General features: G+C 31.4%; 3 protein-coding genes across 3 annotated transcripts in view; 1 reads left to right on the top strand and 2 right to left on the bottom strand.

Moving 5' to 3' along the window:
* Positions 1-23,948: 23,948 nt before the first annotated feature.
* LOC127738767 (ubiquitin-40S ribosomal protein S27a) lies at positions 23,949-35,659 on the bottom strand. The gene is made up of 5 exons (XM_052250136.1): positions 35,623-35,659; positions 33,396-33,460; positions 30,535-30,589; positions 29,642-29,859; positions 23,949-24,132 (listed from the first exon to the last, which is right to left on the bottom strand). The coding sequence occupies exons 2-5, from the start codon at positions 33,441-33,443 to the stop codon at positions 23,977-23,979; spliced, it is 477 nt and encodes a 158-aa protein (XP_052106096.1). The 5' UTR covers positions 33,444-33,460; positions 35,623-35,659; the 3' UTR covers positions 23,949-23,976.
* Positions 35,660-39,461: 3,802 nt separating this feature from the next.
* Positions 39,462-63,160, top strand: LOC127738751 (tetratricopeptide repeat protein 7B-like). The gene is made up of 20 exons (XM_052250100.1): positions 39,462-39,587; positions 40,753-40,901; positions 44,126-44,291; positions 45,786-45,993; positions 46,257-46,335; positions 47,128-47,252; positions 47,751-47,814; positions 49,789-49,926; positions 52,642-52,725; positions 54,311-54,415; positions 55,528-55,700; positions 56,734-56,806; positions 57,851-58,011; positions 58,432-58,548; positions 58,938-59,047; positions 59,709-59,852; positions 60,822-60,919; positions 61,896-62,000; positions 62,225-62,316; positions 62,772-63,160. Exons 1-20 carry the CDS (start codon positions 39,467-39,469, stop codon positions 62,902-62,904), a joined length of 2,445 nt encoding a protein of 814 aa, XP_052106060.1. The 5' UTR covers positions 39,462-39,466; the 3' UTR covers positions 62,905-63,160.
* Positions 63,161-67,127: 3,967 nt separating this feature from the next.
* LOC127738762 (protein STPG4-like) overlaps positions 67,128-72,089 on the bottom strand; it is an 8,249-nt gene continuing 3,287 nt past the window's right edge. The window contains exons 6-9 of the mRNA XM_052250123.1: positions 71,737-71,791; positions 70,924-71,031; positions 69,358-69,372; positions 67,128-67,526 (exon numbers count right to left, since the gene is read on the bottom strand). Coding sequence (XP_052106083.1) covers positions 67,413-67,526; positions 69,358-69,372; positions 70,924-71,031; positions 71,737-71,791 — 292 coding nt within the window. The 3' untranslated portion in view covers positions 67,128-67,412. The remainder of the gene's footprint in view (positions 67,527-69,357; positions 69,373-70,923; positions 71,032-71,736; positions 71,792-72,089) is intronic.

Below are 72,089 nucleotides of genomic sequence, written 5' to 3'. Positions count from 1 at the left end.
ACTATAACTAAGCTAGCCGCACTTATCTGCAGGTGAAAAGTCATTCCGATGTCATTTTAAATCACATTGGTCCGAGTAATGAACGAGACAATCTCTCATTCAGTTATCTATGGCATGACATTCTCCTATTTAAGAACATTTTTACAGATTGAAAATAAATTGATGAAAAGTAGACCTACCCTATCTATATTTTTGATATTTTGTACCAGAAAAAATCAACAGGAAGTGCCAGTAAACTTTTTTCTCGCTTAACCATTTGGTTGAGATTTGATGGTTTACCAGGCGTGCGGTAGCTAGTCATTTCGTACCTCTCTACATTTACATCTACATAATACATAATACATAATAAATCAGAACATATTTACAATAAATTTTAAAACATTTTTTTTTCTTTTTGTATTCAGATAAAAACATGTGTTTTCTCTAGCAATATATGTGTTTTGCACCAGACTTAAATGCGTCTGGGCTACTGGCTACTTGGTTTGGTAAGGAATCCCACAACCTTATTGTTCTAGGAAAAAAATGACTATAAATGGTGATTTGTGGGAGAGGTTGGCTGTACAAATTTATGTTCTTTTGATGGCACTAAGTATTGCTTGTTTGATAATAGTTGATGTTGGATTTTGTAGACCATGGTGACTGATGAAAGATTTCTTCTCTGTTGTAGTATCGGTCAGCTTAGATGTTCAAGCATGGCTGTTACACTACTTTGGTAGCTGTTTTGATTTAGTGTATACCTGGCAGCTCTTCTCTGGATCATTTCAATTTTATGCATTTGTTCTTTCTGCCAGGGGTCCCAGACAACACTACAATATTCAATTTTTGGTTTGACATATGTTTTGTAAGTAAGTTCTAAAAAAAAATTTATGCTGTTGGTTTTTACATTTCTTTTCATACATCTTAGTGATGTATTTTCTTTATTTGTTATGTTATTTATATTTGAGTTGTCTGGCATGTCATTAATGTAAATTAAGAACGATTGACTTTGAAAATTTCGTGAAAATAGCAGTAATACGGACTTTTTTCCAAACGCCATCACATATATAGCTGAATTAAGCATGTGACTGTACTATGATGAGTTACAGATTGGGTTTACGTCTGGTTCCGCTCCATTGATTTGTGCCGATATTACTGGCTTTGGACTTTGAAAATTACGTGAAAATAACAGTTATACAGACTTTCATTCTAAAATTTCGACTCCTATTTTTAGGATAGACTTTTGAATTTTGAAGAGTCGAAATAGGATGAACGGCTCATATAAACCCGACGGCAAATATAATACAAGCCCAAACGAAAAAATATAAACAAGTCTAAATTGAAAACAACGTTCAAAGCTATGATTGCGTTGGATAAAAACCGCAATTTTTAAACGTGTGCATGCAAAACAAATTTCTTGATAGAGGGGTCTAAATACAGCACAAACAACATTTTCCAAAAGACCAAAAAAGTGAAAAAGTATATTTTAACAAAACGCATTTGACCAGCAGGTCGAACAACGGATGTTCCTAAACCCTGCTGACTGCCATTGGCGATTACCAAATAAACGGATCTCCAGATGTAACAAAATGGATCTTATTTATTAATTTAATACCAAACAGAAAACAATAAACTTGCGGAAAAGATGGTATACCGCAAACAAAAGGTGCATAAATTGGTACACCATATCCGGATTTCGACAATTAATGTCTCTTCAGTGATGTTAGGAATCGAAACGGTATTTGGAAGGCCATATAATTTACCTCAATTTAGGATAGACGTTTGCATTTTGAAGAGTCGAAATAGGATGAACGGATCATATAAACCCGAAGGCAAATATAATACAAGCCCAAACGAAAAAATATAAACAAGTCTAAATTGAAAACAACGTTCAAACCTATGATTGCGTTTGATAAAAACTGCAATTTGTATACGTGTGCATGCAAAACAAATTTCTTGGTAGAGAGGTCTAAATACAGCACATATTTATATATGTAGTTTGTATAAACACAATTACGATGGTGCCAAGGGAACGTCACCATCTAAAAGCTGATAATTAGCAATAGGAAAGGAAAAATCATTTCTTATATCGTAAAATTTAGTATTAAGCTTCCCGTTAGAGATATCATGAGATATTAAGATCCAGGAATGGACAGTGTTAATTGTTAGTATTAGCTTTATTTAAATACGTTCAACAGAATCACGTGAACGGGGTATACATCTCTTTGGTGTACATACTGAAGTCGACATTATTGAGAGCCAAACTATCATCGAAATATCTAAAAGTGTTATTAAATTTTTGTCTCAGATGTTGCTTCGATAGGTCTTTGCTAATTTTAGTCACAAATTGTGATTCGTAACAATACAGCAACAGGTCAGCAATAAGTGTTGCACTGTTAGTCCCCGTTGGAATTCCGATAACTTGGCGATATACGGAATCTCCATAGCGAACAAACATGTTATCTAGTAAAAATTCATGTGCAGTTATCATATCAAAGCAGGTCTAATTAACATATTTCTACATTGTTTGCTATTACTAAAAAACGACCTAAAAGAGTTTGAACATATATATATTCACATTTTGACTTTTTAAATGCCCATTTAATTAGGTATGTCATTTTTCTGTATGAGCTTATATGGCAGAGTGGTATATAGGGTAGAAAAATCTAAACTTTGAACAGATTTGAAAGCACCAATATGAGCATGCAATTTATCAAGTACTTCCAACGAATTTTTGACACTCCAAAAGAAATATTCCACTAAGTTTGTAGATCTTATTTGAACAATTGATTACCATGTTTTTGATTGTACCAAGTGTACTATTAAGTAGAATAGACAGATTAGTAATGGCACAATGACTTGAAGACGAAATAAATCTATATTTGTAAGGTGGTTTGTGCAGCTTCGGAAGCCAGTGCATAGATGAAACTTTCATGTTATTCGGTTCTGCTTGTTAAGAGGTATAGCAAAACGTTTGTGTTTGCTAACGATGTCATTTTCCGAAAATTGAGTCAGTTGGGATGTTGTTGAATTTGTGATTTCCTATTGCAGAACCTCACTATAAAATTTACCTCAGACAATAATGATATTATTGGCAGCCTTATCATCCGTACAAAAAACAAATTCCTTGTCGAGTTCTTTTAGATTAAGTTTTGATATGTTGTTGAATTTGTGATTTCCTATTGCAGAACCTCACTATAAAATTTACGTCAGACAATAATGATATTATTGGCAGCCTTATCATCTGTACAAAAAACAAATTCCTTGTCGAGTTCTTTTAGATTAAGTTTTGATATACGAGAAATAAGGCAATTATGGTTGTTTTTAGGAGTGAAAAGTTAAATCACAAAAATACTGAACTTCGAGGAAAATTCAAAACGGAAAGTCCCTAATCAAATGGCAAAATCAAAAGCACAAACACATCAAACAAATGGACAACAACTGTCATATTCCTGACTTGGTACAGGCATTTTCTTATGTAGAAAATAGTGGATTGAACCTATTTTATAGCGCTAAACCTCTCACTTGTATGACAGTCGCATCAAAGTAAAATATTCTTTAAAATGTTTGATACGAATATCAACTATTTTCATTACTGAATTGAAAAAAGAAACTAAGGATTTTTTTGTTATCTTTTATTGTTTTATCCATTTTATACCGTAAGGTATGGAGTGAGTCGTGGATGGTGACACGACATTCTTTCCGATTAATAATTGACGGGGGACGAAATTTAGGTCCTTTTCTAAGGAATGATTTCAACTCTCAGTCCTATTTTACCATCATGATTGAACTCGTATTGAAAGTCTGCACTAAAAAGGTTTTACTACAAGTATCAACATAAACTAAACATTGACCAATAAACCTTAATAATGAGGTAAAGGTCAGATGAACATTGCCAGACAACATGTACACCATGCAATCATTCTATGCACCAAAGAAAGTAGACCTATTGCTTATAGTATCCGAGATACGGACTTTACCACGAAAACAACATTGACCAATGAACCATGAAAATGAGGTCAATGACAATGGACATATGACAGACGGAAACTTCGTAACATAAGGCTTCTGCATACGAGGTCTTCTACCTTCTGAAATATCAAGCTTTATACAAATAGTTGACGCTGTCGCCACCTCGCCGGATAGTAATCTCTATGACTCACATTCTGCGACTTTCATCGAAGGCGAAACAAAAATCTGTGATTTTTTTGTAATGGGAACAAATATTAAAACCTACTGGAATTCTAATATTAAAAATTCTATATAATATACAGTTTTTTTTAGAAACTTTACAACTTAACTAAAAAAAACAAACTCTGAATGTTATTAAACTAATTTTTCATAGAATATTTCAAATTTTACGTTTTTTTTTTCCAAATTTGCATCAAATGATATCTTTAACCAGAATTAATTGATTTGTATCTGAAGGACTATAGCTTTACTGCAAATAGAATTTTGGTTTTGGTTCAAAATAGGACTAGTATACTGACTCGATATATTATGTCCCAGGTTCAAATGTTCTTATTTATTTTTGGGTTATTAAATTCTTCAAATTTGCAAATATCTACTAAAATTTCGAGCCATTATTTAAGGATTTATAATTTGGTCATATTTTTTAGAACTCCAAAGTTCATGAATCTGTGATACTGTCAATTTTAGGAAAGATTGAAAGAGTTTCTGGGAAAATTTGTCATGTCTGTTTACGCATGCAAGTTACGAATTTTGCTCAAACGCAAAAATTAAAAAATCAGGTTTCTATTTGACATAAGACTAGAGTAGAATTGAAATTTTGTGTCATTCATGTCCTATAAATGTGTTTGGATAATAATTACATATTGTTAAAATCTGGGTCAATAAAATCACTAGGTAAGATAGGAAACAAGTTTTGGTATCTAATGTGTGACTGGGATATAGAAAATAAAATTGAGAATGGAAACGTGCGTCAAAGAGACAACCCGACCAAAGAGAGAAAAATCCCGCACCTGGAGGCTGGCTTCAGCTGGCCCCTAAACAATAATGTATACTTCGGACTTAAATCTCTCAATGTTAAAGCAGCATATCGACCACTTTTTAGAAGTCCGCAAGTGCATTTTGCAAAGCCAAAAGAAATGTAATTATGCCATTTGCAACTGTATTGAGTTCAAACAAAAAATTTGTTGGAATTTGAATATAAAAGATTCATTATCATTTACTTTTAACATATTTCACGATTTGACATATTTCGATAAAATCAAAATGTTTTTCAGCGTTACATTTTTGTAATTTTTTGCATCAAAGGACGTCTCTGACCAAACTGAAGTAATACTTATCCAAAAGACAACATTGCCTTTATCAACATTACTTTTTTTCCAGTAACAGTACAAATTCCCTCTCTACATCCCCGTCTATCCACTTTACCGTGAGTATCTATCCTTGACCATCATACAACATTTGCTTGTTTAATTCGATATCGTACTGAGCATGCATGAAATATTTACCACTGCACATAAAAAATATGCGGTTCATTATTTCATGTCACGTTCTAAATTCAAATTTGACTGTTTCGTAAATACGTATAAACAAGCGGCCTGTATCGCTCACCTAGTGTAAAAAATCGCCAGATTACTAATTAGGACTTGCTGATCTTTTTTTAACACTTTTCAACTAACTCACATGAAAATTCAAATCAACAGCAAAAAAATGCAAAAAATTACAAAAATGTATATTTCAGGGGCAATAACTCTATAACAAGTCGACATATTTTCGGGGTTATTTACTTGTGCTGATCGTTTTTTGCAATTTACTTTAAACCTAGCTCCTATATGAAAATAAGAAGGTGTGGTATGATTGCCAATGAGACAACTCTCCACCAGAGACCAAATGACATACAGGTTAGCAGCTATATATAATGAGCAAAACCCAAACCAAATGGTAAGCTTTAAACAACTCATTACCACCAATGTCATACCAGATGTAACAGCAAGTAAAGTTCACAAAATGATACATATAGTTTTTGAAACAATAGCAAGGAGATGCCAAAAAAGTTATAAATCAATCATTCGGGGGCAATAACTCATGACAGATATTTCCAAAATTTTCAGGGTAGATAGAACTTGTTGCGTTGATCATTTTAACCATGTAAATTTACCTCTAATTGCTATAGTTTTAGAGATATAAGCCATAACTATAGTTTGACCCCTATGTTCTATTTTAGACCTGGCGGCCATATTGGTAAATCAATCTGGAAGAAAATCACAAACTTAATAGTCAACATCCTATAGATGAAACAGGTAAACTTCGGTTTCTATCCATTGAATATTTTCAGAGGAGAAGATTTCGAAAGAAAAGTTTACGAATGATGACACAAAGTGATGGCAAAATCTCACATGGCCCTTTGTGCCAAGTGAGCTAAAACGCAACTTTTAACGGAAATTATTCTGTCCTGTATATTGCACCTGAAGGCAATGTTGATACAATATAGCAAAATTCCATGTTCCCCTTAAACTGACAGAATCACAAACTTAACATGTAAACTATTCACTAGTTTCAGTCCATGTCCTATTCTAGCTGAATCGGTCATGTTTGTTGATGGACAAGAATAAAAAAAAACTTTATCCCTAAGGATCATCCAGCCCAAGTTTGGTTGAAATTGGTCCAGCGATTTCAGAGGAGATGATCCTTTGAAAAGTTTACACTGAACAAGGGATGACAGAGGCAAAGGGATTTTAAGGCCAGGTGAGCTAAAGAATAGATGTGAAAATCATCTTAAAAGGGCAATAACTGCTCTACTGGCTCTATTGATGTTTATGGCCATGCTGACTTATTTGTAGACCAGATTTTGCAAAAAATTCTTGCTGTTTACTGTTTCTCTCTGTCTATGATAGTTTCTGTAAAAATGAACTAACTACATTAACTTTAAAAAAAATGGTAAGCAAAATATTCCAATTTACGCTAATATACCATACTGTGTCAGTGCTGGTCGTTGTCATAAACTTTAAAAAAAAATCTACCACAATATTATAAAGCCTTGAATAACTCACATTAACACCAATGTCATAACAGAGGTAACAGCAAGAAAAGTTCCATAAATGATACTCAAGCCCTTGGTATTCATCTGAACATTCAAAGTATTGACTTGAATTTGCAGACAAACATTTTAACCTTATGAATATTTCTTTAAAACAATGAATCAGTAAAATACAGAAAAACAATTGTTTATATACTATTTCTTGATTTTGAAGAAGATTCTGTCCAAGTTTAATAACATTCCATGAGGATTTAACAAAGTAAATGATGTCTTCAAAATTTAATTCCAGACTGAATGTTAATGTTAAGGGAATGACCATTTAAATTCAAGGGGAGGGGGGTTATGGTTTTTTCCAAAAAAAATATTCTGATCCCCAATTTGATGAAAAAAAATATTGTGGTCAAGCAGATGACAAAAAAAAAAATTATATAGTGTTAAATTTTGAAAAAAAATAATTTGATTGATAACGTTGAAAAACTAAAAAAAAAATTGTGACTCAGACAAAAAACCATAACCCCCTTTGAAGTTACTTAGTAAATGATTGCTCCCTAACTGCTAAGAATTAAGTCCATTTATCAGTGCAATACAGTAAAACAAAGGGGGAAAAATTGCTTCAAGCTTTCTTAATCATAAAAAAAGCTTCTGGCAAAGTTTCATACAATTAAAGAAGGTTTGACAAAGTTATTGATGTCTAAAAACAATCATACTGAACATATCTATAAAGGATCCTTTGAGAACAGTACCATATGTATCACAAGGGAGACAAACTGATACTTTTTTGCCGAAACAGCCATGTGTGAATCATTTTCCAGTTTTCGTTTGCAGAAAGATGTGCAAGGAGGAAATGTATATTTCAACCATAGATTAAGATATTGATCTTTGAGCAAATTTATTTTTTGTTTCTACTTTGATACATATAATTATTAAAGATAATTATGTACATATGTATGTAATATATGTGAGACTGAGAGAAAGCGAAAGTGAATGCAAGTGGTTCTCATTTCTTTTTTTTTTCTTTTTACCTCTCTACATTGGTATTTCTGATCAGATAAAATAAGACTTTGTCTTAGTTATTTTATTTATTTTTTTTTGGGGGGGGGGGGGAGTAGGAGGGGGTTAAAGTTTATTAAAATCATTTAAAAAATTATTACTGTTAAAGGAAATATTGAAAAGAGGGAAGGAAGAGAGAAGAAAAAGAAAAAAAAGAAATAAAATTACTCTTGACTAATAATTTCTGTTTGATTCCTTAAAATCTGAAGAGAAATTAAACATCAATCTTGGTGTTTTATAACTAAAACTAAATAAACATTTATGAAAATCTGTTTGTTTGTTATATTAAACATTTATGTTGAACCATCTTATTTGTTAGCATCTAACTTTGTATTTCTTACCTTTTTTTTATACCGGTATAGTATATTTAATGGATATTACTAACAACCACTAACTCCTGTATATATAAATATCATTACTCATGTTAACGAGGCCGGGATAAGGTACCGGTATTCGATGTTTTAAACTGACAAATGTACAGATTTCAATAAAATATGAAAATGTTAAAAACAAAATGTGTGAATCATTTTCCAGTTTTCGTTTGCGAGGAGGAAATATGCCACAAAAAGTTTGTCCCAATTGCATTTTAATATGATTTGGACAGAAGTGCACACACTGAACTGTTCTGATTGTGGTAACTGATTGAATTCTACTTGAACATTTTTAAGACCAAAGTTTTAATACAGGTATAAAAATAAGGTCAAGTTCAGATGTACCTCGCTAGACAAACATATTCACCTTAAAAGCATTCTGTACATCAAATATAGTCCACCTGACCACTGAAGGACATGTTTACATTGCAATGAATCTATTTACCAAATATAGTTGTCCTTATTACAATAACACATATACCCGCCCCCCTTTCAGAAAAGTATTGTTTTTGGACCCCTTTAACTAAACAATTAGAGCCATAGTCCTCAGAATCAATCCGAAACTTCCTCTTTAAGGTAATGAACCTTGTGAAACAATTTCATGGAGATCCATACACTTATACTCAAGTTATTGTCTGGAAAACAAATGTCTTCGGTTGAAGACGACGACATCATACCATTATTGTACCAAATATTTTGCGGACTAATAAAAAACTACACTTTTTTAAGTGATCATTTGACCTTAAAAATGGATGCCCGATGAAAACCTCAGACCATAAGTAATCTATATACCAGATATGGATTATCCAGCTCTTTTACTGTCTGGAAACTGAAGTTTTATACATAGACGCCTTTGTCGCCAGATTTAGTACCCCTATGTTTTGCATGTGACAGACAAGACCATAAATTAGATCATTTTAAAATTCTTGATCTATTTAAAGCATTGGCAGCTAAGCAGGTAACCAGCAAGTCCAGTGAGCAATTCTGTAAGATAATGACTAAAACATCATGTTTTCAAAGTCTCGTTAAACTTGCCAAGAAGTTTCATGAACATTTCTAAAAATTTGAAGAATAATATGATAGACACCAACGGGTGGAAATATACATCATCTGTGTCATATCCTCGACCACAGAAACCTCTTCCTCCTTTGTTTGTCATTCAGACTCAAATAAATCATACAATGTGTTTTCTAAAATAAATTTCATTTTCAAATAATTGCATTGTTATCATGACACAAAACACTCAAATGTACAAGACACAATCTGTTTCATCAGGTGTGTATAAACATCAAAGAAAAATACTTAACTAGTAATATGCTTTTGGCCACATTTGTACATTATCTTTACACTTAAAAGGAGGAAAAGGATCTGCATCATGGGTTAGCAAAATATTACAATTATACAGCATAAATGACAGAACTGAGGATTCTTTCCCATTTTCTAATTAAAAAAAAACAGTGTTCAGACTGGTTGTTATAGAAAATCATATATGTTTTGAGACATATGACTAAGATTTTGTAATCATTAGTTCCTTTCAAAGTGACTTTTTTTTTGTTAATATATTAACTTGAGGCTTTCCATTACTTAATGCCAAACTTCCATACAAAATACTAAGAATCCTCAATTTGTCTCAACTTTTAAAAAGGACATTCAAAAACATTACAATTCTTATACAAAGGAAACTACAGTAAAACACAATGTTTAAAAAGATTAAAAAATACATTAATCAAATTCATTTTTGAGGTGTACTCAACTTATTTACTGGTTAATAAAAATAAACTTATATGATCCCATGCAGAGAATTAAGAATTGCTATTTGATGCTTTTCTCCTTAGCAAGCAGCATTTAGGAGTAAGAGCAAAGACTGGTCAGCTCCAAGTCAGAATAATTTTTCTTAATAGGCTTCAGGGGCTGGACCCAGAATTTTAGAAAGGGGGGCGTATATTAGAATTTTTCGCCGAGCAGAGCGAAGCGAAAATTTTTTTGACCTTTTTTTGGCAAAAAAACATAAAATAAGTGTAAAATGCACTAATTTAACGGTTCCCGACGCGAGGCTTGTCTATTTTATAGTTAAAATGTAAGAGAGAAAGTATCATAACAAAAATTTTAAACTTTTTTCAAGTAGTCACTGAACCATAAAAATTAGGTCAAGGACAATGATCTTCTGACAGACCGTAAGTTTGGTTTGTAACATAAGGCATCTATATAAAAAGTATGAAGCATCCAGGTCTTCCAACTTGAAATACTAAGCTTTTAAGTCAAGAGCCGTCGGATCACTATCACGTAGTCTCGCTTTTTGCGACAGAAGTCGCAGGGGAGACAAAAATTGCAACGGTGACTGATGTTTGTTGTATGGTTAGTTGGCATAACCTCACATATTTCTTGTTGTAAACAAGATATACGACCACTCAATGAAATTTACAATACGACCGATACGAAGAAAGACAAAAAGGCAATTTTTATCCAAATGTATGGTTGAAATGTTTCACCCAACAAGGGAAGTGAGTGGTTCCAAATCAACCAAAGGCTACGAATGAGTCTGAAATGACAATGAAGTTGTGAATTACGGTCGAGAAATGGAGACCGAAAGGCCACACCCAGCAGGCAGGTTGCAGTCGGTCCATGAAAAAAGTTCATAGTATACCATTCGGCGAAACAGACATTCCGGTCACATCCCTCTCTTTAGTCTAAACTCCTTTTAAAAACATTAAGAAACACAAGAATAGTAATTAAAATACCAACAAGAGTTTGGGCACGGACCATTTGATTTTCTGAGAGTGGCCTGGGATTTACATGCGAACCACAAAAAAAAATACGCCCGTTTTTTATACATTTAATGCTAAATAATTTTGTTGAAATGTTTTTTTCTTATAGCAAAAAAGTGGGCAAGATTATTGTTTTCAACCCAGGTACGGCCCGAAATTTTTTTTAAGGCAAAAATCAGGGCCAGAATTTGTTTCTCTAGAATATCTCAAAAATAATCTATCTAGAGATTACTGACTGGGAGCATTATTGCAATGTTATTAATGGGCTGGGGCTTGTGGGGTTAAACATGTTTTCGTAGGTAAATATTAAAGTTGTGGAATTGTTTTTTGTCATGTGAGTGTAATAGAGTATTACCTTCTGTTGGGTGGAATTGTGAAATATGAGTCAATACGTCCTTGCTCCATCCTTTGTCGCTTTGAAGGCGTCATTCTTGCCATCCTCAGCTTTAGCAATGTGTTACTGTAATTTGAATTTCAAAATGACTGAGTGACGTTTTTTCGACGTACTGGTCAACTCCACGGTAGCGAATCACGTGACTTTTACATAATCAATAATATATTACACGTAAATACGAGCGAATAATATCTTTATAAGTAACGAATTGTCACATAAAATATACGGGATATGGCAAAGTTAACGAAATTTAGTCTGATTAATCATATTACAGTCTTAATTAAAAAAAAAAGTGCAAGTAAAAGGGGGGGGGGCGTACGCCCTCTCGTGACGTCCCCCTCTGGATCCGCCACTGGGCTTACATGTCTTCCTGCAGACTGTTACCTTGTGAACTAGCACATTTAAAAATCTAGCTCTGCGAGCTGGTCTAGTGCAAAGCAGGGTCTATATTCATATCGCATTATCATGTTCTCATTTTAAAATGCATCAAAATCAAAGAAAAACTTATTTTACAGGTTACTGATTAATCTTGGGTGGGTAAATAATTCTTGAGAGGTTGAGTACAATCCTCAAAAAAACAAACCTTAGAATATGTCCTTAAATTTAAATAATGATGAATGAACAAAATATATAACAAGAGGCTAGCTGTCAGAGTGACAGCAAACCGGATGTTCCTGCATGAAAATGATATTTGCAAATCTGGAGCCCCAAACAGGATCAAGTAAAAAAAAATGATTTTTTGTAGGGTTCAGAAATGGAAAGGCCAAAATCAATCTAAGTATCCCTTTTCCCTACATTAGGGTGTACAACTCAACAACGATAAAAGCTAAAATCGTGAAAATCAATTAAGACCTTCATTGAGTCACAGGAAACAATATATCTAAATTTGAAAAGATTTCCTTAAAGAGTTATCAAGTTATTGCACGGACAACGCTCTAAGTATCACTTTTCGCTACAGAAAGGTCTACGATAAAAGTTAAAATCATGAAAATTGAACTTGACCTTCATTTAGTCACATGAAACAACATATCTAAATTTGAAAAGATTTCGTCAAAGCGTTTTCAAGTTAATGAACGGGCATTGTTTGGCAGCCTCCAACCCGGCCGGATGCCTGCCCGCCTGCCGTACATCCCCATATCAATAACCGATTTTTCCTTTGGAAATCCGGTTAAAAATCAATCACATAAAAATGAAAAACTAAAACAAGGTGCAAAAACTGACAATTATTCTCACTTGAGTGGCCTCAAATGCATTATTAAATAAATAAAACCAATAAATAAGACCGACAGCCATTTTTTTGTATAAATGTACAGAAAGTGGAGTCAAACCTAACCAATTACCAAAACATTTTTATTTCCAGTCACCAAGTGTATATTTCATCAAGAACTCAGTACTTAAATTGTTTAGCAGTGGATTTTTTTTATATTCCCTTTAGTGTTTGGCCATCAAAGTCCTACTTTAATGGTTTCTAACATGCAAAATTCATTTCACAAAGCACTTGTAAGACTTACCTGTACATTACTTTAAACTATACGTAAACTGATGCAAGTCTTATGGGTACTTTGTGAAAACATATGGCATACCTTTGGGACCCCTCAAATAACAATAAATTCAGTTATTAATTTTTTATCAATCACAATACAATAATTGAATGCAAGTAAAAATAATGAAAAAAAAAAAAGATTTATAACTTGGATAACTCAATACAGCAATAAAAATAAAATTCATTCTTCTGCTTACAAGACTACCGTCTACGGATTCTACTAAAAAAGATAGCAACAGTTCATCCGATGGTTTGCAGGATTATTGTCGAGGATTTTATCAAACAAGGCAGCAATAGTGATACCCTCAACTGTAAAAGAAATAAAGTTAAATTTCATTTTTTTCCCCTTAATATTAAAATAATAATAAAATAAGGGACTATATAATAAAATTTGAATGGCAATTTTTGAATTAAAAAAACAAACAGAGATCATTTAATGTGAAAACTCCTTGTTTGCTACTTATATTTATTGATTACTCCCAAAAAATATGGTAATAAAAATGTGCAGGATTGTAAAAATGAGAAAACAAGAGTGTGTCCATAGTAAAGGGATGCTCCACTGGTAGTTAATCATTCCAACATTCAAGATTATTTAAAGTATCCAATCCTGCCTCTGACTCCAGTCAACATCTTACTGTATGCCTATTTGTCAATAAAAGTTCTCAATTTCTGCCTCAAATGGTCAGTTTAGAAATCTTGTCACAACAATATCATCTCTAACCATATTTCTAACATAATTTAGCTAATATACGAAATAGAAGTGTTGAAACAAAGCCATACTAGTATTTGCAAAAGTTGTATTTATGAAGTTACCAGTCTGATGTATGAATTCACTAAAAGTTTTATAGAACTGAGTTCTAACATCTGTGTTTTGCGTAACTTCCAAGCACAGTTATTAGTAAAGGTTTTAAGTAATTTGTGGTAACGAAATTGCTGACTTAATGATTTACCAGTAATTCACAGATTACGTTCATTAAAATCTAAAACGTCACAACAGACACGGGCATAGCGAACGAGTTGTAAAATATAAACACCGTAAGATGGTGCCAAAGGAACATCACCATCCAAAAAAGGAAAATTAACAATAGGGAACGAAAAATCGTCCCTTTTGTCGTAAATTTTAGTGTGGAGTTTTCCGTGTACAACTGAAATATCTAAATCTATAAGAAAGGACAGTTATTACCGTTTACATTTGATTTATTTAAAGTAAGTTCCTTAGGGTAAATTTCGACAGTATATTTAGAAAATTCTTGATTATTTAACGAAAAAATGAGTCGCAGCAAATATACTTGCATTCAGATTTACCAAACGACCATTTATTTAAATAGGAAATCTTTAGTTTGATAAGATTGTGTGGAAGTGTAGTGTAAAGAGTTGAAAAGTCAAAACTGTAAACAGAATCAAAAGGACCATCAAAAGCACGTAATTTATCTAAAACATCCAAAGAATTTTTTACACTCCAAAAATAGTTAATTCCACTATTTTCATATATTTTATTACTAAATTTATAATAAGTTCTTTGATAGTAGTTAAGGAACTAGTTAAAAGCACTGAAAGATTAGTTGTAGAACACTTACTAGAGGCCGAGGTGAAACGATATTTTACTGGTCTTTTTTTGTGTAGTTTCGGTAACCAATACATAGTAGGGACCTTCAAATGTTCAAAAGAGGCATTAAGCTGTGATGTGGTTATGGTATGTTTGTTTACTATATGACTCTCTGTGGAGCGCACGGACTTGAATGTAAATGAATTTAAAACTTCATTCTTATTTATTTGTAATTCTGGAAATAGGCGTATTATGTACTCTTTTATCTATTTCTGAATTATTTTCAAAATGTGATATTCGAACATCCACAACATTCATACATTTATTTAAATAAGAATCAAGAGATTTTTATCAGATTTTTCCCGTTTACACCAATTTTTACAAAACGAGGTCAGAGCGTCTTATGTGACCTTACCACACTATTTCCAATCTATTTTAGATGGAAGACGATATTTTGATCCTTTTTCAAAAAGTTTTTAACCTCTCTGTCTTGGACAATATTGAGGTCCCACGTTATAACATGACCATAGGGATCATATCTAAACTTCGACGATCATCACAGTTTCAAGTTAAAGAAGTGTTATTTTCTACATTGACGTCTGATGTTACTGACGTATAATTAAAAATTAAACTTCTGCTGGGTTTTTTGTATGTGTACGAAATAATAGGTGGTTCTGTGTTATCAAAATAAGGAGTTATAAAGTTTTGAATGGTAGAGTCATTAAATATACTCGATAAGTTGATAAAATCAATACCTCTGTTAATATACTAATATTTAATTTTCAGAGATCTTCAGGTTTATCGATACGCGGGAAAAGCTTTTGGTGGCAAAAAGCTGTAACTATGCGCGAATATTCATAGAGTGGGCTGAAGAAAGAGATTGTGTCGCACTCCTTGAAAATATCATGTAATTTATTAATTACGCTTTATAGATACATATATACTTTTTAAAAAACCCTTTCTTTTACTGTACTATCTAACACACCAAAGATTCAGTTTAAAATATATCATTATATATTGGAATGTGATCATTATTGGTACAAAACGTGTTTTTGTTCAATGAATCCCAACTTGTGTTGCGCCTTTTGTGTTTTTTTCGAAAGTTCTGCATATTTTCCATATCTTGTTGTACAGTATAATTGAGAAAGTTGAATCTTTTTAGCAGACATATTTTTTTCCGAATTTGTTCCGTGTTGAAAAATACAGCAGATTTTTCACCGATTTTGAAGTAGAATTACAAATAATTACATTAACGATCCGATACCAGATCTTTCACGATCCCGTCGCAATGCTTTACCACCGTTAGGTATTCTTTCCCGATCATTTTTCTCCATATACCGAATGACAGCCGTGTATTAGGTATTCAAATAATTTTTGGGATAGACCAAGAGAGCCTGTTTCGCTCACCTGCATCTTCAGCAATAGCCATTTTGGGTAAAAATCATCATGAAAGGGCAACAACTCTATAAAGAGTTAACTGACAATTTCAGTCACGATGATATATTTGAAGATCTTGTCCTGCTGATCACAAATTTGATTTACAAAAAAAATAAATATGAATCTTCTAAAGAAAAGGCTAATATATTGGCTGAAGCATTTGCCAATGTAAGCAGTACAAGTAACTATTCAGAAGCATTTATATCACATAAAGAACATATTGAGTCTAAAGAAGCTGAAAACTTGAACGAATACTTTTCTGAAAACTTCCAAAGTTATAATGAACCATTTACTCTTAATGAATTACAGGATACCATTGCTGATACATCAGATACATCTCCTGGTAAATATAAGGTTACCTATAGTATGTTTGAAAGCTTTAGTGATAAATCACTTGATGTACTTCTTTTACTATATAACATAATTTGGTTCTTACAAGATCTTCCTCTGGCTTGGAAACATTCTATAATAATTCAAAGTTTCAAAAAGGGGAAAGATTCAAGTGACCCACATGCATATAGGTCCGTGTAACACTTATCAATTCCAAATTTCTAAAAATTTTGAAATTTTGAAATTTTCACCAAATAATTAAAATTTTAAAATTCTAAATATCGATTTTAAATTTGATAGTTTAGATATTTGATCAAACTTTAAAAGTACTAAACTTAACGTGCAGTTTTGATTATTTCGCTTTTTGAAAGTTTGATTTTTTAAATTTTTGATTAACATATCAAAAATAGAAAAGGGGCGAAAAGAGGGGTAATTGTAAACACGACTCTGATTATGATCATTCTTAGTAAGAATAAAAAGCATGAAGTATATCAAATCAGTTTTAATTACAAACAAAATAATTAAAAAAAGAATTCGGATTTTTATAAATCATATTAGACATCACAGTATCCTGAAATTTTTAATGTTGTGCATCTATTAAAAAAATGATGGGCGCTTGGTAAACCACATAGTTCTGAATTATTTTTCTGAATTATTTATCTGAAACGCTATAAAGCTTATGTTAGAGATTTTCTAAACGTAAATCAACTTGTTTGATGCCGGTTTAAATAGGTTTACATTTTTTTTTTAATAGATGCAAAACCTTAAAATTTTCAGGATACTGTTATCTCATGTGATGTCCAATTTGTTTAAAAAAAAACTTCTTCTTTAGATTATTTATTTTGCACTTAAAAATGATTTGCTATATTTCGTGCTTTCTTTTCTAAGGTAAAAATCATCATAATCAGAGCCGTGCGTCTTGTTTTAAAATGAATTCGCTTCTTTTGAGAAATATTCATTTTGTTATCCAATTTTTAACCGCTTTCAACTGTCTGCCTCTGGTTTTATTTTATACATTGATTGTTAAGTAACAGTAACTTTTCACTTAATTTTGTTTCGCTTCGTTCCGCTTTTATTTCGTTTCGCAGTTTACAGGTATACTTCGTGATTTTTATTCTTAACTAATAATGATCATAATCAGAGCCGTGTTTACAGGTACCACTCTTTTCGCCCCTTTTCTATTTTTGATATCTTAATCAAAAATTGAAAAAATCAAACTTTCAAAAAGCGAAATAATCAAAACTGCACGTGAAGTTTAGTACTTTTAAAGTTTGATCAAATATCTAAACTATCAAATTTAAAAACGATATTTAGAATTTTAAAATTTTTATCATTTGGTGAAAATTTCAAAATTTCAAAACTTTTAAATAATTTGGAATTTTGACATTTTAAAAGTTTGATCAAAATTCCAAAAATCTAAAACTTGAAAACTTTTTAAAACTTTGAATTGATAAGTGTTACACGGACCCATATAGACCAATAGCTTTAACATCTAATTTTGTAAAAAATATGGAAAAGATGATTAATAACAGACTGAGATGGTACCTTGAGAAAAATTATATTTACTCACCTTATTAGAGTGGATTTCGTCAAAATGGAAGTACGATGGAACAAACAATTAGACTTGATAACGATATACAAAAATCATTTCTGAAAAAAGAATATTTAGTTGGAGTATTTATTGACTTCCATGCAGAAAGCATTTGATATGATATGGAAATTTTGACTTTTAAACAAAATGGTTGAAATTGGGATAAAAGGTAACATGCTAGGTTGGGTTAATTGTTTTCTTACTAACAGAACCATACAGGCAAAATAAATAACACCAAATATATAGATACAAACAATTTCCACCACCCCCTTTTTCGCATTTGTTTAAACCCTGTGTATGTTCACAACTCTCAATGCTCATCTCGAAAAAGGACAATCCACACTTAATTCGAAGTGAAAGTAACTTCATGACTGATACGCAATATCGCCAGTTTTTAAAAATATTATGAGCTTATGGCAATATTTCTGTCTCTTATATGGGTAAAAGAATTTAAATCAAATAATGTGATTGTATTTGTCGACTCTTTATCATCTAGCTGTCCATGCCTTAAAGAGTAATTTATTTAAGGTAAAAAAAATATTTATTGTACGATATTATATTTTTATACAACCAGTTAGTCAAACTAGGCAGTAACATAATATTTGAGTGGATCCCAAGCCACGCAGGGGCGGGTCCAGGTGAGGGCGTAATGGGCGTACGCCCCGCCCCCCTTTTAAAATTTTTTTATACATGCTCCAAGTCGGGAACCGTTACATAAGTGCATTTCACAATTATTTAATGTTTTTTAGCAAAAAAAAAGGTCCGCAAATTTTTTCGCCTCTTTCCGCTCGGCGAAAGATTTGATTCTAAGCCCCCTCTTTCAAATATCCTAGAAACGCCCGTGCCACGTCGGAATTTTAGGAAATGAAATTGCAGACCAGACAGCCAAAATGGCTCTTAATAAATGTACAATAGATTGTCATATTCCCCTATGTAAGGAAGATATCAAATGTTTAACAAAAAACATCTTAAAACAAATATGGCAAATACAGTGGTCAGACAACCCACAGGGAAGATTATTACACTCCATCCAAAATATTGTATCTTTTAAGATTACTATTCCACAAATGAATAGAGAAAATGAACGAATCATATTCAGATTAAGATCTGGCTCTATTAATGTCAATAAATATCTTTACAAAATAGGGAAAAGTCCCAGTGAAATTTGTGAAAATTGTAAAGTCACAGACGATGTTGTACACTTTCTATTAGTCTGCTCAAAATATGATGCACAAAGAAAATAGATGTTTGAAACGCTTAAAAATCATGGTCATAGATCTCTCATTGAAACACCTTCTATCCGGATACACACATACTTTTAGTCCCGTGCATAACTTTTTACGGGAAACTAATATACTTATAAGAAAATAAGGAAGACTCTCAAATAAGTGTCATTTAGCCTTTGGATCAAATAATAGATATAAGAAGATGTGGTATGAGTGCCAATGAGACAACTCTCCATCCAAGTCAAAATTTATAAAAGTAAACCATTATAGGTCACAGTACGGTCTTCAACACGGAGCCTTGGCTCACACCGAACAGTAAGCTATAAAGGGCCCCAAAAAATTACTAGTGTAAAACCATTCAAACGGGAAAACCAACGGTCTAATCTATATAAAAAACGAGAAACGAGAAACACTTATGAACCACATCAACAAACGACAACTACTGAACATCAGATTCCTGACTTAGGACAGGTGCAAACAAATGCAGCGGGTTTAAACGTTTTAATGGTACCAAACCTTCACCCTTTTTCTGAAACAATAGTGTAACATCACAACATAGAAAGACACACTATAAAATATCAACTGAAATAGCTTAACTCAATCAAAGGACATATTAACACCATTGAACATACACTGAACAAATAAATTTGACCTATGACACAATGTAAATACAAAATAAATAGAAGAATATGTATTTGTAACCTGTGTACATGATGTATTTCTCAGAAGGTTTCTCACGTTTAATTATTTCACCATTACAAAACAAGCACGATTAAAGATAAAAACTCACCCGAATCTGAAAACTTTTTCTTTTTTCTTTTTTAATATCCATAGAATATATTGTTGTACATCAGTAAATCAATCATCTTTCAAACACCAGTACGTAACTGACCACGCAATGCACGCAATTAATTTTAACAAGTCTCGAAAATTCAAGTTTTAACACTCTAATCTATTGAAGATTATTAGTAACTCCGACACTAAATAAGTTAGCAGTAAATGTTAGGGGAAAAAATACAATATCACTTTAAGAGTCTCGAAAACGGACAATTACAGTCATATCTTTTAGAAATTAAGAAAAACAAACAAGCAAAAACAACACACTTAGATCATATATTTAAGGATAGAAACATTTGCTACAACCTTTTCTATGAAGGTGTCACTAAAATTTGTCTTAATAATTTAACAGTTTATGTTAAAAACTAAAGGAAAAGTAAGAACAAAAGAAAATATAATATCACTTTCAGATTTCACAAACTGAAAATTACAGTCCTATCATAAGAAAATAAGAAAAACAAACAAACAAACACAATAAGCTCATATATTTCAGAAAAGAAGCATGTGCTAGATTCTTTTCTATGACAATAAATCGGTGTCACTAAAATTTGTACTAGAGGATATTATCAGTTAAACAAACACACACTGAATATTGTAAATATATATGCACAACCCTGCACTATTGTTTAGCTGACATTCTCTATACTTAAAACAAATTCAAACAATTGCATTGTTTTAATAATATACTGGTATTAAATTTTTTACATATTTTTTTCTATTTTTACTTCTTATATATATTACATGTATATATATCTAAATAGGCGACTAAGGGTGTAGGAAGGGGTGATTTCTCATTCAATGACAGAAGTGTTTTTTTTTCTCGTCAGAGAGTGAGGAATCACTAAATACCAGTATGTCTTTGGAGTGTTATTCGGAACAATATACGCGAACGTTATGGAAAAGGAACAACTACAAAATCTCAATCCTTATTACAGCCGATTTCATTGAGTGTGTAGGAAAAGGTAAAATCTTTGGTTAGCTTGCTTGCTAGCTGAAGCGTGAAGTCATTATTAGGTTAGGTAAACTACCCTCCTTTATGAGTAGACTAGTCCGACAGACAGATAGAATTAATTATCTGTTGGACTTTTTTTTTCCATTTATAAAGGGGCATAACTCTAGAACGGTTAAAGTGATGCCACCAAAATTCAAACTTGATCTGTGTTTTGTGGTAATAAGCATTGTGTATAAGTTTCATAACATTTGGTTGAGACAAACTTAAGTTAGAGAACTGAAACTAAAAATTTTGCAATTTTTCCATTTATAAAGGGGCATAACTCTAGAACGGTTAAAGTGACACCACCAAAATTCAAACTTGATCTGTGTTTTGTGGTAATAAGCATTGTGTATAAGTTTCATAACATTTGGATGAGGCAAACTCAGTTATGTTTGAATGTTTTGGTTTTTAGGGAATTTGGTTTGGCCTTCAAATTAATTAAAAATGAATTCTCTACTTTTTAACTCTCTGGCTCCTTACATAAAAAAAATATTGCAATAATATGCTCCGCTGGGTGCAGCTTGATACGACCGCAGAGGTCGAACCCTGAACAGTTTTTTGCCCCTTTTTGGCCTCTAATTCCTAAAATTTTGAGGCAATTACCCCCAAAATCAATCCCAGCCTTCCCTTTGTGGCATGGTACCTTGCAGTACAATTTCAGAGAGATCCATACACTTGAACACAAGTTATTGTCTGGAAACAAGAAAAATGCTTATTTTTGGCCCCTTATTCCTAAACGTTTCGGGCAATTACCCCCAAACTCAATTCCAGCTTTCCCTTTGAGATATGGAACCTTGTACAAATGTAGTACAATTTCAGAAAGATCCATACACTTACACACAAGTTATTATCATGAAACTAGAAAAATGCTTGTTTTTTGCCCCTTTTTTGGCCCCTAATTCCTAAAATTTTGAGGCAATTACCCCCAAAATCAATACCAGCCTTCCCTTTGTGATATGGAACCTTGTGGTACAATGTCAGAGAGATCCATACACTAACACACAAGTTATGTATGGAAGTTACAAAAATGCTTATTTTTGGACCCTAATTCCTTAACTGTTGGTACCAGAACCCCCAAAATCAATCCCAACCTTCCTTTTGTGGTATTGAACCTTATGGTAAAATTTCATAGAGATCAATTCACTTAAACTAAAGTTAGAGTGCGAAAACCAATGTGTCTTTGGACGACAACGCCATCAACGACGTCATACCAATATACGACCACAAACATTTTTTTTTTTGCGGTCGTAAAATAAAAACTGATCGCTAATTACGTTGAAATGTATATGACATGGAATTGTTTTTTGTTTCACAAGTTGCTGGCAATGAAGAGCTTGACACTTGTCAGTGTTGCTGGAAGACCATGTTTCTTGTTTCAGTTGCCGTCTCATTGATGTAATCCCCACATATCCAAAAAAATACAAATTATTGAAAAACTCTTCAAGTACTATGGAATAATCACGTCCAGACTTGCATTCCTTCATTCGGATTTCAATGTTTTAAAATCTGGACATGTATTGAGTTATAGCGCCTGTGTAATATTTCATAACAAGAATGTTCCCATAGTACACAGATGCCCCACTCTCACAATCATTTTCTATGTTCAGTGGACTGTGAAATTGGGGTCAAAACTCTAATTTGGCATTAAAATTAGAAAGATCACATCATAGGGAACATGTGTACTAAGTTTCAAGTTGATTGGACTTCAACTTCATCAAAAACTACCTTGACCAAAAACTTTTAACCTGAAGCGGGACAGATGGACGAACAGACAGACGAACAAACGGACACACAGACCGAAAAACATAACGCCCCTAGGTGGGGCATAAAAACACGGGACCTAATGAAGGGAACTTGTTGTCAATATGGCTGGATGTAAACTTTTCTTGTTAATGTATGCAGGTCTCTATAAAATTGCATCTATGGGTGTTTACCCTATTTTCAAAGTGCTTTCCCTGTGTACCATGTTTGGTTTAATTGAACAGCTTATAATCATTTTATTACCGTCATATTTGTTGGTAAGGAAACTGTAAAGTCTACAGAAAACTACACACATTATTGGCAAGTATATTTGTATACCATACTAGCAGAAAAGTTGAGTTTAACTATTTTACCATCCTCATCACTGTCTTATTTTCTCTATGTAAAGAACACACTGGTGGATAATCATACATCTCTGAAGTCCAACTGGTTTCAAAGTTATAAAGGGGAAACAATTTTTGTACATATGGTCCTGGTTTGGTTAGTTTTTGACCATGACTTTCTATGTATGTTTTTTTTTCCATTTTTCTTCTTGTAGTGGTAAATAATCATGCCGAGTTTCATCCCTGAACTCAAAGGGGTTAAGGGTACAAGAACAAAACGATTTTTGTACATATATGCACATGGGTGGGTAAGATGAACAAAGTTTTGTGACCATGATGAAGTGTATTTGTTTACTTCTTTGAAGTGACACCTTCTTTTAACTGTGAATAAACATGTCTGTCATATTTGTTTTTCTTAAATTGTTTTGTTATAAATTAGGCCGTTAGTTTTCTCAATTGAATAGTTTCATATTCAGGGCCTTTTAAAGCCAACTACACAGTATGGGGTTTTCACATTGTAGAAGGCCATACAGTTGCCTATAATTTCTTAAATCCAATTCATTTGAACTTTGGTGGATAGTTGTCTCATTGGTAATCATACCACATCCTATTTTTGTAAATACAAATTTCATCACTAATGTCTTAGAGGTTTCAAACTTAAAAGAGCAAACCATTTTTGGCAGACAGATGGACAAGCAGATTACTATAGATGTTCAGCAATTAATTAACAGGGCACTAATAACTATTTGAGTTATTGGAAAAGCAAGCAGTTTTTACTGGAATAAACAAACACTTCAATTTTTCTCTTCAATAATTTATTGTGTATTTATTTTTTTGTTGCCTCTGGTTTGTTGAAAACATATGTAAGACAACATTTTCCACAGTATTGTCTGTCAAAATGGTTAGCCATGAACACACCAGCACCACATTCCTCATTGGGGCATTCACGTCTCAGTCTGGTGATTTTACCGTTCTCGTCAACCTGAAAAAAATAAATAATGCAAACATGATCAATACTATCAAGATCTACAACAAACATTAATCAAAGTGCTTGTAAGCACTGAAGGGTAAAGATTGCTTTAATTTATCAGTGGGAAGTCAAATTAAACATTGCATTGTATAAAGCATCAACTACAATTAAGAACAAAGGAAGATAATTCCAATTTTAAAGATTACTTTAACCATGACATCATCGATATATTTAGAGTTATTAAGTTTCAGCCCCTTGCACAAGTTATGTAATTTTCATCCTAAGTATAACATCATTTTGTAACATTAATATCTGATCATATATTTCATTGATAAATTTCTGGAAATGTTCATGGATAGGATGTATAGAATGTTATGATCAATGCACTATATTTTTTTGTATATCAAAAGTAGTGATAAACCTTGGAAGATATAGATATCAAGTCAGTACCATAGGGTTTTCTAATTGCATTTCATGCAATCTTTACCCAAAAATGTTTCAGTCTACAATTTAATTGTTTCAGAGTAATCTGTAGTATTCATTGAAATAAAGTTTAACCATACCAATACATGATCATATGCCCTCTTCCTAATTTTAGACAAATTTATAATTAGAATTGCATGAATCATGCCAGAATTTACACATACCACTGTTTCCAATGAACTTAAGAAATAAATATATTCAACACAAAACTGGTAACATCATTTCATTAGCTCAATAAATGGACCGTAATATTTTCTAGTTTGAAATTCACAGATATTGTTGATTCATACTTAATATTTTCTTTTTACTATCTCATCTTATTTTTTATATGATTACCACCGTAAATTTGCAAGTAAATATATATGTGTGAATCCTACAATGTCTACCGTCTAAATACACTCATCCTCATCATCATATTTTGAAATCAAATGCTCAGACTTTTGGTAAGCTTTTTTAATCATTTGCTTCATCCTAATAATGGTCATCAAAGCATTTTTCTTTCAATAATCATAAATCAACATATATGTTACAGCAAAAGCCTGCAGGTAATTTGTTATTCTTATACTTGAAACTTTACCATATTTTTGAAGGACTAAGAAATAAAAAATTTCTTTTTGTTATATTTTACAACTGATTGTTTGAAAAAAAGTATTTTTTGTTCCTGTTGACCTAGTTTGGGACTAAAATACTTTGCATAAATTCTTAAGAATTCAGTTTTTCCTCACTTGTTTGTAAGCCCAGATATGTTAAAGCATTGATTGCTTGATGTGAAGCATTTTTAAAGCCTACAATAAGTCTTAAAATGAACTTGTATTCATTTACCATATTATATATTAAAATAAAATGCTCAAACTTTTGGCAAGCATTGTTTTAATCATTTGCCTCATCCCAATCATGGTCATCCAAGCATTTTCTAATAATTTCAGTAATCTTAAGCTCACATTAATTACAATGTTATTGGAGCAATTTATTTCAAATTTATTGATCAATAAACAGATTTTTTTTTCATTTTACATATAACAAGTTTACAGCAACACCCTTCAAAAAGTAGTAATAAAAACTTAATATAGATTATTAAGAAGCTTATTTCAAGAGAATTTAATAAAAGAAACTAAAAGAAAAGCTGTCAATCCTATTAACCTAAAATATAATGGTAGGGTTGGTTGGAAACTTATAAATTGCTACTCTATTTCCTAAATACTTCAATCTAATACACCAAAATTCTCACTATTTTAGGTAATTGATATGATGCTGATGCTCAGACATGGTAACGCTTAGATTATAATCATCAGCTTCGTTAGGTGTCCTAAGTTTTGTCATCATAGCATCAAACAGAGCAAATCATTCAAATTACTGTTTGATTGTTCATAATATATTCATGCTTGAGGATCACAATTATTCTCATTAGGATACCAATGCTGTTATCAATTACCTATCATATCATATTTTTTGGGGGTTAATTTAAATTAACCTGAAGCTTTTAATTTGCTATGATGTTTTATGAAATTTTTGAGGGAGAAAATTTATCAAATTTCTATTCAGTAAGGAATTGCTTTTTGTTTACTGTCTTATAGATGTTTACATGGCAGCACATGCAAAGATTATATAACTTTTGAATTCTAATACATGGGAAGTGTTGATTGGGAATTCATATTGCTACTCTATTTCTTAAAAACTCCAGTCTATATGCAACAAATTCACAAGCTTTTTAGTCATTTTATACTTTGCTGATGCTCAGACATGGTAACGCTTAGTTTTTAATCATCAGCTTCGTTAGGTGTCCTAAGTTTTGTCATCATAGCAACAAACAAGAGCAGATTAATCGACTGTCATCTGTAGATCCCTTTATCTTCTATTGAAATTAATTTTTGAAGTTTTCATTCATTGTTTGATAGAAAACAATGTACTCTCATTAGAAGGAACCCAATACTGTATTAAAATAACCCCTATCCTATTGCAATGATTTCTTTAAAGAATTTGTAAATTTGATTTCCTTTTGCTAGGAAGCTATTTGAAATTTGTATGGGAGGAAAACTGATTTAGGTTACTATAAGGTAGTTTGCTGTGTAATAAATGTTAACAGGCACAGGCTAATGATACAATGTACATAAAACAAATGGTTGGCCAGATTAATTTTTTTTTTTTTTTTAGATGAACCAGAAGTTATATGTACATATAAAATGTAATTGAAATTTAATAGATTCCATTTAAAATTCATCTTTCTGAATGTATTTCCATTGATTATTATTCGTGTTTTATCAACTATAATGTGCTTGAAGATAATAGATGGAGGGTCCAAAAAAAGACATGAGATTAAATGATTGGCAATTTAAAATTTGAGACTGACTGGTAACCATTAAATTGATTTTTTGGGGTTTAATACTCAAAATGATGTGGACATAGTCAGACATAGTTATTGTATATCTTGTGAATATATGGTTGCTTTAAGAAATGTTCTTCAACAAAAAGATAAATGCTCAGACTTTTGGTAAGCTGTTTATAATCACTGCCTTCATTTTTTTTTATAAAATGTCATCATGGCATTCTTCATAAATGACCTTGTACCTGTTTCATTCAGTTAAGTTAAAAGTTCTTGTTGTCAATTAATAGTATAAAAAGGTCAATTGAAAACAATGATGTGATCAATCCTCTCTATAAAGTAGTTGTTAGATTACAACCATAAATTACTTCATATCACAGATAAATGACAAATGTATCATATTTTAATAATTTAAATGCTTCTACTTAATTTGCATAAGAACAGTAATTTTATAGTAATCAGAGTTCATCCCAATGCTATTAGATACTGCTACACTGTCAAATTTTATTTAAAAAAATTAACTAATTTGAATTATCCTGATGGATACATCAATGCTATTCGAAAATTAGAAAGGGGGTGGGGGTGGTAGAAAGAGAGAGAGAAAACAGATTTAATCTTCCAATAGGTAGTGGTTGGAAATTCATATTGCTACTCTTATTTCCTGAATACTTGTGGCCTTAATTCACCAAAATTCACAATATTTTAAATAAATGATGCCATTCTGATGCTCAGACATGGTAACGCTTAGATTATAATCATCAGCTTCGTTAGGTGTCCTAAGTTTTGTCATCATAGCATCAAACAGAGCAGAGAATTCAAACTGTTACCTGCAGATCCATAGAAGTAAATTTTACAAGTTTTCATGCATCATGCCAAGTATAAAGTTTGATTTTTTATAATGTATTCACAGGGTTTAAAATGGATAGGAAATTTTGATGATTTTATGATTGTCTATACCAAATTTGAAACAGTAAATGAGAGTCCATTATTTTTTTTTTTACAAGATTTACATGATAATTGGATATCATGTGAACATATGTGAGGCTCTGGATGGGGTTTACATAATAGAGAATAATGGGGTGCTAAAAGATAAAGAATAAAGGGCAAAAAATATAAAGAATAGAGGAAAATGCCATAAAAAGTTAAAGAACACAGAAATGAAGAAATGAAGGACCCCCATCCCGACTCTCATATGGTTGCTTTATGAAACTTTCATCAACAATAAGATAAATGCTCAGACTTTTGGTAAGCTGTTTATAATCACTGCCTTCATCTATAATAAAATGTCATCATGGCATTCCTATTTCTACAAGTTTCATTTGGTTATACTAAGTGTTTAATGATAAGCATTCTTGCTGTAATATAGTCTTAATTACTTTACATGTATGTGTCATAAGAATCCTTACTTTTGATAAGCTGACAACAATAGCAAGGCATTTCAACATTAGAATTTATTCTTAGAATAAAGTGCAACATTTATGACTGTATGTGCCTCCCATGACAATGTCATAACAATGCAAAAGAAAACAAATGAAAAGCTTGATATAACATTTTATTTCATGGCTGTACTGCCCCTGTAGCATATAAATGTAATTATATAGAATTGAATGCTTCTTTTTTGGTAATTTCATAGGATTGTAAGTGTCGATCGTGCTAGAATGTTATTTCATAATTTCTTGCGGGAGAAAACTGAGTTTCTATAAGTAAGCTGTAAGCCTGTTTGCTACCTAGTTAATGCTGGTAAAGATAAGAAGCATATGTTAGCTACATTTTATATGTAACTTTTGAATTTAATGCTTGCCTCTGATAAAGAGACTGATGTGCAATATACATGGGAAATGTTGGTCTGTAAGATAATTTCTTTCCTGAACTTTTTTATTTGATCTGAAGCAGCTTATTCGGGTAAAATAAATGTAATAAAAATCTAGATTCCATTTGAAATTCGTCTTTCCAAATCTATTACCATTTAAGATAATTATTTGTTTCATCAACTATTAAAATTGAGAATGGAAATGGGGAATGTGTCAAAGAAACAACCCAACCAAAGAGCAGAAAACAGCCAAAGGCCACCAATGGGTCGTCAACACAGCGAGAAAATCCCACACCCGGAGGCTGCTTCACCTGGCCCCTTAACAAAAATGTGAACTATTGTACACACACACATAAAAACAAATGAACTGAATGTTGCGTAATGGGCAGTCCAAAATAAACCAGATATTATTTTATGACTGGCAATACAAATTTGAGGACAGTAACCAGAAAATGTCTTTATTTCTACCTTATCTATGAAGTTGATTATTGGTTGTGAAAAAATTATACTAGCATCACAAAAGATTTCTAAACCTTGTGGATATATGGTTGCTTTATGAAATTTTTCTTCATCAAGAAAATAAATGCTCAGACTTTTGGTAAGCTGTTTATAATCACTGCCTTCATGTTCTATAAAATGTCATCATGGCATCTTTTCATAAATGATCTAGTACCAGTTTCATTGTTTTGATGTTAATAGTTTAAAAAAGTAAACTGAAAATCATTATGTGATCAAATGTATCTAACATCATGATTACGCCCATTTCTTAGATCATAAACATAAAGGATGGAAGATATACTTCAGCAAACCCATCCATTCAAGCAATGTGGGATAACACGGAAGACCAGATCTACTCTTGTAACATTCTTTATTTTTTCTGGACAGTTCATGATGTTGAGAAAACCTACCTTGTAGTATTTAAGGACAGCCAATTTAACCTTCTTCTTCTTGTGTTTGTTCTTTTTTGGTGTGGTGTAATTCTTCTTCTTACGTTTCTTGGCCCCACCCCTCAGACGTAATACAAGATGGAGGGTAGATTCCTTCTGAATGTTGTAATCAGAGAGGGTTCTTCCATCCTCCAACTGCTTGCCAGCGAAGATCAATCTTTGCTGATCTGGGGGGATACCTGTAATTACACCAGAAATTATTTACTTTAATTACAAGGAACAATATATGTTAGTTTGGAAGAGTACCAGAGAAAGAAAGTTAAAGCACTTTAGAATTAGCACCTACTGGAGCATATTCAAGTAATGTTAAAATCTGTAAAGATACAACATGTATGCATTGCTCACAGCTACTTGGCTGGTAATGATAGGTCAGATTTCATCTGTTCTCTTACATATCAGGATTTTTGGAAGTTGCTGTAAATTGGAAATCATTACAATGCTTCTTGGTTGGTATCTTTTATAATAGTTTTTATCAAATAGGCTTTTTCGTAGTTTTCATTTTCAGATGCCAATCAGTTGTATATCGATGCTCAGACATGGTAACGCTTGATTTATAATCATCAGCTTCGTTAGGTGTCCTAAGTGTTGTCATCATTGCATATACATATACTACAGGAAAATAACTACTTTATACAGCTTACGACTTCTTACGAGGACAAACTCAGATATATTATGAATTGTCAACCAAAAAATAAAATAGCAGCTAATTTTAAAATTATTTTACTTAGTTCATGTAGTTATTTCTTTTCTTAAGTACCAACAGAAGTCAACTTACAGCAGTCATCATACAACATGTTAAAATTGAACATAAAAGTAAAGTTATAACACTAATTTTTTCACTTCAGAACATTTACCTTCTTTGTCTTGAATTTTAGCCTTGACATTCTCTATAGTATCACTGGGTTCGACCTGTAAAATTCATTACAATAATTTTTACAACACTTTTGGAAAGTTCTTATAATTTGAAAATCATTACAAAATGCTTGTTGTCTGGTAACAGCTTTATAAGAGCTATTTTTAATCAAATAGGATATTTGTAAATATCATTTTTTATAAGCATATCAGTTATATAACTGCAATGCTCAGACATGGTAACGCTTAGTTTATAATCATCAGCTTCGTTAGGTGTCCTAAGTGTTGTCATCATTGCATATCTATATATGTATAACCTGATAACTGAGTAAATAATTATACAGAGTATTTTTTTTATTTCATCCATGTGAAATTCTAGCAATAAGCTCAAGATTCAGAAGACACCTGTTTTCTGTACTAAAGTTCTTTTCTTTGGCATTACATTTCTCTGTTTTATTAAACCAAGAAATGTATGAAAAAATTGGTTCCCAACAAACAACAATACCTTCGTTTTTGTTTGTTTCTTAGGTTGCTGTTTTATTTATGAACTCCCCACATCTTAATTTGTCCAATCTTAAATTTTAATCAATGTCTTTGCAAAATTTCCCATTTACAGTGTATCAAACAATGATACACGCAGTTCAACACTTATTTCTGCAACAAAGCAACTCCAGTTCCCTAATTATCCTTTTCTCATGCCCAACAGTTGTATCAATGCTCAGACATGGTAACGCTTAGATTTATAATCATCAGCTTAGCTTCGTTAGGTGTCCTAAGTATTGTCATCATAGCATATCATATACAGCTTAAAAGTCTTCACGATGAACTTTTATCTACAGGCCCGGAGGTCAATTTCGTGAAAGTTTTAGTTATATTCTGATGGCCTGTAGAGATGATTTTACAGGCCCGAAAGCAATTTTACAAGCCTGGGCTGCTGAGCCTGCAGTTAAGCATGAAGACTGCAGCTTATAGAGGGAAAAAACAATAGATGCTCAAACTTCTGGCAATTTAAACCAGGTAGCCTACCTACAATTCCATAAATTACAAGAATAAAACTTTTTTTATAATTTGCAGAATACAGAGGTCAGTGTGACCCTTATTTGCTAATTCAGTTAATCAGTAACCTTGGATTATTGAGTTCCGTCATTTTTTAATCTACCATAGACTGAATGACCTTTCTCATGATATACAGTGAATGATACAGTGTAGATACATTTTTTGGGGGTTATACTGATAATGCACAGCATAATTCGGTCAAGAAAATATTTGTAGCCATAAAAAGATTGAAAGCCAATTAATAAGCTTAATTTATCAGTGATGAAATTTAAATAATGTTTTACAGGAGTTTGTCAATTGGGCTTGTACGAGTTTTCGTTCAGGTGCACAGCTCAAGATTTGTTCTATATAAAATCAGAACAATATCTATTATTTAGCTTAGCAAGTAAATGTATTTGTAATCTCTCCAGTTATTCCATTTTCATACATGTAGGTGCTTTTGTCCATATACAGCCAAAATTCACAAAAATTTTAATAAAATGATATTGTACTGATGCTCAGACATGGTAACGCTTAATTTGTAATCATCAGCTTCGTTAGGTGTCCTAAGTATTGTCATCATAGCATCAAATAGTCGGGACAGTTCTACTTCTACCTATAGAACCATGAATCTTTACATCTTCAAGGTTGATTTATGACATATAAGCAAGATAATGTTTGAAAACTTGTAACATGATGACGACAAGTTCTATTAAAAATCCATCTGGTGATTATCTGCTGTCTAATTACTGTTTATCCTTAACTTTTTCCATTCTTGTTTAAGTTAGTAAATCAGTAGAGAGTGAAATTTATAAACTGTTTCAAACTGGATGTAAAATTATTTCCCTTTCTTGGTAAGCGAGTGAAACAGAACATGATCTAACATCATCTTAGTATATTACAGAATTTCAGACACCCAAGTTACTATGAAGAAATGTACGAGATATTGAAATCAACTACATAAAGGACTGTTAAAAAAAATAAATGGAGAATGTGTCCATTGGACACAGATGATGCCTCTGCTTGCATATAACATTATAAAGGGACATAACTCAAAAACAGTAAAAGTATTGCCACCCAAATTCGAACTTGAACTGAGTTTCATAACATTTGGTTGAGGCAAACTAAAGTTAGAGAACGGAAACCAATTTCAGGACGTACATACATGGGCAACTCTTAATGCCCCCTCCAGTAACAGCGAGGGCATAAAAACAAAGATAAAGGGCAACTAAAGGCAATTAATTTAACTTCCATTTTATCTTCACTCTGGAATATGGTAAAAGCTTACTTCCTTGGCTATAAAAGTGTTGCTCATACTGATTTCAGGAAGTTCTTAGTTATACTTAAGCTCAGACATGGTAACGCTTAAGTTATAATCATCAGCTTCGTTAGGTGTCCTAAGTGTTGTCATCACTGCTCAAGCAAACAAGTTCAACCAACAAATGAAATGTGTTTCAGAAAGGTTTGAATTTTTTTCTTTCTTTCTGAAACACAAATTGTTTTCCAGATTGATCCCATGGGCAAAGGTTTTAAGATAGACCAACCAAAGAAACATTCATTTTCTGGAATTGCCATAAATAAGTTGCTTGTTATGATATAAACAAATGTAATTTCCAATATTTTTGCTGACATCCAAATTAAGGCTTTTTAGCACTGTAAAAATGTAACTAATTTGAGATATAATATCTCATTCAAGTGATTGGCCCAAATACATTTTGTGGCGTACACACAGCCATTTTAATTTTGAGAAAGGTTAAAGTTGATTGTACATGAATTGGTATTTTCTTAACCAAAATGTGTGAAGGCCTATTTGCTTTGTTATATTTACCTCAAGTGTGATGGTCTTGCCCGTGAGGGTCTTTACAAAAATCTGCATAATGAACCACCAGAGACCTACAATTAAATGAATAAGAAAATACAGTTAGACCATGGAATTAGTTTCAGTTTTATCAAGAGACATGCTCGAAATTGGTTATTAATTATCAACTGTACAGGTTGGGACCCCACATCCATATTGGATAAAAATAAATGTTAAGTCATTTTAAACAAAGCAGTAAAATGATTGTACAAGATATCCTTAGTACCAAATGCTGGTGCAATACTCGGATCACAATTGTTATCTTTCCATCAGGTATTAAATTATAGATACAGATGCACAATAATCAATACACCTTATTGCTATTTATTCCATTCAGGAAAAGTTCTAAAATTACACAACTCTTTCAAACCAGTTGAAGCTATCTGGGGCCCTGTTTATGTACTGTGCATTAAAATTTTCAAAGAGTTATGTTTAAGGACGAGAAAAAAAAAATCTGTGTTTCCGGTAACCCGACCGACCCTGTTTTTTTAGCCCAGACCCTAATTTTTTTATTGGATCTTCAAAAAAAAAAAAAAAAATTGGTATCAACCGACCCTGTTTTTGACACAGGCTTCTGTTAATCGACATAATTATTTATCTAACTGCACAGAAAGCCAGTAAAACATTTTATTTATGTCAAAAGGTATTCCAAATAGGTTAAAATCCAAGAAATTTGCACAGCAGGTGCTTCAAAAACATTGCAAATGGCCGCACTTCCGGTATTTGAAACTAATTACGGACACGGACTTGGAAAAACCATGATAACCGGATTTCGTTTACAATGTCAAAAAAAAAAAAAAAAAAAAAAAAATCCGACCTACTGACCCTATTTAACAAAATGATGTTACCGGAAACACAGATTTTTTTTTTAGGCATAAACAGGAACATATATATTGACGGGACTTGACACTACCTGATTGTAGTCGATTTTATCGTCGTGCCATAGTTAATAAAGATACGATACAGAAACGGACATGTGTTAAAAACGGACTCGCTATTATTCTAATAATTTCTGATATTATCAATAAAATGTCATTCAAACTAGTTTCATAGTGATGCTAGTGTATCAAACTTGTATTCTGTCACTTCAAATTTGTTAAAATCGCAAGCATTTCATCACAGAATTGTGCAGAATGCAAACCAGGTAATAAAAAAATGGCAGCCATTGCCGCGATGATTTACAAATTCCCAAACTATTATAAAACACTTCACATCAAATAAATCAAACTTATTTTGGTAATTTTATATGACAAAATATATCTACTAAATGATAAAACTTGTATTTATTTACAATTAAAGTTATGTGGTTTATTTGTTGAACAGTTCTGATATTTTTTCAGTCAGACGCTACCAAGATCCGTAATTCTCGGGAAGTCCGAGATTTTATCAATTTTATACTGAAAAGCGTTTCAGATTCATTTCCCGTTAGATATATTGTTCCCAGGTTTAAATAAACCATTGTACACACTTCAAACAAAGCATTTTTCTTACTTTAATTTGTGTTTAAAAAATTGGATCATGACATAAACTATACAAATTTCAAAATGTTCACTTTCTACATGTTTTCCACCTTCAGCTCGTTACTGATGACCTTTTTTATTACGTTACTTGAACGAAACAGGAAGTTGTCTATGTGACTGTTTTTCTCGTACTGGATTAAATTGCGATAAGGTGTATTGACACATCTTGTACTCGTAATGGTATATTGTACTTTATAATTTTTGGGGTTCTTTGATAAAGAGTAATAAAACTGACACATGGTTTTAAAGGACCATGTAAATTATTTTGTTACTAGGGTAAAAAACAATTCTAGGGAGATTGTTTGATGGGGTAATATTATTACAGACCTCGTACTCAGTCATAGTGGATGTACCTAAAGTGCAATGTAAATTATTGTTACAGAGGCCATGATTTTTCGTGGAGGTATATGGTAGGGGTAATTGTGAACAGCCCTAACAAGTGGAAAAACCCAAAGAGCAATGAAAATTATTGTATTACAAGGATAACCGTAAACCCACGTGGTTTCAACATGAGGCATGTCGGAACTGTGAAATGGTAAAATTTCTTTATTAGCAACAATCAGAGGACTTATTCTCATGTGTTAATTTAAAAAATTTATTTAATTGTTTAAAGTCATAGCAAAAATGTTTATTTAGAGAATTAAAATCCCAGAAAAAGAGATATTTAAGTCAGCTACCAGGTACACTCGATGGCGGTCGATGGGAAAAGGAAGTGCTCGGCAATCAGAAATCTCTAAACCACTTTTATTATTGTAATGATTGATATTCATATATACGTGTTTGTATATTCACTTTACATTTTAATTTTGATATGAAAATGTAAGGAAATCATTTTTAAATTATTGTATATCTATATATCTTGTTTATTAGAGGGTTATAATGTAAAGGCAAGATTTCATTTTGTGATTTTATTTTTTTAGTGTTAAAATTTGCGTTTGTGAGATAACTCCCACCTTGCTCTGTGTCTTCTGGTTGCATTGAAAAGTAATCTGTTCGAGGTTAAAAAAAACTTTATGCTAGTTTTGCTATTTATTTTCAAACCAAGAAAATATATAGTCTTCACTGTCGAGAAACATTCAGTTTTTAGTTTTGTTTAACTGTTTCAAAAATTCGCCTGGAAACCGGCCAACCAGACAATGCATTTAATTGTTACAAATAAATAGAAATACAAAACTGCATTTTAATTTTAAAAAATAAGCTAGAAGAAACTTTTTTTCTTTTGAAATTGAATTTTCAAATAGGGGCATTTTTTTTGTAAGCATTCTATAACTTAAAGTAATAGGGAGACAGACTATTTTAGTGAAGTAAAGACCAGACTTGTATTTGGTACACCGATATATCATGTGTGCCTCCCTAAATTGTGTATTGTTCAATCGTGTTAGCGATGATCATATAGATATAAAAGGGATGGTTTATTAAAACTAACAAGTAAACTAATTTCCCGACACATTTTCAAACTGTAATTTTAGGCCACTTTCATGGCATTTTGCTAGTGAATCAAATGCAAATAGAATAATAAACAAACTTCAGATGAAAGCTGTTAGGTTTAAATACAAGGGTTATCTTTTATATTATGATAATGATTACTGATTGTAACTCAAAACTTGCAACTGCCCTCCTTCAAAATTAGACGCATGAAAACGATTGCGTTAGAGATTTTTTACTTCACGTCCCGCACTATATTCGGCGTCTGCTAACATGTTTAACCACGCCACATTCTGTATGTGCCTGTTCCATGTCGGGGGCCTGTAATTTGTTACTGTATATCATCGGGGCCTTTATAGCTTGCTATGCGGTATGGGTTTTGCTCATTATTGAAGGCGGTACGGTGACCTATAGCTGCTTAAGTTTTACTTCTACTTCTACGTCATTTGGTCTCTGATGGAGAGTTTTCTGTCTTATTGGCAATCATACAACATCTTTAAGGGGGAAGGGGGGGGGTCTGATCCCGGATTTTGCTTATTGTTTTGTCAGAATCCCGTATCCCGCTTATCATTGTAATGATAGCGCTTGTAATTTTACGTGTCCCGCCCGACTTTGTTTCCTGTTTTCACGCGAAATAATTTGACTTTCACGTGTCTCGCTTACAAAAAATTGGCCAATCCCGCATCACGCTTAGACCCCAATGAGACCCACATCAAGTGTTGTTTGATCGTTATTGGATATTTGTGTCACAGATGACCACGGACATGTTTAAATTGTCGATCGTTACTACAACCCCGTCCTCTTATCTTAATTGTGACATGACCGCGAGTGAGACGCGTTATTGAATTTGTACTTACCATGATGAACAGGACTGGTTCCACATAATTGTTGAGAAGGATTTGCTTACCATTTTGGAGCACTGGAAAAAACCCTAGTTTTTGATGGGGTTCGTTTTTCCTTAGCCTTTAGTTTTGTATGTAGTGTTTCGTGAACTCGTTTGCATGTCTTTTTGTCGTCGTTTGTGTTTTTTAATTGACCGTTGTCACTTTATCTCGACTTTTGTTTTTTGAATGTCACATCTTACCGTCTGTTTTTATCTTGTAATCTTTTTTTAAAAAGTTTTTAATAATATTTCTATCATATACAGTTGAAAATCAACATCATAAAACATAAGGGTTGACTTGACCGGTGAACAAAATAAGCAGGGTTTAAAAAATCTTTAGACGGCGTGCACAAAGTTGAAGGCAACTGTAAAAGGCGCTTTTAAAAGTAGTTTTATACAACCGTGTTTAAAATATCTTTTAAATAGGAAGTTTTTTTTATGATAAAATGATGAATGCTAGCCATTAAAATCCACATTTCTAATAAGGTTATCAAAATTAAATCTATAAAGTATGAAACGAACATAGAGAAAACGGCAAAAATATGTGAAACTTGTAACATTAAATAGGCATAAAATAGAGTTTTAGGCCTAAAATTTATACAAATTCAACATATTTTCCCGCATTTTCGTATAATAGAATTTTTCAGATTCGGACTATGACGTCATTCGAAATTCACCGCATAAAAATAAAAAAACGGCCATGCTGGATGAGTTTGGAATGTAGTTCGTTATGTGTAAGAAGTAGTAATTTGGAAGGATTAATATTCGAAATGGAAGAATCGGTAAGAAAAAATATTTCATTGCTATTTTTTTATTTCAAAATAACTTGATGTTCCAAATGTGCATTACAAGAGGGTTAAAAAAATCTGCAAAATATGAATGATTCGATAGTCCAGGCTGAACACCAGAATTTTTTTAATGTCCAGCTATTATGTTACAATTTAAAGAAATGACGTTTTAACGCTATTTTCTGAATAGGGTCCACGACATAGTCGCTTATTATTTCCATTACACTGCTCTTAGCATATATTTATTTATATTTCCAGAATGTGCATATGCTGCACTTTGTTGTTAAAAAAAAAGAAATATGTTGAAGGTTTATGTTTAAAGCTTTGTGATAAACTAAGTGTCCAGTTTTTTTGTTACGCGTTTGTTTTCTGGGAAAAAAAGCCGACGTCGTAAATGATTGAAGTAATTTGAAGACGTTACGTTTGTGGACTCAGCTTTAAGATACAAGACAAAAGACACTTTATTATGCCAATCGCGGCAATTACTGAGCAGAACAATATTTATTACAAAAAACGATATACAATATTTTGAACTAAATAAAAATAACAAAAAAAATGGTTATATTGTTATAAAACAAGGTTTCATACAAATAGAATGTAGAAAATAAAAACATAAGAAAATGAAATGATCTTCAAAATTTAAAACTTTTTGTGAGGAACACACGGTAACCTAAGACCAAATCAGTCATGAATCTCTGAATTATTCTTACAAATTTTTTTAATAGATTATCTATCAGTTTTTGGTTTGATTTCAATAGTTCTGCAACCAGACGAATTTGTTTTAATCATTCAAGCTATTAAAATTTATTTTATTTCTGGATTTAAACGCTTTTCATAAAATGGACATTTGGAAAGAAAGGGTACTTCATCCTCTACGGCGTTGCGGCATAACTTACAAATTCGTTTGTCTGCCTCAGTCTACTCCATTACACATTGGATATTTTAGGTCATTCAATTTTTAAGTAGATCTTATGCTGATGGCCATTTTTTAGGAATCAACTAATAATTTCAGTCATATTGTCATTTAATTGTCGATCATGTCTTGCTGATTAGCATCTACGTGTCAATTTCAAATGAATGGTCACTTATACAAAATTAAGACAATAGTCATGTTTGCTCCCTATTTCTAGTGATGAGATAAGGTTCAAATATCAAAATCAAATTTAAATTTTTCATATGAACTTGGCATGACTTTGTTATGACAGTTTGATTTTTTTAACTTTATCATTGAAAAAGTTAAATTTCCAGATTTTTAAAAACTTGGAGATAGAGTTCTGTTTAAATTCCTTTAGTTATTTCAAGGTCATAACCTTTGAAAAATGAATTAATTTATATTATTTTACTAATTTATTCTTTGTGTTTTTTGAATATCATTCCTTTATTCTTTGTGTTTCCGGAAGTTATCATTTCGTCTGCACTTCCGGTATGGCTTCCAAGCAGAAATACACACGATTAGAATCAGAAATTGAACGCTATCGTTCAGAAGCTAATTGGGCAAAAGCTGTTGAAACAGCCCAGTTCTTAGCTACAAAAAATCAAGGCCTTGGTAAAATTTTTCTTTTTAATTCCTCAAACTAAAAACCCCCCAAAAAAGCATCTTTTAGTTTTACAAAAAAATCATAAACACAAACAAGGCCATAATAACTGGATATCATGACAAAATGCTGACATCGACATAACCCCAGATATATGTACAATCATCTTCAGAAAATCTCTAGAAACATGCAAAGTACCATCAGGCTGGAACCATAACAATGCTACTCCAGTAATGCAGTATTTAAAAAAGGAGACAAACATCATCAAGGCATCATGGAAATTATATATCCTATGTATAATTAAAGTACAAGTGAGTTGTTTACAAGAGTGAAAATTGTACATGCTAGACTTCAATATTTACAAGAGAGATAATCCAGTGTCAACAGCGACACCTATAGAATACAGAATATCCTCGTATTATGGGTTTTCGTACTATTTATAATGCATTGTGACTTCACAATTTCCATTGAAAAAGCATGCATAGTACGAATTCATATGACGTACGAAAAACATATGATCTGACGATACAGACCAAGATCGCTCACTTGCATCTCATGTAAATTACTTGAACATATAAGATGAAACACCTTGAGACAAATTCAATACTCCATGAACTACAACACTGCATCAGAGCAAAACGATCATGTGAATAACAGGTTATATCTCTTGTATATCAACTCAAAACAATGATAAAAAAACATACAAACTAATCAAGTAATCATGGATTTTGCAAATGCAAAAAGCCATTTGGTTAAGTGTCGCGCAAACTCTTACTTTACAAATAAGGGCACTACATCATTTTATATCAGACAACAAAATGGATTGAATCATTTCTGTCCAACAGAACTTAAACAGTAGTCCTTGAAAACACATTTAAAAAAATGTCAATAACATCTGACATTCCTCAGGGCACTGTACTAGGTATTAACATAATAGGCTTATCTGAATACTTAAAACTTAGCCAAATAATTCTTAACTGGCCTATTGCCTGCCAAAACAATTACATTTATAAGTTTCAAGAAGACATTGAAGCAGCTATAAAATGGGAGAAAGACTTGCTCATTTCATTCCACCTGGACAAATGGAACATCCACAGAGTCTCAACTAAAAAAAAAATTTATTTCTAGCAAGAATCAACAATAAAAATGATAAATTTTACTTCATTTTTCTTTCAGCATTATTTGTAAATCTAATTCTTGGAGAAAGTAAACTAGAGGAATATTTACTGGAAAATGAACCAATAGAATCCAATATAACAAAAGCCAAAACACAGTTAGGTGAAGGAGAGACATATTTACAGTTTGTTACACAACAAGATAATAAGGTACTTAACATAGAAGTATGTGGATCTACTGTTTCTATTTTACTGATGAATGGCGAATCGTTTTATTTTAGGAAATGTTCATGTTGACTAAGAGATAGGTATAACATTTTGATCACATTTTTCTCTTGTCTGTAAGGAAATGACAATCTGTGACAGATTTTGTATGTCAAAAGTAATTAAAAATACTAAGTTTCTTGCTACTGACAACAGCTGTTCTCGAATCAAAACAGTTTGAAGGCCAAATTAATTACTTGTACAAAGTTAAAGAGCATTGAAAGCAAGAAATTTCAAAAAAGTTTGCCAATCTGGCTAAAACCATCTAAGTCTTAGGATGAAAAAACCATTATGTTTCAAATTTCAATATAATATGTTGATAAAAAAAATGCTTCATTGTCCAACAAAGTTTTGAGAAACATTAAAAATTTGTGCTGTTGATACATTTTAAATACTCTCCCCCTGGTAGGTAAAATTATAGGAGAGAGAAACAATACTTGATTTTTTTGTCAGTGTTGTAATCTGCATTTTACTTTGGAGGATTTTTTTTTGTCACCTTCATACCTTAGAACTGGAGCTCAACTTGTTTTATGGAGGCTAAAACATTTATGTATTTGATAATTTAAGAGGATAGAAAGTGATGCTACTGTTTGTGGAAATTTGTTGTTAAAGGGCATGTTTTAGATTTTTTGCAAAACTTTAAAAGAGCTGTTTTTTGGTTGACAGGGTTATGTAAGTATATGTTTACTTCTACTTTTATGGAAGGATAAAGGTCAAGATCACAATAATAACCTGTAAATTCTTTGCATAACAATGGCTACTTCTCCTCTGATATCATTTGTCTTAAGTCATTAAATAGTATTTTTATCTATTGTAATAAAAATTCACAATATCCAATAAAATAAGTAGGTTTGGCAAACTAAGTCTTTATAATTGAATAAAGTAACATTAATGTTCCAAATAAAAATTGTGTGCTAGACACTTTCTGTGATTAATGTAAGATTAATTTTTCAACAATTTATCACTCTGGGGATATAATAAATTTGACTTATCGTATATAGTCTTTTTCCAAAAAGTTCAAATGCTTATTAAATGTAGGTTTCATTCATAATTTTTCTCTTAAACATTTAACATAAATTTGAAGGTTTTGGAAGATAGTTCATGGTTGTGGTGTTTTGTATATCACTGTGTGTGTAGGTGTTACAAAGCATACATGCACATGTCTTTATGGAATCAAGTCAAGCAAACAAATTAAGACAATATGTCTGCTTCATTTGAATTATAACACTGTTATAGACACAATCTTAAAAAAAACTAAACATATGCTTTTACAAGTAGCAGGATCAATGCTGATCAATGCTGATGCTTTTACAAGTAGCAGGATCAATGCTGATCAATGCTGATGCTTTTACAAGTAGCAGGATCAATGCTGATCAATGCTGATGCTTTTACAAGTAGCTGGATCAATGCTGCTAGGGATTCGTGGATGCAAACAACAACTTAAAACATTTTATTCCTGCCCAGCAGAATAACTACAGATGGGGAAAATGTACCAAATGTAATACCCCTAATAAATGTAGTTTTGAGTAGGGTTGCCTATTCACACAATGTAATTTGAAAATTAGCTTAATAGTATTTATAAAAATATGAAAGTTTCTTTATATTGGTCTATAATATTTTTAAATGTATCAAAACAAATAAATAAATTAATGAATAAAAATAAATGTCTTTTATAAACAAATTATAAATACTAAAATCTATTGAATTTTATCAATTTTGTAATGATTTTAAATGCAATCAAATAACTATATGTAAAAGTGAAATAATGAACCTATTCAAGGCAGACAATTAACTCATTAATTTGCAGGACTTGTTTGAATTGGAACAAATGGATATCACTCTGGCACCAATATAACATACAGTCTTTTATCTATTGAATGGTGACTGCTAACGAATGCTAACCCACAGTAAAGTATATTTGTTTGAAATTTCTTCAAACCTACTCAGAAAAATGCTTGAGCTACTTGATATTCATAGCTCATAATTAACGTGTTTTCAAATTACTTTAATTTATTCTTTTAAACATTATTTGCCTCTAACTGTCTAAGAAACAATACAAATTGTATGCTTGCATCAACTTACCAAAATAAAGAATTAATTAAAGCCTGAGCATTTTTTTTTAATCAGTGATGGTTTATACATGCCCGTTTAAGGGACATATTATGGTATACTGTTGTCTGTTTGTCTGTCCGTCTGCAACATGTCGGACAATAACTCAAAAACGCTTTAACCAATTTGCATGAAACTTTGATGAATTGTTTATATCTATTGATGTGAGCTCCCTTTTGATTATTTTAAATGTTAGATTTTACGTTTCAGAGTTATGGGGTTTTATTCATTAAAAAATGGGTATTTTCCAGTTTTCAGACAATAACTCAAAAATGCTTTGAGCAGTTTTCATGAAACTTTGGTGAATTGTTTATATCTATTGAAGTGAGCTCCCCTTCGAATTTTATAAATTTTAGATTTTACGTTTCAGAGTTATGGGGTTTTATTCATTAGAAAAGAAGGATTTTCCAGTTTTCGGACAATAACTCAAAAATGCTTTGAGCAGTTTTCATGAAACTTTGGTGAATTGTTTATATCTATTGAAGTGAGCTCCCTTTCGAATGTTATAAATTTTAAATTTTACGTTTCAGAGTTATGGGGTTTTATTCATTAGAAAAGGAGGATTTTCCAGTTTTCGGACAATAACTCAAAAGTGCTTTGAGCAGTTTTCATGAAACTTTGGTGACTGGTTTTTATAAATTTCAGAAACGACATTGAGGAGTTATTGAACTTTGTTCTTTGAAAAAGCAACGGGCGTATCATGCACTCATGGTGCAGCTCTTTATTTAATATTATCACAACTTCCAGTTAAGATTTGACTAAGTAGCCATATCCCGATATCGTCAAGTAGAATCGCTAAATTAAACAAAAAACGTATGTATTGATTACTTTTAGTTTGTGTATATGGTTTTGAGGGATTATATAATGCATCCTGCATAGTTCTCACTAAGGATTTCTGAAGGTGAGTCCAGCCTGAGGGACTCATTATTTTCGGCCTTGAGGACTCATGGGATCCCCTTAGTGAGAACCCTGGAAACCTGTACAAATATAGCAACAAGAAATAAAGATTGTTGCTTTTTAATTGTTTGTTTGTCTTACTGAAGGTATTAGATTTATTTCAGCATTACGTGGAGGCCAGTTTACTTCAAGCTAAGATCCATTACTGCAAAGGACTTTATCAGTCGGCCATAGATGTCTACAACAGAGTCAAATTAGATGAAATAAAGGAATCACAAGTCACCTCCAGTAGGTTATTATGTATTCTGGCTGAGTCACATGCTATTAAAGGTAAGTCTCTTTTAAAAGGTTTTTATATATTCCTACGTAGTCACATTCAATTAAAGGTAAGACTCTTTTGATAGATTATTGTATATTTTTGCAGAGTCACATATCATTAAAGCAAGCACCTTTTAATAGGTGATTATATATTCTTACTGATTTGTTTTACGGGTACATGTTATATTGATGTGTCACTTGATAGCATCAAGCTGGAGCAACAAATAATGAGTCACTTGATAGCATCAAGCTGGAGCGACAAATAATGAGTCACTTGATAGCATCAAGCTGGAGCGACAAATAATGAGTCACTTGATAGCATCAAGCTGGAGCGACAAATAATGAGTCACTTGATAGCATCAAGCTGGAGTGACAAATAATGAGTCACTTCATTTGTCTTGTGTCAGTGTTGTCCACTTTACACTAGAAATCTGCAGCTCCTTGAAAATGGTTCGACAGAATTCAACAATTCTTGCATAGATTCTACAGGACTTAAATTTGTGCATCTGCTTAGCTGCTATTAGTTGGTTTTCCCATACCAAATCACGGTCGATTTCTGCTTACTAAAAATTAGTTTGTATGACTAAAAAAAATCTTTTTTCTCATTGGCGTCATGCCAATTCTTGATATTTTTCTTTCCTTCTAGTTTTAGGTATATTTTTTCTGCACTTTTTTGGTGTACTTTTTTTTAGTAAATTTTATTGAATATTTCAACTTATGAAAGTTATCAACTGGCAAAGCAGATGATATATTTAGTATAAAAACAAGTATCAGTTTGAAATATATCTTGAGAAAATACTAGAAAATTGGAGAAAGATAAAAAGTCATATAATAAAACAATTATTGACTTTTGATGAGGTTAATACAATGATTTATCAACCCCAGGGATATGATATTCACCGAAGCCAACTCCTTAAAAACAGGTTAACAGAATTCAGCCATACTTGCACAGATTCATTTACAGGACATGAGGTGCATCTGCTACTTCGATTTTTGGAGTTTCCATACCAAAAATGGACTTTTCAATTTTTGCTGCTATTATTTGGAGACAATAGGCAACACATCTTCATTGGAAGACTCAAATATTTTTTGATAAATGTACAAAACCTAGTTGCAATTTATTGAAAGATGCATTATGTGGTCTGAATTGGTACACATGTATTATACAATTATTTAATTATTCCCTTTGAAGTATATATAATGTGTGACAATTTATCTCCCTTGGCAAAATACCTCTCAACAGCTTGCTGTTCGGTGTGAGCCAAGGCTCCATGTTGAAGGCCGTACTTTGACCTATAATTGTTTACTTTTTACACATTGTGACTTGGATGGATAGTTGTCTCATTGGCACTCATACCACATCTTCCTATTTATATCTTCTGCAGTACTGGTATATGAATCTATTCATCACAATGTTTAGAGCCTTGTTTGACAAAATATGTATTAGCTTAACATCTACTTTCAATTGAATTAAAACCCTGATTATATTTTAATTAAAAATTTCAGGTTTATGCTTAGAAAAGATCGGTCCAAGTACAACAAGCAAATTTAAACAGGTCGATTTGGAAGACAGAATAATAGAATGTTTTGAGAAAGCTGGAGACTTAGCCCTGTCTTATTTACAAGATGTGGATAATTCCTCTACTGACATAGAGTTAGGAGTTATACTGGAAACAGCTATTCAACAATCACCATTATTACATATGAAGAGGGGGTATGTATCATTGATAATATTTATTACGATGTGTGTGTGTCTTCAGAGACATGTGTATATTGAAAATGAATGAATAAGGCCATTTCTCCAGGAAATCAGACCTAGGGTCATTAGTCTAGGGAGTGTATTGCTATAGCAATCCAGTAAAACTTTCCCATTTATAATGTAGTTTTATAGTGCCATCTTAAAGAATTACAATTAAAGATATACACATGACCATTGATTTATATGAAAATAACATTAAAGTTTCTGTTTGTTTGTAGGGATATTAGTAAAGGCGTTGCTAGATTGAGAGATCTGTTAAGGACAATTGAATCCAGATTCACACAAGGACTGAGATTGGTAAGTATTACTAATTAAAGAATCATTTGAAATGAACACTTGAACCTTATTGGAAATTCCCTCCCCATACAAGATGGTGGCTTTAAGTTTACGTCTAGTGGGTAGAAATTGACTAGTCTCATACGGATGACTACCCGGTATTGTCGATTCAGAAATTATTGCAAGGTTTTTATAAATGCTAATAATGATACTTGGCCTGTATCACAATAATGAAAACCTTTTTATGATATATGAGATATAGATCTACATACAGCTTTTCCTGAAGTCGCAATAATTAATCTGGAATTTTTTATGTGCATGTCAAAATTACAATAATAAATGCTGGCAATAATTTCTGAATTTACAGTTCTACAAAATAATTGTCGAGAGTGGATAAATATCGTATTACACGAGATTTGGTGGTGGAATCTGTTTCTCTAATGATTTTCAAACAATATGCAGGCAAACTTATTCCATCTTTTCGAATGATCTGTAAAAAGATGTGTTCTTTCTATGTGACATCATCAGGCATGGTCGCCTTTTTTCATGCCGTCACAATAGGATATTCAGAGGAAAGCAAGTAAATTCAACGTCATAATCGGATTTTAACCAATGAAGAACTGAGATCAAACGAACCACACGTTGATTAAATTTTTTTTATACAATGGGTGCAGAAAGGGATAAATTGACGAAGCATTAGAGAAAATATTATAATAACCAATGTAATGAAGAACAGTTTGTTATATTCCATTAGTTTTTACTGCGAATAAAATTGTCTGAGTAATTTCATCATGATGATCTACCTGTTTGTAGACTTTGGCAAGACAACTGGCAGAGGTTTTACTAAGAGGAATTAATGAGAAGAAATATGTTCCAATGGGCATAGAGGAAATCGCAAAGACAAAGCATCAGAAATATAGAAAATACTCAGGAGAAAAGTAATTATTAAATTCCTAGTGTTGTTGACATCTGATGGACTTCTTTCTTTTATCTTAAAAAACCTAAGGATGATTATGTAGCAGATACACATATTTGTATATTGATGTAGTATTCAGTTGTCAGATCTAACCTTATATTGGTACTAGCTGAAATATTAGAAATCATTTGAATTTTTTTTTTAATGAAAAAAGGTGAGGGGGAAGTTAATTCAAACAATTTAGGAACTCTACTTCAAATTTTTATACATTAGTTTGCTATTTCTCCACCACATCAGGACAACACAGACATTTCAGTAAACTTTTAGACATTGCAAGAAAAAATGTTTTGACCAAACAGTTCGAAAGTGTTTTTTTTATTGATGTTGCAGAATCTTTGGTCAAGTGTCACAGAATATTTAATAGCAATAAATTCATATAAAGTTTATATCCAAATGCTTCAGATTACAAGGAGTAAATTAAAGATATTTCAGAAATTAAATGTGATTTTGGTGATTTCAGGTTATTTGTGCCAGAAAATGAGAATGAAGAATCTTTGCTGTTATTATTGATAGCTGAAGCTATAGTAAGTACTGGTCATGTTAGATATGTAAAAAGACAAATATACACTCCCATTTTATTTTTTAAACTTGATTCAAATGAGAGGTGATTAGCATGAGAAACATACTTATACTAAGTCTTACACTCCTGCTCTATTTCCTTGTCCTTTTATCCAGCAAATATTTTCATTGCACTTTTCTCTGAACCTAATAAACAGAATGACTGTATATTTGGTCAGCAGCTAATCAGATATTAGTTTAACCCTAGTACTGCAGGACGTTGATATAGTGATTGCCTATATAACTTTACTCTACTGCCGGTCGTCTATATATTGATAACTTCCAGTAGTTTCATTCAGTGCCAGTCGTCACTATATTAACTTTCTATATAAAGTAAAGGTTTCGAGTTCTAGCCAATCAAATCACACAGATATTTTTATTTTAAGTCCATATTACGTCAGAAGAAGGATTTCCCTGTAGAAAGATGTTTTTCATTGGTTTCTTCCTGCATTCCATTCTAAAATTATTTTGATGACAAAATTGACCCTGTAGTTTGTTTACATTCGAGTATGAAACAATGGAAGTGGTTGTAGAAGTAGCCGACAGGGACACGTTTTTATAGAAAGTAGACCATAAAAATTGTGATGTGAAAGAGAAATATTTCTAAAAGATGATTCTGACGAAGAATTTATAGGTTTTGATGAGGATAATCTAGAAAAGGACGAAAAAATAGCGCTGTTTTAGGATACATAGAAACCTGGATACACGTGGTCTCGCTTTTGATTCTGAAAAGAAGTTAAACTTTGATGTTTGAGAAAATACAGAGATGAAAGATTTCTTACATTTATAATTATTAATTAAGATTTCATAAATAAATTAGTTGAAGAAACAAGTGGATGCACACTAGACTATTTTGAGTCGGAGCAAGGACAACAATATTGAAAAGTAAAATAACGATTTACAAGAAAAATTCACACACATGGTTTAATTTATTGGACGGTGTCAACTAGGTTGACATGAAGCAGTTCGTCATAAAATGAATAAAATATATTATTGGTCTTTTTTGTGCTAATCAAATGAGTTATACAAATATTTTTAATAATCAAATAAATAAAAATGTAATTTTTCAACTTTCATTTGATATATCTAAATAATTTCATAATCCACTTTCACTTATTTTATACAGTGAAATTCTGCAATCAATTCTGCAAAACAAACTCATTTAATGTTACTTTTTAAAATGTGAAAAAATCATAGAAAATGAATAAAACAATAACATAGTGTAACACTGAAAAATTTCTCTAAAACAACTCAGCACAGTGAGATGCAGAGGCTAATTAGCATCATAGCATTGCAGTGAACTGATAATTTATTTATAGCTGGCAGTACTAGGGTTAAAAGGTATGTGATTTTCAGATCTGTTAGACACATACTTCCTGTTTCTGAGACTTTGAATTATAAGCGGGAACATGCTTAGTTTGACAACACATGCAACTTTTTATTGCAGGCTACCATTACAGTTTTTTAAGGAAAAGAAAGTAGAGATAACTAGTTCAAACAATTAAGGATTTCTATTTCAAATCTTTATACACCATTTTTCTATTTCATCACGGTTACAGGACATCACAGAAGTTTCAATGAAATTAGACATTCCAAAAAGTTGAGACAAAAAAAATATATATAGCAAGTATCAAATTCACTTTAGTTTGAATTTTAGAATTATACTTGTTCTTACATTAAACATACTTTATTAAATGAACAAACACATGCTGTCTGCTTAAGTATCTTTTGTTTCTTTACATTATTGAATAAAATCTGCTACTTTTGTATACACACATTAGATTATTATTACACGACAGATGAATATCAAAAAGTTTTTTGATTTTTTATAAATTTTATAACAATAGGTCAATGACACTTATATCAAAACATGATTAAAAATAAATTTAATTTATGATACTTTTACAGTATAAGTAACTCAAATATGATAATTATAACAGGCCACAAGAGAGGCAGTTTTAAACAGAACAGAAGAATATCATGATGCCAGACTTCACAGCTTACAGAATGCTACAGCTGTTTATGATCTTCTTGCAATAGCTTTAGTAAAGAGAGCACAGTTTAACAAACTTTCTGATGTAAGTATGAATTTTGAAAATGTTAGTTAATATATATATTTACACCTTGTGATCAGTTTATTTGGCAATCGCCAATGGCAGTCAGCAGGGTTTAAGAACATTTGTTGTTCGACCTGTTAGTCAAATGCGTTTTGTTAAAATATACTTTTTCACTTTTTTGGTCTTTTGGAAAATGTTGTTTGTGCTGGATTTAGATCCCCCTAACAAGAAATTTGTTTTGCATGCACACGTATAAAAAATACGGTTTTTATCCAACGCAATCATAGGTTTGAATGTTGTTTTCAATTTAGACTTGTATATGTCTATAAAAAGGACTAACCAGCCAATTTACTATGTACCGGATCGCCTAGAATAGACGATACTGTGCAGATAAGGAAAAAATTATATAAGTCTAGAGATTTGCACAACGATACTAATATAAGATGGTATTATACGAAGATGTTGTTATTAAATAGTGTTGACAAATATTTCGGCTTAACAAATAGCCTTCGTCGGTGTCAATATTTTTAACAATACTGATTATATGTATAAAAATAGCTCAGTAATACAGGTAAGTTTTGGTCTATTGATTTAATCCAAAATCCTGAACATCATAATATAAAACAAAACTCAATACTCAAATATACGTGACTGTGTATATTTACATCCCAAAATGAGTGAAAAATAAAACTTAGTATTTTTTATTGATGCCGTTTGGATGATGTACATTTAGTTCCTTTATCCAAAAGCTTTCCCGAACCTGTATCTGGGCATCACTCCAGTGAATGTTCTGTTCAATCACTAGGATCTTCATGCGGTTAAAGTCATCAAGTTTGTGACCTGATTGTCTGAAATGCTGAGAATACCGACGAAGGATATTTGTTAAGCCGAAATATTTGTCAACACTATTTAATAACAAATTTTTAGACTTATATATATATGTATGATCAAGAAATTGCATAAAGATGTTTTTAATATAGCAAAAGTAATAGATTAGAAGAAAATCCTATTTTTCTGTCATCTGGAAATGGGTTCAAGAGATTTCTTATTGGTGAGAAGTTTTGGATCTCCTTATTTTCATAATCAAAATATTTTTGCCAGTCTTTCATTAAAAGTTTAGGGCATTACAACAAGTCTATCACAATATTTGTTATAATCTGCAAAGGGGTGATGTATACCTGTCAACCTCTGAAACTGAAAATGCAGGTCATGACCTGCATTGAGGAAGAAAATGTCAGGTCATAACGCGTACAAACTTTTTTTCTGTTCAATTTTAGTATTTAGAGTTTTTTTTATATACTATAACGTATACATGTACCACTGAGTTTCCTACAAATATTCACTTTTGTATTTGTTAATTATATAAATATTTATCTTTAATTAAATATCTTTCTAAAGCAATGCCCTGTTATTGTTTTATTTACACTACTTTTTATTAATGAATGTCATAAAGACCAGCTATACATGTAATTAGAAATCAGTTATAGCTAATGTGCTCCTATACACAGGAGAAAGATGAATAGAAAGAAGTTAGTGTGTTTTCAACAGAAATGTATTAAAAGGTTCGAAATGGTTTAAAATGATTTTTATAGGATAATTGATATTTGTAAACGGCAAATCTTTTAATCAGGACATAGAATTGTATGTCAAGCTTGACTGGCTTCAACTTTCTGGGGTACAATTAACAAAACAGTTCTCGAATTGTTACTTTCCAATCAAATGTAATGTTTTGATAGCTGTCGTCGGCATGGTAAATAAGCAACTCCTAAGTTTGACTTTTCAATTGTTTACCTTTTCAAAGGAAAAAAGCTGATACAACCGAACCTATATTTGACCTCTAAATACAGGCAACAATACCGGTCAGAAATACGGGTGAAAACGGGTCATTTTCTGAAATCCCGGGTTATTTGAATACCCGGCAAGTATTTTAAAATTCCCGTGTGAAGGGGGAAATTTACTGGTATCACCTGCAGAATACGGGTCAGTTGACAGGTATGGTGATGTGTCACTTGCTGACTCCATATATAAAATGCAAGTTTTGAAAGTTTAATTTGAGTTATTCACCTTTCCCACATGTAGTATACAGAGCTATGTTAAGAATTGCTATTATACGAATAATGAATGTTATAATCTGGATTACTTATAAGATTATTGAAGAAGAAGAAGAGTGCTTACTTTAAGTTAATTTGAAAGTAAAATTCTGTGGATGTACATGTAATAATTATTTGATGGGCATTAATTATCGTGTACCCCGGTATTTTCCTAGAATTTTAAGGTCCAACAAAATATAAATTCACCATTATGCGTTTCTACAGAATTTGTCAAAACCATAAAAATCTAGTATCCACTAAAATACATTAGTTTCCTAATTGGTGTCCATGAAAAAATACAAAATACCAAATATTACAAGAGAGTAAACAGAGAATGTCTGTTTCTCACCATTGCTCTTCTTTGCTTTGAACCAGTGTTACATTTCACAAAGGGCAATAATTCACATATCAACTGATAATGTCACAGTCAAATCTGTACTTTAGAAATATCTTTCCTGAAAAAACTTTAATACCAATAAAACTTTCAAGTAGGGAAATTTGATTGTGATATTCATTAGATGAGGTGTAATGGCCCTTGTATAAGGGAGGAAAATTATTTAATCCAAGACCTATATAATCTATTAAAATGTATTTACATGTTTAAAAAGTGTGCACAAGATAACCATATTTTTTCTTTATGTTTCAGTCATTTGAGAGAGCTATGAGATTTTCGTTTGAAGAATTCCACATATGGCATCAGTTTGCCAATTCCTTGCTTTGTGCCAGAAAGGTATTACATTTGTTAATTTTTATTTCTTTTTTTCCATTTTTGTAGCATGTCTTTTTTCATATAAACACTTGCTATTCTGATTTTTTTTTAATAATTGGTGTAATTCATGAGACAGCAACCTGCCAGGGGCAAGAATACAAGAAAACAACAACTATAGAACACTTTATGATTTAGGAATCCTTCAGTATGAGTCTTTTTAGGTTTAAAATTCAGGAATGCAATATAAACATTTTTATGAATTTATAACAGGTGTTATGATACTTGTAAATCAAAGCATCAAATCAGTGTTGAAGATATAAGTTAGAACATGATCACAAGAAAATAATGTTTATGCAAAGTTAAAGTCATATGAAACCAGTTTCTTGTAATTTTAATGTTATCGAAATTATTGGACTAATGCATGCATATATACTTAACTATGTCCTGTATGTACGTTTTTTATATTTATTACGAATCTATAACGTATTATCAACAAATAATATTTCATTCAATGGTTGTTGATCACAAGCTAATTAACTTTCGAGTTTGTTGCTGAATTTAACCGGATCGTGACATTGATAAATAATCAAAACAGAGCAAATGGAGTACATGGCAAATAAGTGAACTGATAGAGCCAAGATATTTTTTTTATTTTTTCCATGCGTTTCCATTTAATAATTAAAATTTTCCTTAACAGTTGTTAAATGATTTGATGTATTAAATTTGTTCTTTAAGAATCAGTTATTACTATTTACCTTCCAGTGCACAATTGTTTACATTCTTTAATCACAGTCTTCCCCTCACACTTCCACTGTGTGATGGTCAAAGTTCTAACGAGAGGTCTCATAGTTAGCACTGTGTGATGGTCGAAGTTCTAACGAGAGGTCTCATAGTTAGGGTCAATGCATGCGGGAAAATATCAGCGAATTAGTGTACGGGACGACAATAATTCAAAAGCAGTACATTTATGAAGATTTTGATAATATTAAGGAATTTCTTTTACAAGAAAGTACACTTGTTTTATAGTAAAACTTACCCATTCAAGTATATAAAACATATTCAACTTTTGAAGTTTCATATGACTTTAAATTGAGTAATATTCATTAGAACAGGGGCTAATTTGTGATTGATGATAAGGTTTGGTGGTTCCAGGGAAGTCACCTGGAAAAGGAATATGGGGGATGATCAGCATATTTTTTGTAGAGAAAAACTGTTCTGAAGAAAGGGATTGCTCCTCTAACCCCCTCCCTGTGTCCTTTGTTGTTTGCTTTAAATGAATATTGCATGCATTGATAAATTACTTCATGATTTATAGATTTACAAGAAAAGCAGTTTATGTTTTTCTCTTTATGAATGTCATGTACTCTGGATTCATTTATTTTCGTGGGTACCAATTTTCGTGGATTGAGGAAAATTTGCATTTTTGTGGATATTTGATTTCGTGGTTTGGCCAAAGTCTGCATAAATTCCGAAAGAAAATTTATAATTTGTTGGACATTGGAATTCGTGGTTCCCAGGTAACCACGAAATCCACGAAAATTGGTATCCAAAGAATAATAATGAATCCACAGTAATACTATATTTCTATATTTTTCATTTATTGCAGTACAACAGAGCATTACTGGTGTTAAAAGAATGTCTGAGATTACAGCCTAATAATTGTGTGGTCCTCCTACAGGTTGCCAAACTTTGTTATGAATATTTATATCAGGTAATACTACTGGTGTGTGTTATAATAAGATGATTGATTCGCTTCCCAAAACTTATTGTTAAAAAGGAAGTTAATCATTTTATTGGATGATAAGAACATTTTTTTACACTGTTAGCGTGCTTAAATAAACTAACAACCTTTTTTAATCGGGATTTGAAATAAAATTCATGAATTTACAGTGATAATTTAAATTCTGACCAAACTAAATTATAACATAAATCTTAGGCACAAACACCTACTTTCCAAATAATCCTACTTGATCTCCCTCAAGGATTGATTAAATAAGTTAGATATGGTATAGCATGATAGTCTGGCATGTAGAATGCTGAAAAAGTGTTTTAGAAATGCAGAGGCTGTCAGAATGTATGTTGGTCTACTGTGCTATTCTGGAATTTGAAACTAGTACAAGGTAGAAAAAATATTAAGTTAAACAGTTATTGAGAACTTGACAACCACACAGAAAATTAGAAAACATGTTCCATGTCCATGTTTAGACTCTATTCATACAGGAATTTACATATTTGGTATAGTATAATGCATTTATAGGATATGAATGTATGATATAGATTTCAGTGTGCATGTCATATTTTACTGGAATAACCTACATTATATAAATTAAGTAGATGTGGTACGATTAGCAATTAGACAACTAATCACCAGAGACCAAATGAAGCAAATGTTAGCAACTATAGTTCATGCTTGAAGCTAAAAGATTTGGAACTCAAAAATATAAAATTTCAAAATATCAAAACCAATAGGGCTTTTACAGATTAGACTATACTGTCTCCAGTTAACCTTGCTTGAGAGAACACAATTAGATGTGTGGTATACATCACTGAGACAGTAAACTAACAACATAAGTAATGGGATCATGTCTAAAGGTCAATATACAGTTGTCTATATATACAATATATCAAATCTAAAAATTGCCAAGAGTCTATAAAAGTTCAAACAATTCATTAAATTAAATTATGTTTACTTAATTTCTGTGCAGCTACACAATGTTTAAGAATGTCACAGATGACAACATTATACATCTACTTATAGTCAGAATATATGTAGAGTAGGTATTGGTTATTTCCAACAGTTCTGGTAAACATGATCTGTTGTAGTATGATACAGGTATTGAACTTATGGAGAAAGCTGTAGAAGAAAACACAGATCATTCACTCACAGCCAGAATGTATGTCGCTCTAGGTGTGGGATACAGTTTAAAGGCTTTAGAAATGAAACTGCAGGGAGAGAGACAGACACTTCACAAGAAAGCATTAGAGGCATTTGTTAGGTAAATGTTGTTATATGACATTTGTGTAAAACCTAAAGTTGAATGTTGAAAAAGTAAGATAAAATTTGAAAAGGAAATCCAAAATGGTTTAAATGACTTTTCAAGATGATTTTTTTTTTTAGTGTATAACTAAAAGAATTTCTTAAAATTAGGGTAAATTCAGATATGAAAAATGATGATGAAAGATTTAAAATTGGAACAATATAAAAAAAAGGAGATGTGATATGATTGCCAATGAGACAACTATCCATCAAAGTTCAAATGAAGTGGATGTAAGGATTTATATGAAACCGTACAGCCTTCAACAATGAGAAAAACCCATAAAATACAAACACATTTGAAAGTAGCACCAATAGTTCTATCAAAACTTTTAACTATATATTAATTTATTCCTATAACATGTAGCCTTACAAAGGAGTAAGTTCATGAAGGGCTAAAATTGGCCCTAAGATTTAGATGTTTTTTTTAATCAGGTCAAAATACTACAAATTTCACATAGAAATAGATGTGATATTACTATTAACACAAAATAACTTCTTTTTTGGACATCAAATTATACATGAAGAAGTAATGACCACTTACTTATGCATTTATTGTGTTGAAACGGCAGTTTTAGTCAAAATTTTCAATAATTCTTAACAGGTTTTAGCATAGTTAACTTTGGCAGCCACCCCTGATCCAGATATTTTTTGTGTCCAGTGATTCAATATCGTCAATGACATCTTTTGAATACAAAACATTTTGGATCGCAGGTTGTGGTCATTGGTTTCCTCAAGCTTTTAGGTCTGAAAATGCACAAAATAATCGTATTTTGACAATATATCCAAAATGTGCTGACTTCAAAGCCTAGAATGTACTATTATGAAGAGATTTGTTTAACCTATTAGTAAGGATTTTGGAATAGACCCATTTATGAACCAAATTATGGTCATTTTGACATTTTATGATAAAGTTGAAATTTAAGACCATATTTGGCCTATAAAAGTGAACCTTGTCCTTTCAAATTTATAGTTTTATTGTTTTATTACTACAGAGCACATACACTGGATCCTAATGATTATTTAGCATTGTTTCATCTGGCATTACAGCTTGCTATACATAGACAGGTATGGAAAACAATAGATAAATGATAAGTTATACACATGTATTACTACAAGCTTTTTTGCTTTTTTTTATGCCCCACCTAGGGGCATTATGTTTTTTGGTCTGTGTGTTTGTTTGTTCGTTCGTTCGTCCGTCTGTCCCACTTCATTTTAAAGTTTTTGGTCAAGGTAGTTTTTGATGAAGTTGAAGTCCAATCAACTTGAAACTTAGTAAACATGTTTCCTATGATATGATCTTTCTAATTTTAATGCCAAATTAGAGTTTTGACCCCAATTTCATGGTCCACTGAACATAGAAAATGATAGTACTAGTGGGGCATCCGTGTACTATGGATACATTCTTGTTGTTTTTTATTTGACACCAAAATATATGATTTTTTTTTTTATCTAAAATATTTTTGAACTGTATACAGTTACATTTGAAATGAAAGTCAGATTACAATGTTATATAAAATAGCATATAGATATAAGAAGATGTGGTATGAGTGCCAATGAGACAACTTTCCATCCAAGTCACAATTTGTAAAAGTAAACCATTATAGGTCAAAGTACGGCCTTCAACACAGAACAGCAAGCTATAAAGGGACCCAAAAATGACTAACAGGAAAACCAACAGTCTAACCTATATAAAAAACGAGAAACGAGAAACACTTATGAACAACATCAACAAACGACATCCACTGAACATCAGGTTCCTGACTTTGGACAGGTGCAAACAAATGCAGCGGGTTTAAACGTTTTGAATACTTGAGTAGTACTCTTTGGTTTTTAGTGATCTTGCATATTAAACTACTACATGTACTAGAATGATCATGAAGTTACAATTACAGTACCTCCTGCAAAATTCTTAAAAGATGAAACCTTTGGATAAAAGATTTGGAGATTTGGAGGATATCTCAGTGAGACAGCAACTCCACAACAATAAACCAGAAAAGACATCTTAATTTCATTATATGATCTTCAACAATAGAAAAATATCTATACTATATAATGAGTTCATTCATTTAATATTAGTTTTGAAAAAATAAATGAAATATTATAATTCAGATAAATGACGCCATGAAATATGTTCGTCTGGCCTTGAGATATCATAGCGACCACATACATTCCTTACATCTGATGGTATTGTTACTGAGTGCACAGAAGCAGTATGAGGAAGCTATTTGTCTGATGAGAGCTGCATTGGATGAATATCCTAACAATCTCAGGTATGTTTGCAGATACAGGTTCTTAGACTCTTTTTACGAAAAAACAAGATAACAGGATTCACCAAGAATACTGGGCAGTACAACAGACAACATAGGACACCAACACCCAGCTAATCTAAAAAAATAAAATAAACAGAAGTACAGTTCCCTTTACAAAAATTTAAAAGGCCAGGGAAAAGCAAAAACAAAGAGCTATGAATTTCTTATTAACTTTGCATGAATGGTGAGTGTGAAAGAATAGTGGCTTTCAGCCTGGCATGATTTTTTTTCTCGGAAATAGCCTTTTGAGAAATTCTTCTTATGGTTGTAAAGTTGTATATTTATTTGTCTTTGGATATTGTTATTTTGAAATGTATTTTTCTTTCTCTCAAAATCTTGGAAAAATGATTTTACAATAATAAATGTGCCATATTTTCACAGTTTAATGTTAACCAAGTCCAAGCTGGAAGAGATAGTATATGGACCAAATCAGGCATTAGATACATGTAAACATATGTTAAAGTTATGGAAAGATTTGTATGAGACAGATACCAGTGAGTAAGTAAATTTTATCAGGGCTAGTTACATAACTTTATACTATTTTTCAATGCAGACTTGAGAGTAATGCTGGCAGTTTGAAGTAAAAACAATATTATTCTACATTGTAAGAGATCAAATTCAACATTTGTGCAATTTATTTTCTTTAAGAAAAGTGGTGTGATATAAAATTAACATTGTACAAAATGTCACTTTGTTATCATATTTAGGAGATAAAGACAACAGGAAGTTTTCCAGCGGTATAAATTTATTGTATTGTGTAGATTTTCAACTTTTAGGATATTCCTAGAAGGAACAGGCAAAAGAAACATATTTTAAGATACCTTAATTTATATTCATGTTTCCATGTATAGGATAACTTCAGCTGAAGGTCTTCTATTCCTTTGCAGCTCTACAACAGAATCTCGGAGTCGTAACTTGACAGCTACAGACAGATCAGTTTTTGATAAGAAGAGTTTTGCACAGTTACAGCTAACAGAATTGAATGACAGAGATACAGGTTAGGATTGAGATATTTGAAAGGATTGTTATCGAAGAAAAATATGTTATTTTTTTATATCCTTGTATAAAGGGGGAGAACTTTAATTCAGTAATTTGTTTGTAATAGTCAGTGTCATCAATGCTTGTTAAGCATTCTTGAGAAACAGAATTAAAATTATCTGTGTAACTTAGAAGCTTAAAATATATGTTTAAAAATGGCTGATACAATTGTACCTTTTTTAAAAGAGTTATGTACATAGTACCCCCTTAAATTGTACTCTCATATGGCTGTCTCATCTTTTTTCTATTTCAACAGAAAATGGTGTGTATTTTTGATTGTTTGAGAACATTATTTCTCATTTCATACTTTATGCAATTCATTTCTTCTCTCATGAATTGTGTGATCCACATTACAATTTTCATATTTTTGTATGTAAAGGTTCATCTCAAAATTGGGTTGGAATGAGTTTTCATGTTTTCAAGGGAGATTGCATATTTCGGTGGTATACTTATGAGTATAAACATATATTTATTCACATGAAAATTTAATTAAATATAATGAAAAATTTGTGGTTGAATTGAACTTAAAATGTATCGTTGAAATACATGTAGCTTCAAAATAAATGATTTTAATTACTTGAAATTTACAAAATTTTTCATGTAATTTTTTTTTCTCTAAGGTTCAATGAAAGCAGAGTCAGTAGCTGCCTCTCGTGTAGAGAGAACTTTATCTGAGGTAGCATCCTCATATAACAGTAACTTCCAACCCAGACCTGGTTCACAACAAACTTTGCAAATACAGGCACAAATATGGCTTCATTTAGGTTTGTATACACTTAAGTTACTTTCAACACTATATAAATAACACATATCTGAGAGGGTGGTAGAGCAGATTGTTACCCCGAGAAAACATTGTCAACTGAGGCGAAGCTAAGGTTGACAAAGTTTTTTCGAGGGGTAACAATCTGCTCTATCACCCTCTCAGATATGTGTTATTTAATTTATAATACTGAAAGTTCTGTTATTACTGTCTAATAAATTTCAAATTCAAAGTAATAAACCTTGTCGTCTTGTACATAACAATCATCCGTATTCATTAAAGCGCACACTTGAGCAAGAGTCTCCGTGAAGGGTAATAGAGTATTTGCCATAGGATAGAGTAAATTGTCTCCCTCGTATTAACCAATCAAAATCTGGCATTTTGACGTGAAGTATAATAAAAACAAAAATGCTTGATTTACATTTAACATGAACTTTTGACCTAGACTACATTCACTACAAACATACAAACAGCAGGCATATATGGGGTTCATTTAAGTTTATACATGTAGTTTGTTAATCAACTACCAATGGAGTTGTTACTTCAGGCACAAATATGGTTTCATTTTGATATATGAATGTGTAAATGCAATTGGTGTACAACTTTTAATGTTCTTTACCATAATATTTCAATATTGTAAGGATAGTTTACATAGATTTTACATTTTCAATACCATTTGATAAGTGCTATTCGATGAAGATATATGCAGAAGGGTAGGAAGGGAAGTTTTATTTTTGTACATGAGTAGTGGGTCTATTATTGTTCTTACCCTTTCACATTCATTTTGATGTAATAGCCTTAAATTGATACTCTGCAACAGAATGAAGTCTGTTAATATTTTTAAATTCAGTTTACAAACTTTGAAAAAACAATACATAAAACATTTTTTTTAAGGTGTTTTTGAAGAGTTTTTGAAATGCTCAAATAAGTACATATGAATTTTTTATTAAATGATTTTTATTGTACTTTTCAGCTGAACTGTATTTATCTGTAAACAAACTATCAGAAGCTGAGGGATGTGTAACAGAAACTTCAGTTATCTTCCCTTTATCTTATCATGTAGCATATATAGTAAGTAATTGCTCAGTAAGATTCTGTAAATTCAGATACTTTTGTGATTTTTCAACAATGGAAAAAATGCAAGATCTAGTATTACCATTTCAGGAAATGTTGCATACTATTAATGAGAACAAAAGTAAAAATGAGATTTTTTATTTTTGTGAAACCAATCCCATCACAGTTCTCGCATAGATAAAAACATCACAAAAAGTTCTGAATTTAAAAAAAATTTGGATTAAGCTTGCCATACAATATATCAGATAAAATTGACCACATGCTAGAAATAACAAAATTGAAGCAAAACTTAGGTAAATCTTGGGTAAATAAAGGCAACAGTAGTATACCGCTGTTCAATAGTCATAAATCGATTAAGCGAAAACAAATCCGGGTTACAAACTAAAACTGAGGGAAACACATCAACTATAAGAGGAAAACAGCGGAACAACAGAAATACTGAACTGCAACAAAAACAAACGCCAACATACATAGAAACGGCAACTGCCATATTCCTGACTTGGTACAGGACATTTTAAGAAAAAAACAGTGGGTTGAACTTGGTTATATGGCTAGCCAAATCTCCTGCTTATATGGCAATGTTAAAGAATAAATTGACTCCCTAGAACAATTTTGATTAACATGGTAATTTGAAAAAATAGGTTCTGTTACAGTATATATAGAATTTGCTACTGTTGATTTAAATTTGAATGTTTAAAAATAGAACTAAGTTTATTTATTCTTTTCCCTTTCTTGATGAAACAATAAAACATGCTACCTAATTTTCTGGCCACATAGAAAGTTATGAATGAAAAGAGATGCATGTACACAGAAAACTGAAAAGACATCTATTAATGAAACTTGTGAAGTCACTTTGCTGATTTCTAAGTTTTATCTCAAGTATGCATATACTCGGTGAACTAGTCAATTGATATAAATTCTAGCTTAGAAACACCAGTAAAAGCTGTCTGGTATAATTATGCTTAAATTGTAGAAAGGAAGACTAAATGAACACAAACAGAAATATGAAGAAGCTAGAGTTTGTTATGAGAATGCCTTATCTATAAATCCTGGTCATAGGAAGAGTCTGCAGCACTTGGTAAGTTTCATTATTTGGTTCATAATGTACACAGAAAGGGAATTCAATGATGAAATTTTTCTTTACCACTTAAGTTTACCAAAACAAAGATTTGTTGCATTAAAACACTCAAAATTAATTTTATCAAGAGGAACAAATAAGAAAGCTTTAAACTGTGACCCCTCTTTGAAATTTTATGAGACAATTACAATCACTGAAATGACATTTTAATTTATTCTTTTTAGGGAATGGTATTGCACACATTAGGAAATGATAGAATGGCAGAGAAAGTTTTAAGAGATGCTGTTAATATAGATCCCATTGCTCATCAATCATGGTATGTCAGTGTTTTAACTTTTATACTATCATTTGACGAAAAACAATGTTAAGCCAAACCAATTTTATATATTGTTTTTTTTACTTTAGGGTGAAGAAAAGAAGTGGAAGCAAGGAAAATTTTGTTAATTTCCCTTTTGTGACCTTAATGTGTTATGTAAGACAGGTTGTTAAAGATGACATTCTGATTCTTCTTATTTGGTTGGTCAAGGTTATCTCCCTTTTAGGAAAAGTGCAAAATGGTGAAATAAATAACCATTTTCAATTTTTCATGTGTATTATTTTTTACCAATTTAGTCATCAGTTGATTTTAAAGTCTGAGTTATAAGATTTTTTTCAACTACAGTAAAATTTTACTTATACACTTTAAATGATAATTTCACTTTTAGATAAATATTAATAGGCTATCATTACACATATACAAATCCTAATAATTGTTTTATATTTCTTTTACAGGTTTAACTTAGGACTTGTATTAGAAAGTTTAGGACATGCAGAACCAGCAAGTGATTGTCATTTGAAAGCTTTAGAATTAGAGGCTACCAGTCCTATAGTACCATTTACTGTCATTCCAAGATTATTACACTAACCACAGGTTAAATGAAAACTTATTACTCTTAGATTCAGGTTTGATAATGACACTTCACTGGAAATTTAAATACTGAATATTAATAATGGTCAGATTATTGCATCGTTACACATTTAACATTATATAGCTGTTGATTATGTCATTTATGAGGTCCTAAAAGGACTGAAAAGATTTTACTCATTGTGTAAAATAGTTTTTATAGTACATTATTTATTTATTTATTGTAATAAAAAACTTGAAATCTGTTAAATATTGATTCAGTTGTTAGCTTACATTTATTATGCTCCCTGAATTTTTTTTGGAGCATATAGTAATCACTTTGTCTCTTTGTACTATATGTCCAAAACAAATAGTTTCTGGGTGGTAACTTAAGTTTTCCTTGCTTGATTGCAATGAAACTTATGCACATAGAAGATATTGGAAAGGGGAAGATACCTATTGAGTTTGGGGTCAAAGGTCGGTCACTTATCAAAAAAGAAAACATTGGGAAATTTGCCCATCCAAGTATACAAATATTTTGTATCCTTAAAATAAAACTGTTTTCTTTCAATAAAATGTGCCTTTCAGGTAGCATTAGTTGGCAGTACCAGCTTTTTATTTTTGTTGTTTGATTACAGAAACTTTTAAATGACTATGTTATATATCCCTTATTATCTGTATACCTTACTGTTCTGTGAGGCAGTCCAGTATTGATATATGGAATTTTCAATGTACTGGTACTGTGCACTAGATGGGAATATTAGTATTTCATTATTGTCTATTCACAATCATTAGACATAACTATTTTTTAAAAGCCTTTTCAATGAAAATAATACTTCACTTATTCATTTCAAATTTTTATTGTATGATTAGAAGTCTCAGGTACAGTTAGTGGAGCAGCAACTGTTGAACCTTATAGGAACCATTTTGAAGTTGTGTATCTGAATCTCAAGTTTTATGGTTATTGATTTGTGGTCTAATCTCTCTTCATTAGGTATTGTCTGCTCTTCTTTATCTTAGCATTGTTTCCTCGATGTATTCTTTTTTGTTGTTGACTAAAGTAATCATTTGTATAGTTCGGTCTTTGATAGTTGTTAGGACCTTGCCACTGGCGGGTCGCCCTATAGTGATCAGTCTGTCCGTCCGTAACAAATTGTGTCCACTCTATATCTAGAGAACCGTTATAATTTCATACTTTATACTTGACATGTATATTAACCAACACCAGAGAGTGTGTCATAATTTTTGTACAACTTCCAAGGTCAAAAACTTTGGTTTCAGTTGACAACCCTATGTCCAATGGTAAAGATCGTGTCTGCTCTATATCTTGATAACAGTTATAGTTTCAAAGTTTATACTTGACATGTATATTAACCAACACCAGAGGGTGTGTCATAATGCATGTACAACTTCCTAGGTCAAAGGTCAAAAGTCAAAGGCACAGAGATGGCTCCCATCTCAATGATGTCTAGTTTCAATGGCAATCATACCAACGTCTCATAATATTAAATACCAGTAACAGGTGTTGTTCATTATTTCACACATGTATTATTGCGAACCCAATGAAAGTTTTCCACAGTGCCATCTCTATCTTGACCAGGTATTTAAACTTTTGCAAGTTCACCTGTCCTATTGAATGAATACAATAGCTATTTTTTTCTGTGTAGTTTATTCACTGGGACCTTTAAATTTCTTCTAAGAGAAATCTATCATTCATTGATTAAATTACCTGTGTAAAAAAAAATTCTTATATATAGACAAAAATACTATTTTTATACTCATTAATTGCGGTGCTGATGTATTTATTCAATATTAATAATATATTTTCATTCAGTTTAATATAAACATTGATTCAATCATAAAAAGTTGATTTCTAACAAAAGTTTTATCAATGTTCCTATTGAAATTTGATTTTTTTTTTGTTTAGTTATAGAATACATTTAAGAAGATCTTAATTTGAAACATCATTATTTTCAAGTTCTTTATTCATGTCAAACAAATTTTTTTTTAAAAGGAACAATGTTGAAAGTTTTGTCAGAAATCAACTTTTTATGATTGAATCAATGTTTATATTAAACTGAATGAAAATATATTATTAATATTGAATAACTACATCATCACACGCAGTTAATGAGTATAAAAAAAGTATTTTTGTCTATATATAAGAATTTTTTTTTACTCAGGTAATTTAATCAATGAATGATAGATTTCTCTTAGAAGAAATTTAAAGGTCCCAGAGAATAAACTAAGCAGAGAACAATAGCTATTGTATCTATTCAATAGGACAGGTGAACTTGCAAAAGTTTAAATACCTGGTCAAGATAGAGATGGCACTGTGGAAAACTTTCATTGGGTTCGCAATAAGAGTCTATAGGATTGACTTTTAAATATTTGTTTCTTGTCATCATGGCAAGAGATGGCATATACATAGAAAATGATTTTCTCTGTGTGCCTATTTGTGTGAGAAAAAATCAAAAGTAATGATTGAAAGTTATGTTATTAATGCCTTAGTCAAAAGTAACATTAATTCAGAGGCTGCTATACAACTGTTTGTTTTTTCATTGTTCAAGATTGTTTTAATGTTTTTAAACAATTTTATGATGGTGCTAAGACTTGTTAATAATGGTTGAACCTCGTCCTCAATCTCAGTTCAGTCAAAAGCTTTGTTTTTAAATGTATATAAATGCAATACCCACTTTTTACATTGGCATATGTGAAGAAGTCATATATCAAAATATTATAATAATTTATTGTAAACATTATAACAAAAATATCACACATATAAAAAAATATAACATAAAAATGTAATAATACTGATGACTTTATATTATTGTATTGAAGACAGCTGGAACAAATGAATAAAAATATGTCTCACATGCCGGTTATAAGGCTAGATCAACTAAATTTTCACCTTTAAAACTATTTCCCTATTTGACATAAGAGAACACCTTTTCTCCTATCTGAAATTTTTAAAATACTGTAGTATTTAAGTTTTCATGGAGTTAAAATTATGCTATTTTTGCAATTTGAAAGGCCAATCTTTTTTGCAAGGTTTTATTTTCGATTTTTTTTTCCTTCAATTTTGATCTTAAAAGATCAGCTTTACAGGAAGGTACATTTTCCAGATTTTATCTTAATACAAAAATAGTGATAAATAAACCCCTTGCTAAACATTTTCCACTTAACAGTAGGTGCTGTTTTAATTTGATTTATATAGCACCCTACAGAAAAATTAGAACTCTTAATTTTTTTCTAGTAACCATTGGTCAACATCTATCATTTCTCATTGTTAGGCGAACCCAGTCTGCTCTAATTGATATTGATCTTATAAGGATTATAGTTATAAGTTATTTTTTCTTAATCAGAACTAACTTTTGATGTATAAAAAATACACTGACAGTCCAATAATAATCTCATATGCCATTACTTTTTTAGAGAATGCTAAAATATATGGAAAATGGATTCTTGAAACATAGTTTCATAAGAGAAAATTTGTCTTTTGCAGTGAATTAAAAGGGTCCCATACTCTTAAACTGCATATGTGCTTGTTGGGTCAAAATGTGTATTAAAAGTCTTCAGATTTTATGATATTTTTTTCAAAATCACATGATACCCTTTTTTGATATATTTAAAAACATAATACTGATAAAATACAATAAAATGCAACTGAAATAATGTATAAAGATTTCGAACTCATGAAATTATTTTAAAATTAGTTTAAATTTATTAAACAATAATTCGACATTACAGACATACCCTTATATAACCACCCTGTGTCACAGACTCTCACAAGTCTATGCTTTTTTTTAAGTCATGGATTTAGCTATTTAAGTTAAGACTTTGATGTAATTATAAAAGGTTGGAACACACAAAACTTTTCACTTTTTACGATTTTCACAAAGTATTTATATCATTACAATCATTAAGGTACTTCTGAATGAAAATATGATCATAAATGTTTAACATGCAAATAACAAAACATGTTGACTAAATGCATTACAGTGTATGTAACACCTTAGCTCTAATTTCAAATATCATTACACATGTTACAGTATACTGTAATATCACTAGATTGATAAATGTTGCACTAAGTCTATTACACAGCTCATTTTCAAGCCTTGCTTGCATTTTCAATTGGAAATAGTAATAAAAAAAAATGTAGGAAAAAAAAAAGCAAGAATTTCAAAATTTATTCTGAACATTCTCTGATGTGTATATCTTAAGCAGAACATTTTTTCTACAATAACTGAATAAGAATGATCTTAAATTTTATAAAAGAAATTTCCACATTACAATTCGAAAATCAACCCATATAAAGAAACATATCTTTATATTCAACTTCATTTTAAAATTCTTTGAAAAAACTTCTTCACAAAAAGCTCTGATTTAAATTGGTTACATATTTCATAGATTTGTGAAATAAAGATCATTCACTTAGGAGACAAATTTCCACCGTAAAGTATAAATTAAGTTATAACTTCTGAAGCAAGCATGCACAGTCTACTCAAACCCTAAACACTGACTAGAGCTTATGTCTGGAAGGCACTTGAGAAGAAAAGGCCATGTTGCCTACCCATGGTTGTGACTGTATCTGGTTGTGGATACTGATACGTCTTCTCGTAGGTACCAGGTCCTGGAACACGCTGCAACGAAAAGTAATAAAAAACAATCAATGGGTAGTCATTGTTATAATTACAATCTTTAAAATGTTTGCAATTTTTCTTATAGGAGGACCAAACCATCATCTGCACCTATGTCCAATATGTACAGTAATTTTAAAATTTGCTATGCTATATCAACTTTTAATTAATTTTTTGATGAAAAATTATTATTTTATTATTTATTGGTAACTTCAGTAAAATTCTTAAATTTCAGGTAGTTTTGTTCTATTAAATCTAAGAGGATCTATGAAACTTCTCAAATTATTAGAAATTAATAATGCATAATAAAATTAATTATAGCACATGTCTAACTCTTATACACCTTCAAATTTTCACTGATGCTGATCATATTTTGAAGCTGCATTTATTGATTATCATAATGCATAATAAAAATATTTATATCAAGTGGTTAAAAATGATGATTAAAAGTTCTAGATGAAAAAAAGTATGTTAAAGTATTACATTTATGTATTATGTAATTTTACATCCATACTCTATAAGATTAAATTGAACCACTAAAGGGAGGTAATTCAAACATTCTTTTTTGTGTTATGATAAAAAAATGTATTTATGACATGCAATCTACAAGTATTAGATTTATCATGCAAATGATATTTCTAGATAATTCTTATAGGATTTGCATATCTACAAATACTTGAATGTGATTGGTCCATACCAGTTTCCAAATCAATAACCTCTAGAAAAAATGTCTTTAATCCTATAATAAACTGACAAGTCACTAAAGGAATTGTATCAATGTTGCAATGGATAGATATATTTAGTATATAGAAAAATCATGTACAGAACAGAGTAATTAAAAACATATTTTAATGCCCAGATGCAGAACCCTTGATTTCAAAAAAGGGGACCCCAGACTAGACAACGTTAAGAGTTTGACATATTTGCATTAACCATATATATAGCTCCATAAGAGGTGGGGAGGGGGGAGGGGGTTTCCCCCTTTCCCCCTTAAATCCACCTCTGATGTCAATTACTTATTTCTTTTAAGTAGTCAACTGGCAAGGGCTCACTTGAAATATGAAGTATATACGTAACACAGTTATATATTATTAAGAAGGGGGATTGCTTCCCTTGATTCAATGCAATATTGAATGATCTATTCATAAGCAGAAATACATAAAAAAAAAGTATTAGGTTATTCATTCTGTCCAATCCATTTTATTTAAACGTACAGACGATGTTTAAATAAAATACTTTTAATTACTGTTAATTCAGAAATTATTGTAATGTTCTTATTAATGAAAAATGCAACAGTACGAGGTTCGCAATAATAAAAAGTCACAATCATAATTTCAGTGGTGCTCTTCCTTTATAAAAAGTTTTGCAATTGCATTAATCAGATCTCATACTTTTACCAGTAATCAATAATTTGCAATAATAAATGCACATGTTAATTTCTGAATTTACAGAAAAGACAGTACTAAAAATCTGGAGTAAAAATTAAACTCATCTAAAAAGTAAAATAGTCAAGTTTTTCAAGTCATATATTGACAGGCAGTTAACTGTTTCCTGTTACAATCGATCTTTATATCTCAACTAAAGTAATATTCTGTTTATCTTTTAATATGATCTATAAGTCTCTACTAATATATATCCGTTTTGAAAAGACCTCATAATGTATTCATGTCATAAAATTTAAAACCCAAATCCAAACAAAAATGATTTACATTTTAATCCCCAATTAAAGTTAGTAAATATGTTTTTAATTTATTTATCTGTTTGGTCTTTTCAATCAGGACTGTCTATAGTGAAGATTCTGTTTAGATATTATTAATACATATTTTATACTTACAATATTGCCACCACCCTAAAATTATGTATGTATTTCAATTTTTGGGCTTTTGAACTTTAGCCTCAAACTTTCAAATAAACAAATTTGACTGATTGCTTAGAATTATCATGTATCAGTAATTATAAAAATTTGAACAGTAATCAATATAAAAACAAGAATGTGTCCATAGTAAACGGATGCCCCACTTGCATTATCATTTTCTATGTTCAGTGGATTGTGAAATTGTGGAAAAAACTCTAATTTGGCATTAAAATTAGAAAGATTATATCATAGGGAACATGTGTACTAAGTTTCAAGTTGATTGGACTTCAACTTCATACTACCTTGACCAAAAACTTTAACCTGAAGCGGGACAGACTGACAGACGAACGAACGAACGGATGCACAGACCGAAAAACATAATGCCCCTCTACTATCATAGTTGGGGCATAAAAACTGTATGAGAATGATCCATCTGTCACAAATCAATCAGACTTTGAAGCCAATGGATGAACTAGATAAGAATGTAATGAACTGATCTATACTTGGAAACCACTGAAACCACCTATATTTTTGGAAGATATCCTTTCCCCTTTGTCATAGCAGATCTTATGGCGATTTTCGTTAAATACTTTTCTGTAAAACATTTATCACCCAACAACATGGGAGGAGAAACCCACCTACTATTTGACACTAATATGCTCAAGTAATTGACCACTATTAAGTGACATCTATCATTTTGCAAGCTCATTGATAAGGTTATTAGATCCTTACAGGTATCTATGAATCTTAAATGGCAAATGTGTCCATAGGACACAGATGATGCCCTTCTTGCAGATAACATTATAAAGAGACATAACTCGAGAACAGTAAAAGTGACACAACCCAAATTCGAACTAGATCTGTGTTTTGTGGTAATGAGCATTATGTAAAAGCTTCATAACAATTGGTTGAGGCAAACTAAAGTTAGAGAATGGAAACCCATTTTGGGACACAGATGGACGTACAGACGGACAAGGGTAAGACTTCATGCCCCTACCACAGCATAATAATGCTCTTTAGTCTTATGTTATCAACGTTTCAGTAGAACTTGTCAATTTTAGTCCAAATATTTTTGTGAAAAGATGTTCTGTACACACTATAAAAATACCATTTAGAAAAAAAAACCAACAGAAAATTGAAAAAAAATCTTCAAACCATTCCATAATAGCAGGTGCACAACTTCAACATCTGTGCAATCTTACAGTGAAATTTCATTGATCTGGGTTGAATACCAGAAGAACTTGGTTACACAAATTAAGTACAATGTACCACTTTTTTTCTGTCTGCCTGCCTGCCATCACAGTATACTATAAGCCAGTTTGGACATAGTCCAACCTGGCCAATTATGTATCACACAAATGCTTCAAGGCATTGATGAAACTAACTTTTACAATCAATTACTAATTTAAAGAGTTATCTCACTGAAGTACATGTATAATTACACATTCTGACCTAAAAATAGGCATTCAATGATATTTTTAGACACTGTAATTATTGATATAATAATATTGCATAAGATAAAATCATTATGCATGGTACACTTACTGTATGTGAACTAGAAAATCTTGGTGTTTTTGACTTGAAGCTTGATGAAACACTTATTTTAGGATAGATGCTCTGTTGTTCATATTCCCCAGGACCAGGTCCTTTTTTCTGCAACAATATAAAGTAAAAAATTTCAAATGTGCAATTAATGGCAATCACTATGTGAAGAAGGACAAAAACATTATGGCCAAAAGAATCAAGACAAAAAAAAAACAATAAAACAGTGGTCCCAGAGTGGCATGTGGCATATTGCTCATGACAATGGAAATCTGGTGATTTATTAGTAATCAGAAAATGTAACTGCAATTAAGTTCAGCTTGATAATAAAATAAATAAATCTTGACCATAAATGTACAATATGAGTATTCCATTTTGTGAACTTCTCACCAAAAAATATATAATTTCTTTCATTTCATATGAATAAAGGAAATGTTTGTAGTATATCTATAGCCCAGCTACCAAACACAATAAAAAAAAAACCACACTTAATAGAGATTAACACAGGGTCTTCAACAAAAAATAAGCATTTATACCACACATCAAGCCAACAAGGCAAGTTGTGAATAAATATAACAGATACTTTACTATTTTTAGCAAAGTAAAGTGAATCTTACACTCATATGATATAGCATGTCAAGCATGATTGGAGTGGATAAGTGATTCCACAGAATTAAATAAACTTGTATTAAGATTTGATGGATGGATTGTGTTTGCCTAATGTCCAGTGGCAAATATTTCATGCATATTATGATGATATATGTATAAAGATTTGAAAAATAAAAAGTATGAGATCAATGTCATCCATACACTTACCGGTTTGAAAGGAGCTGTTGGGAATCTTTTATGTTGAGATCTGAACATAAAATGTCTGCAGATAAAAAATATATTATTAGATTTACATGTATAAGCCAAGCAAATTGTGTAATCCTCTTCAAATATGTATACTTGTGTTATACAAGTTTGATTTGAAGATTTCATGATGTTAATTATATAAAAAGTTGTAACACTGTCAATGCTTTTGAAATTGCATGTTGAAATATATATCTAGCATCTTTGATTATGTATTCAGTCTTCATGAATTTGATAAAATGCACAACTGAAAACTATGTGAATATCCAGTCTGGAGGCATTACTGTAAATTCAGAAATAACTGTTCATTTATAATA

This window comes from Mytilus californianus, unplaced genomic scaffold, assembly GCF_021869535.1.
Source record: "Mytilus californianus isolate M0D057914Y unplaced genomic scaffold, xbMytCali1.0.p SCAF_4, whole genome shotgun sequence".
NCBI classification, from domain to species: Eukaryota; Metazoa; Mollusca; class Bivalvia; order Mytilida; family Mytilidae; genus Mytilus; species Mytilus californianus.
The sequence above is the reverse complement of the archived record's forward strand: the minus strand, read 5'-3'. Positions and strand labels throughout refer to the sequence as shown.

Coding starts and splice junctions, on each gene's coding strand:
- LOC127738751 (XM_052250100.1), top strand. CDS start 39,467: ATGGCTTCCAAGCAGAAATACACACGATTAGAATCAGAAATTGAACGC. Junction 59,853..60,821: donor ACAAATATGGCTTCATTTAG/GTTTGTATACAC, acceptor TGTACTTTTCAG/CTGAACTGTATTTATCTGTA. Junction 62,001..62,224: donor GGAAGAGTCTGCAGCACTTG/GTAAGTTTCATT, acceptor TATTCTTTTTAG/GGAATGGTATTGCACACATT.
- LOC127738767 (XM_052250136.1), bottom strand. CDS start 33,443: ATGCAGATTTTTGTAAAGACCCTCACGGGCAAGACCATCACACTTGAG. Junction 30,590..33,395: donor GCAAGACCATCACACTTGAG/GTAAATATAACA, acceptor TGAATTTTACAG/GTCGAACCCAGTGATACTAT. Junction 29,860..30,534: donor TAAAATTCAAGACAAAGAAG/GTAAATGTTCTG, acceptor GTGTAATTACAG/GTATCCCCCCAGATCAGCAA.